The sequence below is a fragment of the Rhinopithecus bieti genome, unplaced genomic scaffold, assembly GCF_001698545.2.
Source record: "Rhinopithecus bieti isolate Rb0 unplaced genomic scaffold, ASM169854v2 scaffold_32105, whole genome shotgun sequence".
NCBI lineage: Eukaryota > Metazoa > Chordata > Mammalia > Primates > Cercopithecidae > Rhinopithecus > Rhinopithecus bieti.
Genome location: NW_016814250.1, coordinates 2341766 through 2413854, shown reverse-complemented (window position 1 = coordinate 2413854; position 72089 = coordinate 2341766). Strand labels below are relative to the sequence as shown.

The following is a 72089-nucleotide window of genomic DNA, read 5'->3' as shown; positions in this document are numbered from 1 at the left end:
GCAAGCTCTGAATCAGACAGACCAGAGTCCAAACCCTGGCTCATGTACTTCCAAGTAGTACCTTTTTCAAGTTACTTAATATTTTTGTTCTTTCATATCTTTATCTACCACATAGAGTCTCTATAGAATAATATTAACTAATTAGTAATTTATTCCTAAGGATGTTGGAGGATTAATTATGCTTAGCAGAATTTGGCACTCTGGGCCTCATTATCATTATTATTTTGTCATCTAATGGTTTTGGACTTTGTTCTCCAGGATATTTGGAGACAATTAAAGTTTTTAAATAGAGGCGTAGTGTGTTTAGATCTTAAAAATCATTCTGGTAACAGTGTGGATCACAAATCTATAAGGCGAAAGGCTGGAGGAGAGTATCTGTTTGAAACCTCTTGCAAAATCCTTATAAGAGACTGAAGAACATAAACATGGAAAGTTCAAGTGAGAAGGAGAAAAAGGAGGAGAAGGAGGAGGAGGAGGAGAAGGAGGAGGAAGAGGAGAAGAGAAGGAGGAAGAAAGAAAGAGAGAAAGAAAGAAAGAAGAAAGAAAGAAAGAAAGAAAGAAAGAAGAAAGGAAGAAAGAAAGAAAGAAAGAGAAAGAGAGAAAGAAAGATAAAGAGAGAAAGAGAGAAAGAAAGAAAGAAAAAGAAAGAAAGAAAGAAAGAAAGAAAGAGAAAGAGAGAAAGAAAGATAAAGAGAGAAAGAGAGAAAGAAAGAAAGAAAGAAAGAAAGAGAAAGAGAGAAAGAAAGAGAAAGAGAGAAAGAGAGAAAGAAAGAAAGAAAAAGAAAGAAAGAAAGAAGAAAAAGAAAGAAAGAGAAGGAAGGAAAGAGGGAAGGAGGAAAGCAGGGAAAGGAGAGGGAGAAGGAGAAGGAGAAAGACTGGGTAATCCATCAATAAGGAGAGAACAAAACACAATAATCAGGTTTGGAAAGAAATATTATGGAATCAATTTTGGAAATGCTTGTTGACCATACCATTCATGACCTCTATCCCTTCTCCCCAAGCTTCAGTTCCATAGATTTTCACCTTAATCATTCCTTTGAAAATCCCCTCAGCTCCTTTACCAATCTTTGCCTCTGTCATTACACATAACAAGACTCCAACCTTAGTTAAAAACACATCCCCACAGCAGAAAGCAGCTACAAGAACAAATCCAAAACCATGTTGACTTGTCTCACTTTAAATTTATGACCAACAATCTCAAGTGGGCCATCCTGTCCAGAAGTCTTTTTTTTTTTTATTTTTTTTTCTGAGACAGAGTCTTGTCTGTCACCCAGGCTGTCACCCAGCGTGATCTCGGCTCACTGCAACCTTCGCCTCCTGGGTTCAAGCCATTCTCCTGCTCAGCCTCCCAACTATCTGGGACTACAGGCACATGCCACCATGCCCAGCTAATTTTTGTATTTTTAGTAGAGACAGGGTTTCACCGTGTTGGCCAGGCTGGTCTCCAACTCCTGACCTCAAGTTATCCACCCACCTTGGCCACCCAAAGTGCTGGGATTACAGGCGTGAGCTAGCACACCTGTCCAGGAGTCTTATTTTAACTGACTTCTTGTCAGAAGTCAGTTCACCTCCCACAACTATTTCAACCATTTGCTCTTTCCCCAACTCCCGAATCTTCAGTCTAGTCTCAGTTGATAAAACATGTTTAATAGTTTACTTAGAAACTAGAAGCAACCAGAAGTCTACATCCTCATCCTCCCGATCCCCCCTGCATCTCTCACCATATACCCTGTCTTCTTCCTATCACAATGGATGAAGTGTCTCTTTTATTAAGACCAATCCTTTCACTTGTCATTGGATTTCCATCCCCTCTTAAATATGCAAAATCTTTGCTCCCACATTCATTCCTGATTTCTCCTTTATTTTTAGTTTCTTCTATTGGATGATTTCATCAGCATCCAAACATTGTATATCTCTCATCTTAAAAAACAGCCTCCCCATAACACCAGGTTTTCCTTCCTGTTTCTCCCATTTCACTGGTCCACTTTTGACAAAACTTCTTGGAAGACATATTTACATTGTCTCCTTCTTTTCTGAAGTCATTCTTCCCTATCTACCAGAATGCTCCTTTCCCATCTCTTTTGTTGACTGTTCATTCCTTTGGTCCAAAGACCTCCTTTCTTCAATTCTACGGCCTCTCCTATGTAAAGCCATCCGGTCTCATCCCAGTGAGTAGCACCTCTATTCTGGCAGATCTCTAATCCCAGCCTCTTCTTTGAGTTTCTGACTTGCATGTCCAATTGTCCATTCAACATCTCAAACTTAACATGTCCAAAAAAGAATCACTGATGTTCCTCTACCCTACACCCAGCTTCTCCACAATGTCCCCCATTTAAGTAAAGATACCACTGTTCACCCATATGCCAGGCAACCTTGGAGCCATCCTTGACTCTTCCCTTTCTCTAACATTCTGTGTACAAATCTGCCAGCAAGTTACATCTTCTCTCCCTTCAGTGTGTGTCTTGAATTAAATTACTGGCATGCAGCTGATAATAGAATTATTAACAGTTCGGAGGCTGAATATGTGAAATGTTTCAGCAATAGGGAAGTTCCAAGGAGGCACCTGATTTTTCAGGTAAGAAACTAAAAGACAGTAATGATGATATACTATATGTATTTTCTCTGTTCTCTTAACCCCGAGGGTATTTTAGTGATTGGATATGGAAAGAAATCACAAATTGCATTTAAAATTGTGAAACTGTAATTCAGTGGTGAGACCATGAATGTATTGGCTTGCTTTTTCATATTGAGCCATTTCCCTAATTTTTGTTTTATTATGTTTTAATTCAAAAGAGCATTTTGGGGTGAATATTATATGCAAACAGCTAAGTGGTAGAAAATGCACAGTGGTGCCTTGAAATTTGAAAAAGTAGATACTATATGAATGCTATGGCTCCTGAGAACAAATTGTTTCAAAGGGAGCTGAGATTCTATTCTAGGCATTCAGGCAAAGAATAAGAACCCAGAGAACAAACTAGCAACCACCAACATTAGAGCCCTCAGCAACCCACGTACCTACTTATATACCATTCCAATGTTTTCAGGTTAGTGGGATGGCCAAAGAAGAGAACAGACCATTCCCACTTCAGGGATTATAGTGAGAAATTAAGAGCTACTTAATTTTTTACTTAAGTAAAATCTGTCAACTCGTATTACTTTCTAATGGAAGAAAATAATCTGTTTCATACAGCACCTGGCATCCCTGTAATCTTCCGTGCTTTGATAAATCCAGGAAAGATAATCTTGTAGCTGATCACACAGTCTCACTCTCTTGATCCCATACTCCCTTTCCTTCTCTTTTTCTTCCTTCATCCCTCCCTCCCTTCTGCCCTCTTTTCATTTATCTATCTATCTTAATTTAAATTTCAAATTAAATTACTTCAAAGTAAGCAATCACAAATTCTCGGACGGGAATCTTATAAATGCTATCCAGAATAGAGCTATCCTGGCTAAGTCTAAAAACTTTCTCTTCAAGAAAGTCCACAACAAGCTTTACTTGCTGGCTTGCTAGAGGTCTTAAGGTTGAGGAAGGGAAGGAGGAAACGGTGGGATTTGTTTTTAATTGAATAAACTAACTTCAAAATAACTTCTTTCAACCTGCCAAGGTTCTTAAAAAACAGGATAGCATTTTATAGTAGGCAATATATTACATTATTTCCTCTGGTGTTGCTTGTGATAATCACATTACTCTCCAGCAACCCTCCAGGTATTCACGTGGCTACAAGCTGTAATTCCACAGTAGTTTAGATGCCCCACTGTAATTTATAGTAACCTGAATTAATAGTCATTTACTATGAAGTATTAATAAGAAAAATACATGTAGGGGCTTTGTGCAGTACTGTGCTTTTGTACTTTAGGGAAAAGATAAAACCTTGCACAGTACCACATTCTCTAGTTATTCACAGTGATAGCTTATTAAACCGTCATTTTGCAGGCAAATAATCTGAGGTTGCCAAAGGCTGAGGACCCAGTAACAAATGATGAAATATTGGTGGCTTGGCAAAATCGTGAGATCGATCAAATCAGTCAAGTAGTTGAGAAAGAGCAAAGCAGATGAAGCAAAACGTTTCCAGGATGTATCTGATCACAGTGACTTTTGGCACATTTTAAGTCTCCCTTGGATGCTTCTAGCCCTCTACCTTCCTACCCCACTGACTGACCTCACACCAATGACTCGGTTTGGCCGATGGAATATGAACGGAAGTGACGACGCTTTGCCCTGAGTTCTGCGGTCCCACATTGCCGTTCCTCAATCCACCTGCATCACTGAATAAGTAGGAGCTGGAGCAGAGATCTTCCAGATGGGCTACCCCACAGGGAATGGGTAACGGGGATAAGTAATAAATATTTGTTGCTTTAAGTGACAGATGTTTTGGAGTCATTCATTACTGCAGCATAACTTGGCATAGGTAAATAATACAGCCTATTCAAAGAGGCAAAAATTTTCTCAATCTGAAAAACAAACAAAAAAAAAGAGATAGGATTTAAGTTGCAATCATGTTATTCTACTTACAACACAAAAGGCCACAGATCTTTATTAAACTTAGCTTCCAGGGAAAACCTTCTTAATATTTCCAAGATTACAAATTCCTTTGTGTAATCTGCAATTTTTTATCTTTATTTCAATTGAAATATAAAAGGAATACGACTAATTAATAGTTACGATGTTATCTGTAGTAAGATGTTAAATGTAACTAAGAATTCAAAATTAGGTTTTTATGTTAACAATAGAATTCACAAAGAGGTTTCATTTATTTGCTTGAACAAAGAGCTGAACACTGGGGCAATTTAATTCACCTTTTAGCTAAGGATAGCGGTTCAAAACTAAAGGAAGGCAAAATAAAATCATTAGAATTTTCAGAAGGGAAAAAGCTTCTTATTCTGGATGCATAATGTTGGGTGTGTCTTTTATAAATTTGTACCTCGTGCCTTGGTCTACCTAGTAATAGAGCCTTACTCTAACTTTTGAAGAGGTTATGAAAAAAGAGCTATTCCATGGTACTCCCACATGAATGTCTTTTCTAACAAGTAACCCAAACTTACCCAAGGCTTTACCCAGCTTGGCAGCCTGAATGCAAATTTTCTGAGCAGTATCTGGGAAAACAACTCTTTGAGAGACAAAGAGTAGTCCAATATTTGGTGCCATGTCATGCTATACAGACCCTGGTTTTTAGACTTTTGCCAAGTGAGGGGAAATTGACAGCCGCAGTGCAGAGATCAGCATGGAGGGCAGGTTCCTGCAGCAGCAATCAAAGCCTGGGCTTGCCACTGTGGCAGCCCTTGGATTTCTCATTCTTTTTATTAAGCTAAAGCTGTTTTTTGGGGAATTCAAACAACTATGGCTTATATTTCTAGTGAGGAGATAAACTATAGAATGGTGACCCTTCTTTCATTGAAAGAAACTAAATATGAGTAGTTTCCCACCCCTTCCCACCAAACCTAACCCTATAATATTCCTGTAGCCTGGACACTCGGTCCCTGCTTACTCATCTCTAGAGATGGAGAACTTAGTGTCTCCTATGTCTGCACAGCTGGAGCTATTAGAAAGCATATCATTATACTTCACTATAATCTGGCTCTCTCTTGTTTACACTCATTGACCCTAGTTTTATCTCTAGGGTCACACTGAATGAGTTTGATCTTTCTTCCACATGAAAGGGCTGAAATACTTGAAGTCATTCAATATTGCTTCACCTTTCCCAGGGCAGGGACTCTCTGCCCTAAACAAACCTTCCTCTTTCTAAACAAATAAGTCACTATCCCTCCACTATTACTCATTTGGTAGAATTTCTAATCTACTCACTATTTCTTTTTTTTTCTAAGACAGGGTCTGACTCTGTTGCCCAGGCCGAAGTGCCAGTAGCAGGATCATAGCTCACTGTAACCTTGAAGTCTTGGGCTCATGCAGTCCTCCAGCTTCAGGCTCCTGAGTAGCTAGGAGACTACAGGAGCATGCCATCATGTCTGGTTAATTTTTTTTTTTTTTTAATTTGAGACAGAATCTCGCTTTGTCACCAGGCTGGAGTGCAGTGGCGCGAATTTGGCTCACTGCAACCTCCACCTCCCAGGTTCAAGACATTATCCTGCCTCAGCCTCCAGAGTAGCTAGGACTACAGGTGCACAGCATCACACCCAGCTAATTTTTGTATTTTTAATAGAGATAGGGTTTCACCATGTTGGCCAGGATGATCTCAATCTCTTGACTTCGTGATTCACCCACCTTGGCCTCCCAAAGTGCTGCGATTACAGACGTGAGCCGTGGTGCCCGGCCTCCTGGCTAATTTTTTTTTTTTTTTTTTAATTTGCAGAGAAGGGGTCTCACTTTGTTGCCCAGATCATCTTGAACTCATGGCCTCAAGCAACCCTTCCACCTTGGCCTCCCAAAACACTGGGATTGTAGGCCGCACCAGTCTTCATCCACCATTTTGATACTCTCCCCAGAATACACTAAGGTTTGATGTTATTTTTCTTAAAATAGGAGTCTCTGGGCTCCCTGTACCGAGCCTAATTATCTAGAAAATGGAGAGAAATGTATTGCCATCAGCCTTTCACTCTAGGTATTTGACCAATGGGCTATGTGAGCAACCACACCCCATTATTGATCCATCAGTGCTACTTATTGAAAAAACTCTTTAAATCCACTTTGTATGTGTGACTCCTAAACCTTCTTCATCATAGGGTAGTGCTAGGGGAATATTTGGCACCAAGGTTTCAAATCTTAACTTAGTAAGATGAAACTTCACCTTGCTAACATGGTTGGAAAAATCAAAAGACTGAGTATGTAGTCATAATTCCTACCAACTAAAGGTAATTTGAAGATAAGTTTTAGCTACTAGGACCTTTATTGGGATCCACCTAACCCTATAGGATTGTAGAGAAAGCACTGAGAGCTGCTACCACAAAAGGGTTGTTCCCTCCTTGTTCAAATCTCTAGCACCCAATATAAACAAAGCTCTTTGAACTTTTTTGCACGTTCACTCCAACTCTATGAAACACATCTCATAAATGCCTGCTAAGTCATTTTCTCAAGCCTCTGGTTAAGACAAGGAAGTCCTAGCAGCAGCAGCAGCAGCAGCACATCACACAATCCCTCCACCACAAAGAGAAAAATGAAATTTAATTATAAAAATAACTCCTTACCATCTTACTTTTTGCAGAAATATATAGACGCTGAGTGTGATATTGTAAACATGACAGTCCCCTCAATGTGAGCTGAATTAATTGATTTATTAGGGGCAAAATAGCTATGTGGGCTGGACTACATTGGCTTATTAAGGATTCAGTTGTACTAATTGCTTGCATAGTGGGCAAAGGAACAAAGGGATGAGGGGAGAAAGAGAGGCAAGTGCCTGTGGTGAGATCCTTGCTAGTCAGTCCACAGTGAAGGAGAATGCCCTACACCTCAGTGGCTTGTGTAAAGCTACTGAGCTCTTGCAAGGGAGCAGGAATTTAGAATACCATGTTAACCCAGCTAAAGCTCCAAAGAAAAATCTATTGTGTTACAACTAGTCACTTGTCTTATTCTGCCTGACAGATATTGGTGCATAAACACTAAGGAAAAATAAGGCTCTCCTTTCTCACTTATAAGAGAGTAGGTTCTCTGAAATGAAAAGAATCCTGGCTCTGAGCTGAGGGAAAGCAGGAAAGGCCTGGGGCGACTAGGTGGTGTGTTAGGGCAAGTTTAGATTTTCCCCAGGCACAGAGATTATCGAGAAGCCACGCCAAAGACAGCTTAATCATGGTACAGAGCATAGATTCTGGAGTCAGAGAGAACTGGGTTTGAGCTTCTGTTCTGTCATTTTCTGTCTGTTCTTATGCAACTTACTTAGTTTTCCTGAGCCTCAGTTTCCTGTGCCTACCTCACAGAACTTTACAGAGATACATATGAGAGAATATTTGAAGGTGGTTTTTCTCATGCCTGGCACATAATAAGCATTCAATAAATGAAATCATTTTTTAAATGCCTCTGTGATTGTCAGAAGAACAATTTTATATAATCCACTCTAGAATCTCTTCCAGATCCAAAATTCTATCAGTCTCCATCTGTACAGTTAATTAGAATCACAGAATGTTAGAGCTAAAAGGGACCTTAGAGATCATCTATTTCAACCTTCTTGCATTACATATGGAAAAATTAAGGTCCAGATTAAAGATTAAGTGCTTTGCCCATACTCCTCCTAAAATTATTCTTATCAAGAGAAACTAAATCTTAAATTTTAACTAATTAAAATTATATTTCAAAAAAATGCTTTGCACATACTATGCACTTCAGCTTTCATCTGCAGAGCTCTACAAACATCACTCAATTAAGGTGCAAATCAACACTGTGCTGTAAGTATTAATTCTTATTACTTATTTAATAGGTATTAAGCACTCACAAGTAAAATTCAAAACATAAAAAATAACCCTTGCCTCATAATGTCTGCTCATAGATGTTTCAGGTTAGCTTTGCCTTCTTTCCCACCCGCCCTACCAATATCTATCTCTCTATAAATGAGTCTCAGGATCACTGGGGTAGATAAGGTTAGTAGTGAGCATCTGTTGTGTGCCTTCATTGCTGGCTCAGGACCTTAGGTGGGAGTAAAGCCTCTCTGGCCTTGTGTTCAGCTGTGAGTTTGCACTGGTCACCCGTGATGATGGGGCCTGTTGTAACAGTGTAAATGGACCCAGTAGAGTAACATTCGCCAATACATCGTCCTCTTCAAGGCTTCCATATCCATTTAGGAAATTGCCTCTTCCTGGTGCATCAGGTTCATTGTGCTATTATAGTATTTAAAAATAACCAGAGAAGATTTTACTCAGATGATAGTAGTTGGTGGTTTTGTCTCTCTATTGAGAGCACAGTTTTGTTTTGTTTTGTTTTGTTTTAAGTTATTTGATGATGGCAGAAAGGATTTCAGGCAAAACAAGGCAAATGTCTTGACTGAGGAGGACGAAGAGAAGTGAAAACTTCATCCCCAGAACCATTACACAGCTCCATTTGCATCTTTCTGTGCAGTGGTTTACAAGTAGCCTGTCGAGGCAGGGAGTAGATGGCTCCCTCGAGGTTCCTTTGAGCACGATGATCACGTGCTCTGTTATAATATCCCAGGAGACCTTGGATAAATAAAACCATGACTTAAAAAGCATTTCCTTCCACTTGGTCACATGGACGACAAATATGTCAACCACATCCTCCCCGGATATGCGCTTTCCTTTTCTGAGGAAAAAAAAAAAAAAACCTAAGAAGAAATGACACTTTTTCCCCCAAAGAAAAGGACCACTCTGGAGACTAAGCAGAGTAGAAAAGAAGGTAGATATTATGTAATATTTCTCAACCAGGAGAAATAAAATGAAGCCTTAGCCCCAATATTGCTACTGCAGGAATCCAGCTGAGACTCAAGACTGGTGATCCTGACTCATGAGCTCCTGGTATCTAGGGTACTGCAGGAAAAATTACAACAGAAAATGAAGCCTGGGCTTGATTTAAGCATTACAGGAGGTCAGAAATAAGCCAGTGTTTATGTTGCCTACAAAGAGCTTAATGGCTATAGTGCTTGAACTTTTGTGTTTATTTTAAAAAATGCCAGCAAACAACATTTTTTCATTTTTCTCTACAGTAACTGTTGGTTGTTTCAAATCCCTTCATGAATGTATTATGGAAAACTGTGACAGAGTTTTCCCCTTGTTAGCTAAATACAGGCCTGCTGAGGTTTTATGTTAGAAAATAAGATTTTCTTTAAAGGAAAGATACAGTAGAAACCTAAACCATCAAGCACAAAATCATATAGCCCAGAAATGAATGCCTGTTGGTATTTTTTTTGCCAAACCCTCTACCTTCCATTTACTGTATGCACACTATAGAGCCAAACAATATTAGTTTTAAAAGGGTAATATGTTAATGGGTTCAACTTTGGGTTACTTTTTTGTCGTTGTTGTTATTTTTTGAGACAGAGGTTTACTCTGCTGCCCAGGCAGGAGTGCAGTGGTGCCATCTTGGCTCACTGCAACCTCTGCCTCCTGGGTTCAAGTGATTCTCGTGCCTCAGCCTCCTGAGTAACTGAAATTACAGGCACTTACCACCACACTTGGCTAATTTTTTTTTTTTTTTTTTTTTGTTATTTTAGTGGAGATGAGGTTTCGCCATGTTGGCCAGGGTGGTCTCAAACTCCTGGCCTCAAGTGATCTGCCTGCCTGGGCCTCCCAAAGTGCTGGAATTACAGGTGTGAGTCACCGGGCCTGACCAATGGGTTCAACTTTAGAGCATTTTACCTTTCTTTGATCTGCAATGAATTTATTTCATGAAATACTTTATTAAGCATTCTTATGAATTTATATTTTTGTATCCTTATTTATGATCCAGTGGCCAGAATATAGTCTTTTATACAGAATATACTGAATGTATATTATATTTGCTTTCCTGTATTAACACAGGATATATATATACATATATATGTATTTGTTAACACAGGATATATATACACACATTTGTTAACACAAATACATATGTTAACACGAGATATACATATATATGCACACACAGACACATACACACACATACATACATACATACACACACATAAAATATATTGAAAATACTTGAAACCCTAGTAAGTCTTCCAGTCCCTTAAAAATTTATGTTCACTCTTGGCTTGACAATCAGCTTTTTGGTGGCAAATGCATGAAATTTGGAGTTAGACCGAGATTTGAATCATGTCTTGGTACTCACATAATCTCTGAGTCTTGAATCCCTAATTCGTAAAATGTATCTATCAAGATCCACCTCTGTAATCCCAGCACTTTGGTAAGCCCAGGCGGACGGATCACGAGGTCAGGAGATCGAGACCATCCTGACTAACACGGTGAAACCCCGTCTCTACTAAAAACACAAAAAATCCCAGCCAGGCGTGGTGGCGGGACCCTGTAGTCCCAGCTACTTGGGAGGCTGAAGCAGGTGAATGGCGTGAACCCGGGAGGCGGAGCTTGCAGTATGCCGAGATAGCGCCACTGCACTCCAGCCTGGGCGACAGAGTGAGACTCCGTCTAAAAAAAATAATCCACCTCATAAGGTTGTGGGGAGTATTAAATGAAGTAACTGGCACATAGTTCCAAGCTTACTCGTGCTATATAATCAGGTTTTAATCAATAGTAGTTATTGCTAGTATTTTCAAAACTCTACAATAAGGGTCTATTCTGAAACCTATATATACTGTGTACAAACCCTTGAGTGCTAAAATTTTATGGAGAAAGACCCATGAAAATAATCCTAGATTTCCTGTCCTTAAAAGGTTTTCAGTGATGAGTATTTTTAAAAAGTCAAATATTTAAAGGCTGTTTGTTCCATATTATCTCCACTAATTAATTAATGAAAAGCTTTTGTATGATAAGCCACATTTCTTAGCCAAATATCTAGCCTTTGAGTAGCTACATTGAAATGGACAGTACTTTATTTTTCTATGTGGTGACGTTTTTATTTTCCACTCCTTGGACAAGTTAATACAGTATTAACCACAAATAATAGTTCATTTAATTTTCATCTCTCTAGAAGAGGAGTAAGCTTGTAATTGTCCTATGCTCTGTGACCAATAAGATTAAAAAAATTCTTCCTGAACAGGCTATTTTCTCAATACACAAATATGAGTAAATTATTACAGTTGTTCTCCCACCTTAAGGAGTAATTGGAATCTGACATAAATATGGGTTTAGCAGAAGATTGCACCCTTTGATGGAAGACGTTAATGTCATGTTTAAAATTTAAAAATATATTTTTTAACTTAATGATAAATGTATATTTCACATGGTCTCTGGCATTTTTGAGCTTTTAACTTCAAAAAAGTAGGTAGACTGGTAATTGAGAAGAGGGGAATACAATGTGATTTTTTTAAAGGAGCATTTTTTAATATTCTGGTTATTGCAAAGATCTAACTCTCTAGAAATTATATTGCTCATGCCATTGTAAGCTCTTTGAAGGCATAGATATTTGTTTTATTTGCTGATGTATTCCATGCATCTACAGCAGCAAGTCCTGGCTAAAAGGTGCTCAGAAATTGCCCATCGAATGAATGACTAATAATCACTTAGATCAGAATGCAACTATATATTGTGTGCATATTACCAACAGTTAACTATTAAGGGAGGAAAACAGTTAACTATTAAGGGAGGAAAACAATTCTTGCTTTATTTATCACTCTGTTGTTTGAGATTTTCCTGCTATTATACTTGAAGATTAACCAAAATATCAAGTACTGCCTCATGGGTGTGATCACACTGCCTTCCAGCTCCTGTGATGGTTTCACCTGCGGCCTGCCCTTGTCATCAGCCTGGGACTTAACTGCAACTTCTGCATTATTTTTTAGTTGCAGATTTTCTTACCAAACATATTCTGAGTTTGTTTTTTAAAAAGGTGGAAAAACAAATTTGGAGGTCTCAAAACACCAGATATGAATTTAAGTTTAAAGAGCTTATTTTTTATGCTTACTCTTCTGTCTAAACACCACAAATTAATTTCAACATTTGTGGAAAACCAGATACACACCAAACATTGTGTTAGATGGAAATGAGCATAAATAATTGTAGAAAGAAGGTTTTCTAAACATTTGGTGTTCAGTTGCAGTGCTTTGTCACACCTTAAATATTAGCATGTGTATTCAATAAGTGTATACATATATACATATGTACATATATAACATAGATGTATATATTCTTTGTCTAAGAACAAAGAATAACTAATTTATGTATTTTTTGAAGGATGGGATAATAAAGTCCCCAATTTGGAATGCCTCTGATATTGAATGTCGTGATGTAGTGTAAATAACTCTTTCAATAATCCGGAAGAAGCCGTTTTACCAGCAACTTTTTGAAGCCTTCATCTTTAGGTTCTTTCTTTTTCCTTGTTATGTGAGACATTTGTATTCTTCTCACAACCCCACATAATTCCTAGTCCTCATCCTCTGTACTACCAAGCTGAGAAATGTTGGGAGTCCAGAATCATTACGCAAACCACACAGCTGCTGTCATATCCCTTGCCTCTATAATTTCCCCTGATTGATATATTTGTGCTCAGAATGGATAATCCATCATTTTAAAAGGTTAATATAAAATGCTCGCAATGGCAATTTTCTTTGTATTTGGTTTAATTCTATCTTCTCCCACTCTCCCTTATTTTGTTCTGTTCTTCAGGACTGGGCTTCCTTATCCCTCTCTGAAAAGCACAGTTGGAAATGTTTGCCTGTTACCCACCAAACACAATATGGTTGTAATAGAAACAAAGGACATTCACCCACAAGAATTACTGGGACAGACACAAAGACAAATATCTAATGAATTGGGACTAAAAGCAGCAGAACAAAATGAGAACTTTTTCCATATTGACTATGATTTACAGTCAAGCACTTAGAATACTTTGCAGCATCCTTCTCATCCTTTGATGTGAAAAATCTCCATTTCTCATGCATTCGTTAATAACTTCAGCAAACTTATACGAGGCATCTTGCTGGTGTCAGGGACTGTGGAATATACTGGAGACCAAAAAATTAATAAATCAAATATGTTTTCTATCTTTGAGGAACTCAAATTAGTGGGAGAAACATACGCATAAATAGATAATCACAATGCAATTATATACATGTAATGGTATTATAGTCATCCACAGGGATATTGCACCAAAAGTAATGAACTCTGCCTGAGGAAGTAAGAAAAAGCACCAGAAAAGAGGTGGTATTGAGTTTGGCTTTGAAACAAAAGTACAAATGATACCTTACACGGAAAGTGGGCTGGTCCCAGGATGCCAAGTTAAGAACATCTAGAATGCAAGCTGTGGAGGAAATTGACACGATGCTGGGACGGGGGGAATGAGGGAGCATTGCATTGCTATGCAGTTTCCATTTAGTCGTAATATCAAGGGTTTCAGAGCAGGAGTTAGTGTTGCCTTTCCTAGAAACAGCTCTAATGCTAGAAGGAGGAGAAGAGGTGGGAGGAATAGGGACCTGCTGGGAGGCAGAAGTGCTAGCAGTCATTTGTTTTCTCTTTTTCCCATGTTGCCGTTCATTCAGCGAAGCATTGTCACATATTATTTTGTCATCTCAAAGTCATTAGAGGCTTATTTTATTGCAGAACAAAGCAAAATTGTCTTATTTAAAGCCCCAGCCTGGCATGGAAGAATGAGTTGTCTTCTCTAACATTCCAAATGCAAGATGATATGTGTGTTTCACAAAGAATCATTCATAGATATTAGTCCATTCTTCCTAACGTAGCAGCCTCTGGAAGGAACATCACACAAATCCCATTTCTGCTGCCTCCTAGCTCCCTCAGGTAGTGTCTGATATTATCCAAAAAGATCTGCACATTATTTTTAGATACTTCTTCCTGAAACTTTCTCAAGGACCTCAAGAGACCTGTTGCAAGTCTAAATCATTATCTCCTTCCATCTGCTCTCCTCTTCCCCTTCTCTTCTCTCCTGTGACTCCTCTATCCTTTTCTCAGATTCTGGAAGTTCTCCAGCTTTCCATTTTGTATTCCTTTGGGAGTCTTTGATTGTGCTTAGTCCTAAGGCATGGATGTATGCAGCATCCAATGGGTAAAAAATGTTCTTTTTTCGTGTCTCCATATTTGTCAGTCAGAGAATGCAATAGCCATTCATCAAGGTTTCATTAGAAACTTCTGAGAAGTGACTAACCATTACTCTATAAAATGAAGTGCTCCATATTTGCTGTGCTTGTTCATGTCTGCCAATTCTGTTAAAAGATTCTTTGAGCTCTCCCTGGGACTTTGTTCCATCACACATGCCCTGAAGAAGGGTATTTCTACCCACAAAATGTGCCCAAATGTCTGCTTCACTATTTTGAACTCTTGAGAAGGGCACACAGTGTGACAGTTCTCTCTGCTTCCAAACAAAGGGGAAAGGCCCCTGATCCCTTTCACCAGGATCCTGAGAACAAATATTGAGCCAAATGAACTGCTAAGTGATGCAGCCATTTTGTTACTAAAGATTTCCTAGATTGGCCTCCTGGTTTCACTCAATATTATTTCTTTAGCTGCTTATTTACTTTTATGTTTCTTTAATCTTTCTAATTGAAACTTGGAAAACATCATGATCCTTTTTGCTGGAGAACCAGTGTTCTAGTGGAAGGCTTTAGAATTCAATCATATTAATTCAATTCACAACTTTGCTTCTTTTAAAATCATTATTTTTATTATTATCAAAATTACACACATGCACATAACTCCGAAAGTCAAACAATCCTGCAAGTCTTAGAGTCAAAAAACGTCAATTCCCTGCCCCTGAATCTTCCAAAGCCTCATCCCCAGTTTCTGGAAAAAGTTACATTCAGCGTTTCTATTTTCCTTCATATTTCAGAATAATATGCTTATATACTCTTATTTGTATTTTTCAATTTTCAGAGAATGTCTATAATTTTTCTTCATCATATAAAAGATGAAGATTTAGCTATCTTAAAGACTTTCTGCTCATCTCCCTCATACATGATTATCTCACAATTCTTGCTCAAATCTATCTTCAAGTTCATTTCATTATTAACGTATTCATACTAAGACATGTACAATGCTTTCATTGTATTTTCTTTTGCATACTACTATCCAATGTGTTTCTACCTGTTTACACTCCTGCCAATAGTGTATGAGAAACCTGTTGATTCACATCCTCACCGGCACTTGGTATTGTCAGATTTTATTTTTAACATTTGCCAATCAAGTCAGCCCATAGTGTACCATGAATCATCGATTCAGGAAGAGCTGAGATGTGCGAAGAGGCCCTTGCCATCTGATGGTTTGGATATTCCCCAATTAAGAACTCCTGATAAGTGGGTGTTTATTCAGATCTTCCTTGCCAAGTTTTCTCATGCCCTTTAAATATTTTTAAAGATATTTCCTTCTCCTTTTATTCTTTTTAGTGAATGTATATTTTGTAGATGATTTGGTTGAAAGAGAAAGCCACATGTTTGCAGAGGGGAATGCATTCCCAATGATTCACAGTCACTTCTCTTTTGTCCATCCTCCAGCTCTGCCTCCAAATATGATATACCAGGCCTAGCATTTGTCACTTTGGCTCAAAGCAACACCCCAATCACAGCAAATCTTACTGAGCTAAAACATTCTCCACCATAGATAACATAAGGAGATACTCCAATTTCAATTCTACCTTTTAGGCTTCAGCCTTTAGAAAGTCTTGAGTTCACTGAAGCAATACAAAATGTTAGCCAAGTAGTTAACTAGGACTGGCAGGCGCTGTCTATAAATACCTGAAAGCAAAATTTGCCTCAGGTAAACTCCACAGAGCAGACAACTTGCCTGAGGAGTCTAAGTTGGCTACACAAATAATACTCCAGGACCAATATAACCCCTACCATAGAATTCCCAAGGATCATAAATGAAATAATATATTTTGCTAGTTTCCAAAATTTACTATTGCTTTGCAGTTCCACTAAACCTTAACACATAATGATACAAAAGATAATAATTGCTTGTAAATGCCATGCTAGTGATCAAATTGTCTACACATAGTTCTACCTAAGAAGAAAATATCCTTTTAGTGATTAATACGTCTCGGTTTCATATTTTAGTCCATTTTGTTTTGTGCTGCTATAATAGAATACTTGAGACTAGGAAATTTATAAAGAACTGAAATTGATTTCTCACTGCTCTGGAGGCTAGAAAGTCTGAGATCAAAGTCTGATGGATTTGGTGTCTGGTGAGGACCCAATGTCCACTTCCAAGATGGCACTTTGAACGCTGTATCTTCCAGCGGACAGAAACACTGCTCCTCACATGGCAAGAGTGGAATAGCAAAAAGAGTGAACCCACTCCTGAAATCCCCATTTTTTTTTTTTTGAGACTGAGTTTCTCTTTTGTTGCCCAGGCTGTGCAGTGGTGTGATCTCGGCTCCCTGTAGTCTCCTGCTCCTGGGTTCAAGTGATTCTCCTGCCTCAGCCTCCCAAGTAGCTGAGATTACAGGCATGTGCCACCACACCCAGCTAATATTTTGTATTTTTAGTAGAGATGGAGTTTCTCCATGTTGGTCAGATTGGTCTCAAACTCCCGACCTCAGGTGATCCACCTGCCTCGACCTCCCAAAGTGCTGGGATTATAGGCGTGAGCCAACGCGCCCGGCCAAAAGCCTTTTTTCAAAAGCATTAAACCACCCATAAGAGTAAAACTCTCTTTGTCTAATCACCTCTTAAAGTTCCCACCTTTTAATACCATCAGAATAAAAATTAAATTTCAATGTGAGTTTTGGAGAGGGCAAACATTAAAATCATAGCACATGTGTATGCATATTATATTCATCATATACTGTGACAATTTTGAGAATTTCAAGAAGGAAATATGTCATAGGTAAAATGTCTGGCTCATAAAAAGTAACCATCACCAAAAACACAACTAAAAAGAAGCAATATAATTATTAATAATAATCTGGTTGTATAGTACCTGTATTTTCTCTGCACTGATGATTATTCATGCTTGGTTCTAAAGGTATTAACAACATTAATAATATTGATATATTTTCTTTTAAACCCACAAAATATATTTACATTTTGAAAATGTTGACCAAATTACTCCATGTCTTAAAATATTGATAGATTTTTAAATCTTTTCCACATCATGTTCACTCCCTAACCCCTTGCTTACATCTTTAACCATCAGCAACAAACATATGAGGTGCTCGTGTCTCTTCAGGATCAGAAAGGAAAAAGCAGAAGGTAACTAGGCATTTCTTTATGACTTTTAAGGAAAGCCTAAATTTGTGTCATTTTGTGATATTGTTGTATAACACAAAACTATTATTCAACTGAATGACAGAAATATCAGCAAAATTTATCTTTTTCAATCAAGTATCATTGAAGTTAAAAAAAATCAAGATATCTAAGTATCATACAAACACAGTTTAGGACTCTAAGATGGAATATAACCTCTGCCTGATGCCAAAAAATTGCACAGTTGAGCAGCATCATGACTCTTTTTTTTTTGAAACGGAGTCTCGCTCTGTTGCCCAGGCTGGAGTGAAGTGGCCAGATCTCAGCTCACTGCAAGCTCCGCCTCCCGGGTTTGCGCCATTCTCCTGGCTCAGCCTCCCGAGTAGCTGGGACTACAGGCGCCCGCCACCTCGCCTGGCTAGTGTTTTGTATTTTTTAGTAGAGACGGGATTTCACCGTGTTAGCCAGGATGGTCTTGATCTCCTGACCTTGTGATCCACCCGTCTCGGCCTCCCAAAGTGCTGGGATTACAGGCTTGAGCCACCGCGCCCGGCAGACTCTTACCCAGTCTAATTTTTTGAAGTTTCCCAGGTTTGACTTCATTTTATTGCTGGTTTCACTTCTATAGATAATTCAGTAATCCTTTATTCGTTCTGTGATCTTGTTTTATTTTTGCAAAAGCATTGCCGTTTCCCTTTAAAATGATTTTTGTGATGTTGTGCACCAAAATCATCTTAACACATACACATAATATTCTGGGATACATAAAATGATGATGACATATTTTGGCTTGTATTTTTTTTTTAGAAGTGAGGAGGTTTTCTAAGCTAGAATATAAATGATGGAGTTTATATATTTAAAAAAATGTCTAAATGTGTTTTTTAATGAGGCATTTCTGTATTTCCCATGGCAATTTGAGATAATCACTGTGTACAATCTTTTAAAACAATTTTCCACATTTATTTTTAATTAAACTTGAGTAGGCTGAAAAATCTCTCAATTTTACCTTCAAATGAACACTCTATTTAATTCAAGTCTACCTCCCACCCCCCACTAAACCTCTGGCCAAGCAATGAGGTGAACAACGTTCTCATTAGTTTTTAAATATGGATGTGTGGGCATTTTCTCTACTGGTACAATTAAAGTTATAATTCTTTGCTTCTCAAGTTGTGATAAAGTAATATTTTAAGGATTGACCTTGAGTAACATATATCATTGTAATTGTTTCCCTTCTTTTAAATCAGAATTATAGATGTTACAAAGAAGTCACATAGAATTTATTTACTGTGACATTCTAGTCACCAATATTTATTAATCAAATGTCTAAGTTTTTGAATGATGTTTTATCTGGTTTTGAGGTCCAAAATGGGAGGGGGAGGGCAACCTCTTCATTAGAGACAAGCAGTCTCATCTGATAGCTTTTATGTAAATGGGATTACTAAGGAAAATGTTGCTGTTAATCATGCTTATGCATCACAATTTTTCCATGAAGTAGAAGTAAATCCTCACTTTAAAGGTGAAATAAATGGTATAGAGAAAATTTGAAGTTGCTGTCAATAGCTGAAAAACACGCAGTCTCAGAAAACAGTACTACCCAGTGAGTGAGTTTTTCTTAGGTTCTGTATCTACTGTGTTCAGAAGAACAGTTTCCAGCGCAACTTATAGCCCAGTGAACATCACTGGCTGTCCCCATGCCTTGTAAAACAAAAGGTAACATAACAACCTTTGCCTCATGGGCAATCGACATATAACAAAGAGCAAAAAAGAACTGATGTGACTGACCAGGAGCTGCCCCCTGTGCTTTAGGAAATGAACTGGGACAGTTAATCTGATTTTCCTACATAACAACAACAAGAGCTCCACTATGCACTGAGAGAGGTTTTTTATCCAAACGGCTCCAAGTGCACCACTCCAAGGGAACGGCTCATAATTATTTCCTTATTATCACTCCTATCCAGAGCTGATTTGAGTCATGATCAAAGAGAAAGCAGGTTGCTGATTAATCCATATCAACTGTCATCCAACAGATTCATGGTATAAAATATTACCTGAACTTTTAAAACAAATAACTGTAATTACCATTTAATTGATTGTTAACCTTCAACCACTTTTTTCAGTCATAATTTTAACTTAAGTTAGAACAAAACTGAGCTTTCAGATGACTACGAACTGCAGGAAAGAAGGAACTCAACTCAAAGCAGGTTAACTTTTACTAACCTTAGCCATTACTCTAATAATATTTTTCCTTCTTCTCACAAAGTGTCTGCAACTTGTCTAATAAAAAAAATAAGTCTCCATAGAATAGAACTAAAACAGCCTATCAAATAGTCACCTAATCTAAACCTTAAATTTCATAGATTTAAGACTAAGACTAGGAATTTTAGGCAATGTGCTCAATGTCACACAGCTAATAAGTGACAGAAATAGAATTGAAACTGAATCAGCCACTTTCTTGTACGAATATAAAAAGTAGAACCCAAGGATTTCAAGTCATTTTTTCAAGTTTATGGGTTGGTTGGTGGAAGGGCCAGAACTAAAGCTTGGGTCACTTCCAGGTTGTCCCTAATATATTCTAGACTCAAGGCAAGAGTACATATGGAAACTCACATACCATATGTCTAAATACTTAAAAGTTATCAATCAAACTAACAAACTGTTAAATAAAATATGTTCTGTACTTTGTCAACCTGAAATAATTGAAAGATTGGAATCTAGTTTTAAAAAATTTAATTCAAGCGAAAAGCTGGGAATAGCAATTTGGGAAGCATGGACTCCACAGAAATGGGGTCAGTGCTCCAAAGTTAAAAAGTTAAGTTCTTACTACTATACACAAAAAACGAAGACACTTAGAAGGATTATAACATAGTTTATAGAAGGCTGGTTGATGACTAACAACAATATAATTAAAGTTTGTTTTCTTTTCTGTCCAGTTTATTTTCTCTTTTTTTTACAGCTTGTTTTCCTTTTCTTTCTAATTTAAGAGTGTATTTAGCATTCCATCCTAAACAATGTGATAGTTATGAAGTCTTTGTGTGAGAGAGGAAAGAGTAGCTAATCTATAATGAAGACTGACATTTAAGAGGGAAGTGGTCTTCCCTGGCACCCTTTAGTCATTTATGACATTTACACAATAATGTAGGTAAGGAAGAAGGCTAATTTGTAATCAGAAAAATAAAGACTGTAGCTGTCTAGGTTACAGCTGTCAGTTTACATGACCCAGGTCCCATAATCACATTCCCTTAAGGCTCAAAATATTTTAAAGTTCCAACAGTTTAGGTGTTCGAATTACTTATTTTCACATTTTTTCCCATTCATCAAGATCTTTTGAAGAAACTATTATAGATGAATTCAATGGTTCTTTTATGTTCAGGAATTTTAGTCTCACATTACTAGGAAGCCTCATTGCTAGGCTATCATGTCCCACGGCCAGGGATGATTGGACAAGATATGAAGCTGATGGACTTTAGGCTCAATTTAAAGCAACATGAAGGAAGTTAACTCTGTGGCCTGAGTCAGGCTAAACAGCTATATCTTCAATGAATGCAATTCTTTGGGAAACCATTATTTTAGTCTTTTCAGCATACATTGGCTCCATTGTAAACAAATGCTGTAACAACAGTGTTGACACAAACAGGCCAAAACACACATGCAATTATAATTCCTAGAATAAGTAATAGCTTTGCCACCAATTTCCTCAGGATCCAATTTAGCAACCTAGGGAGTTGTTTATGGAAGATTTTAGATATGAAAGTTTGGTTATTTGGGTTTTCATACCAGTCATTAATTTAGTGATATTATTTGATTTATCTGGGATATAGACATAAAGTTCAGTTTTTATGATAAGGCAAGTTCCCTCTTGGGCTGCAGTGACTATGTCTAAAGCCATGCAGTTCTGTAATACAGCCTTTCTCATAAGAATAACTTTCTTGTTTAAAAATGAAATATCCACATGCCCACCATTTAGGGTTTTGTGTATAATTGGTTATGACCTTTACATGCCAAATGACATGATCAAAATCCAGTTGTGGTACAAAAATGGAAGCTAAAAAATCATACCAATGGAACACAGAATGAACCCAACAAGATTGTAAATGAGGAACATTTGCAAGTTTTTACAGGGTATGTCAACTTTGTGCCCAAGTATAACCCAGGGAACATCCTCTTAACCATCTGAGAGTAATCCTGGCCATAGGTTAGTGCCACACTGCCAACATGTTCCACTTGGAGCTAATCAATAAATAGTCATTGTGCCCTTTCTGTGGCATGTCAATCAGTACTTTGTAATATAATGGTGTGGATATACCATGTTTGGGGGATCTATATCTCTGGTGCAATTGGACCAGGTATCTTTGGTATGATTTCTCTTTTCCCAACATAAAGAGGTTAGTTGACTTATGCTGACCAAAGGAGAAAGTAAGCCAGATTAAAACATCCCAGGTTTGTGTTATACCATCTTGACATTGAGTTATCTTATTTCTCAACTGGGGAAGCATCAATGTTAAAGCTAATAAATTAATTTCTTCTACTGAGAACCTCTTCCCATGTACTTTATTCTGTATTATTTGTAGGCCAGTGATGTACATTATCTTTAGCCATACTAGTATTAAGAACCAATGACCGTTGTTGAGAAACACAAATATATTCCTGATATTCTATCCAATCCTGTCCTTGGAAAGGAGATACCTACCATAGAAGGCCAGAACTGCTGGACAGGGTCATGAGGCTGCAGACCCAACGTGCATCCTTTTGTAATCTACTAGTATAGTCTTGAACCCACTACGAAAGAGGTTTGCTTTATGGAAAACAGCTAGTGATGGTAGTACCAAGACATGACAACTAGGATGAAAAGAAAGAAGTTTAGTGGGAGTTTATAAAAGAGAACTTTTCCCATCTATTATCAATTGATACTATTAAGCATTCTTTTAAAAACAGGTCTAATCCAGGGTCTTGGGAAAGCTGACCCTGATGTCAGCTTTCTCATCACCTCTGATGTCTCTATCTCATCCCAGCGTCACTTATCTTACTTTGAAGATTATCTGGCCAGTCTAGTAGGTTCAACTTTCTTATGATGAGAGATATGAATCCAGGAGTCTATGCCTTCTAGTTTAGTAGCACAAGGATTAGTAAGGAATACCTGGTAAGGTCCATTTTATCTTGGTTGGAGAGAGTCCTTGAAGAGATGCCATTTCCAATAGACAAAGGGTCCAGGTTGAAGCCCATGGTTCTTCAGATTTTTGTCTCTGCAAGCTTACTGTGAAAAGATTATTTTATCAACTCATATTTTTTAGTTAATTGTTTCTTAAAACCATTAAAATAGGTGAATATAGCTCCTTTTACTAATAAGGAGGCACAATTTCCAGGAGATATTTCCCTAAGTCTACCTCTTATAACTTCAAATGGAGATAACTAGTGTCTATTGAAGAGTGGATCTTAGGTTTAGCAAAATCAATAAAGGAGCTTTTGGCCCCCAAATTTTAAAAGCCTCAGTTAATTTTGGTAGTTGAGTTTTAATTATCTCGTTTGTATATTCTACTAATCCAGATGACTGGGGTTAATAAGCACAATGAAAATGTTGCGATATAGGTCAGATTCTACACATTGATTGAATGATTTTTCCAGTGAAGTCAGTGTCTGTCACTATGAAGTTCCAGAGGAAATCCTCAGGTTCAGAATAATTTTTTCTAAAAGTATTTTCCTTACAGCTAATGCTGTTGCTTTTCTGTATGGAAATACCTCTATCCAAATGAGAAAATATGCAAATCATTACCAGGACATATTTGTAGCCTTGTGAGGGTGGCAGCTGAATAAAATCTAGTTGCCATATTTCAAAGGGAGCCTCAGGTAAAGAAAAGAGTCCTTGGGAATCACCTAATGGTTTTCTTGGATTATACCTTGGCAAATATGACAGCAATTATATACCTTACAAGCTGTAGTCAAAAAAGGTTTCCAATAATATTGTTTTCTTTAAGCAACCTTTTTGTCAAGACTCCAGTGAGTTAGATCATGCACAGAAGTTAAAAATGATAACTGCAATTCAGCAGGAAGTATGGGCAAGTTATTTTGCCCATTAAATACCTCACCTTCTGGGGAGTATTTCCCCCCTTTTTTTTTTCCAGACTTACTGCTCTGACTTCGGGGCACTGTATTAAATTAATTTTACATCAACTTCGAGTACTTTTTAAAAAGTTACTATAGGTTGGTTTTCCTGTTTAGATGTGTTTAGAGCAGTTCTCTCCATTATCTTTTCAGCTGGCTGTTTTCCTCTGCTTTCTGGAGTATCTGATTTGGAATGATCTGGAATTTGAATAACAGCCAGTGATTTTGGCAATATGCCTTTCAGTAGTTGTGAAATAAGACATCTATTTTTTATGGATTGTCCCAAAAAGGTTAATAGCCCTCTTTGTTTCCATAATATTCCAAAAATAATTGGCTATTCCAAAAGCATATCTACTGTCTGTATAAATATTAGCCGATATTCCTTTTGCCAATCAATAGGGCCCACTTAATGTTATTAATTCTGTTTATTGAGTTGAGGTGGCTTTCAGAATACAGGTACTTTCTATCTCTTCAGTTAAAGAAACTATGGTATATCTAGTTCTGTAGACTCCAGATTTATCCTTTCAGTAAGATCCATCTGTAAACCTAACAATATCAGTATTGGTAAGGTGGGGGAGGGTTTCTCATAGGTCTGACCTGAAAGAAAGAAGTTGATCAGGTAGGGTTATGGAGTCATGCGTCATCTCATCTAAAAATTAAGGCAACACAGTTGCAGGGGTTAGATGGTTACAACTAGAGATAATGATGTGAGGAGCTAAAAGCAGGACCTATGTGAAACCAATCTACTAAGAAATGTTCAGTATGATGTGAATTCAGCAATGTGTCCCCAGAATGAGGGAAATGGCTCAATTAGTTCATTTTCTCTTTATTATTAGTGCTAATTCTTCATCTAGCTCATTTATAAAGCTAGAATTGAGGAGTTAATCATTCTGACAATTAGCATAACTTGCCTCAGATAAGCCTGAATATTGTGTAAACATCTTTTCAAAGCTTTCAAAATATGACATTACCAACTCATCTGGATTTTGTCAACACTGTTGTATTTTATGCCAGTCAACTACCTTTTGGAAGACTAAAGGCAGGGCTGTAAGCAGAACCTTTGCAGTTTCACAAGCACTACTGTGGTATTCTTCTGAACATTTATGGGAATCCTCTAGGAGATTTCTCCAGGGGGCCTTATCTATCCAATCTTTAGTCTTACTTTCTAAAACTAACACGTGAACTAGTTGATATAAATTCAAATAGCCAGGGCCATAAGCTTGAATATTTAGTTCAAATTGTTTAGCAAAGCCAATAGAGCACCGATGAATGTCAGGAAATTCCTTAACTACGCCTTCAAATTCTACCTTTGACCATGGTTGATAAAGTAAGGCAGGTCCCTCCTTGCCCCACTACCAGGCATTGGCTGTTCATGAAACTGAGCCAGAACAGCAGAGGCAGGGGAGGAGGAAGGGAAGGCAGATGAAGGTAAAGTAATTCAGATGGTACAGGGTAAACAGAAAGGGGAGCTGAGGATGGGGAGGAGAAGCTTCCAAAGGGAGGAGGAGAGACTTCCAGAAGCTTTTAAAATAGAGAAATTGTTTTAAACAATCTTTCATTTTTCCTCCACAAAGAAGTAACTTTATTAGAACTTCTTTGGATGCTTCCAAATACCACTGGAAATAACTCTCACAATTATTTTGTTTTATCTTAGAGCCAGCTTTTTCTAATTAAGCATGCAAATAAGTTATTAATAGTTTAGGTATTTCAAAGGTACCTTGACTTTGCTATTGTAATTTAGGTTCATCACAGGTTATATGAGACCATTTTAAAAAATAATTACAAGAGGTGACATCATAAGTATTGCATATGAATCTAGGTGGAGTTTGTAAAGGCAGATCTCTCCTTAAGGAAGACTTGGTTTTAGATGGCTGATTGCCTATAATTTATATTCTCTTTTTAAGTGATCAAAAAGCTGAAAGGGAAAGATATTTTGGATTAAATGTACTGCTTATGGGAATAGCTCTCCAAGTGTCACCCTTAGGTTGGTTCTCCCCTCCTACATGCTATGGTGAAACCCAGGAATTCTGGGCACTCAAAGCACTGGGAGATTAGCCCTTTTTGTGGGGTATCTTCCTATATGTCCCTCTTTGGGGATTCCCTAAGGGACCAGTGCTTGTCAGGAGCTATAGACTCTGACACTCTCACAAGAATTTAGTCATCTAAGGTGCTTTCTGATCAGGAGAATCATTGTCCTTTCATCTTGGGCACTTATCACATTCTCATAAAGGTTTTTTTTTTTTTTTTTTTTTTAAATAGATCTTCAGTCACTCAAAAGAAGAATTTAAATATGCCAATTTGAACCAAACTTCAAAACCTGGCCAATTTGAAACGCTCATTCTTGCTTAAGCCAGAGACATTTATTCCCTCCTATTAAAGAGAAACAGTTTTATCTTTAACCAGGTTTTGAAAGAAAGAAAATGTTGCAAATTTTAGCAAGTAAGGTGAACAAAACCTTAACCTCAAAGAAAAGTGAAACCATAAACCTTGTAACAGCAGCATTTCCAGAGAAATAACAAACAAAATTCCTTTCTTAAAGCAGTGGAGGTTCAATTCCAGCCCTGTTGAGCATAGAATCACGTTGCTTGAATAAAGTCTGGGTCTCACCTAAGCCAGGGACATTAAAAACCAGAGAGGGGCTCCACTAAGAGCTCCCATAAACTCTGGTGAAAGACAGTTGGACAGAAACAGTTCTGCAGGTACCTGGTGCTGATTAACGAAGCAACAGGATTCAAAGGAAAGGGCCAACTTTGGATTCCATCTGAGTCACCATTTTTTCAACCAGAAATAATTGAAAGAGTCCGAATCCAGTTTTAAAACATTTATTCAGGCAAAAAGATGGGAATGGCCATCCAGGAAAGACAAACTGCAGAGAACTAGAATTAGTGCTCCAAAGTTAAAAGTTAAGACTGGCTGGGCACGGTAGCTCACACCTGTCATCTCAGAACTTTGGGAGGTCGAGGCAGATGGATCATTTGAGGTAAGGAGTCTGAGACCAGCCTGACCAACATGGTGAAACCCCGCCTCTACTAAAAATACAAAAATATTAGCTGGGTGTGGTGGCGCATGCCTGTAGTCCCAGCTACCTGGGAGGCTGAGGCAGGAGAATTGCCTGAACACAGGAGGCAGAGGTTGCAGTGAGCCGAGATTGAACCACTGCACTCCAGCTTGGGTGACAGAGCAAGACTCTGTCTCACAAAAAAAAAAAAACAAAAAACAAAACAAAACAAAAACCTTCAGACCTTGCTTATATAAGCAGAACATGAAGAAATTTAGAAGGATTATAACATTTTCTATACAAGAGTAGTTTTTGACTTACGACAATTTAATTAGCTACAGTTTGTTTTCTTTCCTGTACTGCTTATTTTAATTTTCTTTCTGATTTAAAAGAGTGATTTAACATTTCATCCTAGACAGTGTGATAGTCATGAAATCTCGGTGTGAGAGAGGAAGGAGGGAAGTTAATCTTTAATGAAGATTAACATTTTAGAGGGAAGGAGACCCTTTAATCATCTACAACATTTTACGCCCTTCAGTCATTTATGACTGGCACCCTTTAGTCATGACGTTTTATACAACAATGTAGGTAAGGAAAAAAGCTAATCTGTAATCAGAGAAACAAAGATCACAACTGTCTAGGTTATAGCTGCCTGTTTACATGACTTGGATTCCAAAATCACAGTCCCTTAGGGCTCAAAATATTTTAGAGTTCCAACAGCTTAGATTTTGATTTTCTTATTTTCACAACTCCTACTTTGACAAACATACATCATCATGATGTGGAAGGCTAAGTTTGAAGCAAGTCTTTAGACTCCTTAAAGTGCATGCAGAGAGCCAGTCCCGGGTACCCAGCCTCTGCTCTGCAGCCTACCATATTTTTTCGCCCCTGGCTCCAACTCCTGCCACTCTAGGCCTCACAGACATACGTGTAGACAATGCAGCTAGCAGTCTAGGCAAGTCTGAGTCCCATCTCTCCACTTCCCTCACTCTCTTGGCCACCCTTTGGGCTCCTAGGTCCAGGAAAGAGGTCTTCCCAGGTCAACAAGCTGATTCATGACTCCTAAGTGTATTTCTTAAGTGTATTTCTAGATACCCGTTACCCAGAGAATGGTCTAGTGGTAGTGGTGAGTGAGATGGGTGCTGCTTCTGGATGGACACACACCATTGGCCCTGAAGACAACTAACCATAGATAGAGAGAGTAAGGTTCGAGTTGGAGCTTGCAAAATATGGAGGCCTAAATCAGGGGCCTTTCTTGCCCAGATACAAGGGAAACACTCGTCTCTTTACCTCAAAGTCCTGTGTTTTTATTCTTTACCAGGATAACCCTCTGAGACATAATTGTTCAAAACATTTTATTAACCTTCAAAAAGATAAGTTAGAACATATTAATTTCTTATCCCATTTTCTATTTTAATCAAAACCGATCAGCAGTATTGGACTGACTAGTTCTATATTTTTTTTCCAGAATAAAATGCATTTCAGCTGCTTACAATCATTCTAAATCCCAACTGCTATACCATTCTCAATGAACATATCTTCTTTTTATTAGACTATGAGACAAGCTAATTTAAGTTTCCAAATAATTGGAGGAATTTATAAAACTGGGAAGTCTTATAGAAACCTTAAAGAATTTCAATATGAAATACATGGTAAAAGGTTAAAAGAAGTGGTAGTTGTTATAGTTTAATAAATGATGGGCTGAGAGATAAATTAATAGTCCTCTTTAATTTGATGAATGATACTAAATTATCTCTCTGACTTCTATTGTGGGTAGTACTAAAATGTTGAAAAGTAAAAATTAAATCAATGATCTAGATTTTTCTAATTGTATAAATTCTCATTACAGACATCACTCACAATCCACACATACCCACCCACATGCACATATCTCAATAATTTAATCTGTTACTCTTATCTGAATATATGCCTGTATGTAGTTATCACTCTCCCTTTTCAAATACTATTTCTTCAAACCATTCCACTTCCCCTTTACCTAGAGGGGAAGCAGGTAGATAAAAGTGCTAGATTCTTTAGAGTTCACAAAAGTCTTTTCCCCAGTTCTGTCTTAACTTTATGACACCCTATAAAGTAGATATTATTCCCAATTCACTGATGAAAAAAATTGAACATTAATGGCATGGAAGAAACTGAATAAGCCACAGAACAATTATATGGGAGGGCAAGGATTCAATCAAGAAATGGGTACATGACCAATGTCCCTTTGTCTACATCATGTGTCTCTCAAACAGAAAACATCAATTCCTGAGTAGTGAGCACCAACATAGAGATAAGAATGTTTTAAAGGATTTCATACTTAAGCAACATCCAGTTAAAACTGAACTTCAAACTATTAGTTTGGTACAAAAGTAATTTCGGTTTTGCCAACATAATAGTAAAACCGCAATAACTTTTGCACCAACCGAAAATAAGCGATTGTTGGAGAATCACAAGCTGCATTTGCTCCTATCCTCTGAATTTCTGCCACCCTTGTTTCATGCTTCCTCAAACTCACCTGTTGCTGACATTCACCTCTTCATCTATATTTGTTCTTTGTGTGTCACTTATTATTCTGACTCCCTCCCATTACCTTTTATGTGCTCTGATAAGATTTGTTTTGTTATTATTTAGTGAGAAAACTGAGGCTAAGAATGAATAATTGCCTTCTTTAAAGACCACACAACTGGGAAATGTTAGATTCAGAGCCATATGACTTCCACTCTATTGGGCCAGTGGAAAATTCAAAAATGGATAATCTAGAAAAACCAAGAAACATTATCATAAAACCCATATTATCATAACTGCTAGTTGATTGCTTGCATCTTAAATTTGAAAATTCCTCAGAAATCTAGTTAATAAATTAGGCCTTAACTAACTCGGGAAAGGAACAACAGCTGCTGATGTGCTACTAATAGAGCCATGTTCTTCAGCCTTTTCAAATACAAAGGACTTATTTTAAAGTAAATATTTAAAAAAACATTGACCACTACATGATAGTAGTTATACTTTTATATTCATTGATTACAAATATTTTTTAAACCCACAACAAATTCAGGCACATTTTAAACTAAATTTAGGTTTCAATGATCTATTATACCTACATACATTAAAAATGGGTGATATAATAAGACATGTAGAATTTTAAATGCATGTTGCTAAGTGAAAGGTTCCATATTATATGATTCTATTTATATGACATCCTGGAAAGGGCAAAACTATAGAGGCAATACAAAGATCAATGGTTACCAGGTATTTAGGGAGAGAGAAGGAGGGTTGAATAAGTGAAGCACAGGGGATTTTGCAGGGCTGTGAAACTATTATGATACTATAATGGTGAGTACTTGGCACAAGGCAAGTACTATAGAATTTCACCACACAAATAGTGAATTAATGTATGTAATTGAAAAATAATTTAAGGGGTGGAGTGATCTGAGAACATGACAGAACATCTAACTTTATTACAAATGTATGAAACAACCACTCTGGAGGAAATAGGTGGGAAAGTGCTGATCAAAATGACTTTGGAAATAAGAGGAATGTATGAAACTGAAGGCAACAGAAACTGTATGTAAGCACAATATTCCAGTTAAAAAAGTTGTTTGGCTTGGAAGTATGGGTTAACCATCCTACTACTGCTATACACGTACAATGAAATTTAACAATTATGCAAATGGCAGGTAGTGGGAACCAGGTATCTTACTGTTGGAGGGAAAATTTACAGATAGGGAAGGAGAAGGGGGAGAATGATCAATGTTGCAATAAATTAGGGTTGAAGATATCAATATGAAATCATTTTAAGTTTAATATACACATATATGGTTGCATATAGAAGTATTTACAGATGTGTGTTTATACATGTGTTAGTACACACACATATATTTTCTTTTTCTGTCAGGTGAGATGGTCTGGAAACAAGTACAGTAGCAATGAGCACACTTAGAGCCCGGATTTTGGTTTCTAATACCATTCTGCAATAAAAAGACAGATCTTTGAGAAATAGCTGATTGTAGTACTAGGCAGGGGAATATATAAGATAAGCCTAGAGCATATTGTGGTAAGAATTCAGAAGTCAGAAAGTAAGAACTCAGCACACACACATTCAATGCTAGAAGACAGGAGCCAACTGAAAGAGCTCCAATGGCCAAAGCTGGAGCAAATTGAGCCTGGAGCATAGCATCTTTTAGTGTCAGAAAGTAAGAAAGTACTAAAAACATCACACACACACACACACACACACACACACAGATGGAACAGAGGAGCCAACTGAAAGAACTGCCAGTGGCCAAAGCTGAAGCAAATTGAGCAATAAAATAAAATATATTATATTACAATCCAAACTTCAATATCCATGAATCTACACTAACATAAATAAATGATTTAATATATAATTAAATGTGGGAGAAGAGACAAATTTCCCATGCAGAATGACTAAACAATTTACATAGATAAACCACTCCCAAGAAGGCGAAGCATAACTCCACACTCCTTAAGTGTGGGCTGCGTATACTGATTTCTTTCCAGAGTACAGAATTGTAAGGAGGGGAAAAGAGTAACTTCATGGTGAAGAAACCTGACAAATGATGAGAAATTTTATTTATTTGGTCATTCAATAACTCTTGGTATACATATTTATTTATAGATGCTGTTTAATAGCTGTGCAACTCTATGACCTACATCTTTGATACTCCTTAGTTTATAGAGAAAATAATGGCAATGTTCTGAGAAGGTTCAAATACCATTGAAACAAATATTAGAATTTCTGATTCTAATCATGATGTGGTAACTGCTACCAGACTTGCCTCCCCACCAAAAATAACTATATTACTAGAAAAACTATATGAAACGGGTAGCGTAAGACAGTAATGCTTTAGAGAAGGAAATCACATGAACTGAGCTCCATATTTTCTGGCATTTTTGCCTGAGAGTAATTTCTGGAGGGGTAGTATAAAGAAAGAAGGGTGGAGCAATGATCAGAGTTCAGACATACTGAAGTGCCATAGTGTGGTGCAGGGTACCAAAATGTAGAGAGCTATGCAAAGGATGGCCCAAATCCCTGTGAGGCATCTCTATGGGTTTTGGGCAAAGGCTTGGCTGTGCATGCACAAGCCTAGACAATCTGAGGCTTCATAGAAAGTAGCTTATGTGAGACTGAGAGCTGAACAGGGATAGCAGAGCTATAATGGATAGAACAGTTAGCACAGGTAATGCAAATCTAAGAGATACCAGTGCTCCAGCCAAACCACAGTAAACTATACTGAGATCTTTCATATTTCAGTTTATATCCCAGAAAAGCCATGCTCACAAGTAAAAACCACACCTTTGAGTAAGGGCCATACTCTAGGACTAAGAACTAAGGACAAAACCTAAAGAATCCCATCTTAACAAACAATAAGCGTAGCCTGAGAAGCTCTAAAGAATCTAACAATAATTTAACTGTCTTCCAGAATAAAATGGAATGTTCTTTAAGAAGACAGAATAATGCAGAATCTGCATCTTTTGCAATAAACAATATCAAATTTTTAAAATGATTATGTAGCTTAAAAAGGAGAAAATTGAGGTGCATAATCAACAAAAAAGCCAATGCACACAGGCTACAAGATGGCCCAGAAGTTAAAATTTGCAGATAAAATCTTTTTTTTTTTTTTTGAGACAGAGTCTCGCTCTGTCGCCCAGGCTGGAGTGCAGTGGCCGGATCTCAGCTCACTGCAAGGTCCGCCTCCTGGGTTTATGCCATTCTCCTGCCTCAGCCTCCCGAGTAGCTGGGACTACAGGCGCCCGCCACCTCGCCCAGCTAGTTTTTTGTATTTTTTAGTAGAGACGGGGTTTCACCGTGTTAGCCAGGATGGTCTCGATCTTCTGACCTCGTGATCTGCCCATCTCGGCCTCCCAAAGTGCTGGGATTACAGGCTTGAGCCACCGCACCCAGCCTGCAGATAAAATCTTTAACAAACATGTCCAAGGATTTAAAGAAAAATATGGACACAGTGAGTGAACAAACAAGGAATCTCCACAGAGAAATGAAAATGAATGTTAAAAAGCCAAAAGGAAATTCTGTAACTACAAAGTACAATATCAGAAATAAAAAAAATTATTGAATGGGATTAACAATAGATTAGAGATAGCAGAAGAGATGATTAGTAAATTTGAAGAGACTAATAAAAATATTAAAATCTGAAAAGTACAAAGGAAAAGACTGAACAAAGGAAAAAGCCTTATGTATCTGTGAAGCATCAAGCAGTCTAGTATACATACAAGTAGAGTCCTACAAAGAGAAGAGAAGGGGTCTGGTGAAAAAAAAAAGATGAAAAAAATGGCTGACAGTTTCACAAATTTGATTTAACAAAACAAAAACTACAGATTCAAAATGTTTAGTGAAGCCTCAAAAAGAAAACCACATTTGAGCAATCATAGTCCAATTCCTCAAAACCAATTATAAAGAGAAATGAAATGCCTTGAGCGACTGTATTAGTTTTCTATTGCTATGTAACAAATTACAACAAACATGGGACCTTAAAAACAATACTCATTTATTATCTCACAGTTTTTTTGGTTGGAAGTCTGGGTGGGCTCAGCTGGGTTCACTACTCAAAGTCTCAAGAGGTCAAAATCAAGGTGTTGGCAGAACTGAGCTTTTATCTGGAGGTTCTTGGGGGATAATTCTGTCCCAAGTTTATTCAGGTTGTTGACAGAATCCAGTCCCTTGTGGTTGCATGTCTGAGATTCTTGTTTCCTTTTGGTCTGTCATTCAGAGGCTGTTCTCTGATCCTAGAAATCACCACCATTTCTTTTCATGTGGTCCCTTCCATAATCAATGCCAACAATGGCACATCAACTCTTTCTCACACTGAATCTCTGATTTCCTCTTCCACATGCTTACATTTGACTTACCCAGATAATCCCCCCAATTAATTAACTTAAAGTCAACTGATTAGTAACCTTAATCAAGATTACTAATATCTTTTGCCCTGTAATATAACAAAGTCAGGGCATGATATCTCATCATATTCACAGTCCTGAGAATAAAGATGACAAATTTCAGGGGCAAGGAAGAATTTTAGTACTCTGAATGCCACAAATGAGAAAAGAAACCTTGTATAGAGGTAAAAAATTATGCCTGATTTCTTATCAGAAAAAGTGTATGACAGTAGACAATAGAAAAGTACCTTTAAGACAGAAAGAAAGAAAAAAACTGTCAACCCCAAATTATATATCCAGCAATACATCCTTTAATAAGAATATATTAAAATCATAATTCCTATATAATAATACTAATATAGCCTTATGAATTTATGAGATAAAATTAAAAAAACATTTTTATGTAACTAAAATCAGAGAGAATTCAGGAGATTGTACTATAATAAATGTTAAAAGAAGTTGTTCAGGCTGCAGGGAAATGATGCCAGACTAAATTCACATCTGCAGGAAGAAACAAAGAAAATTAAATATGGTAAATATGCGGTCAGATTAAAAACCTATCTTTTTTCTTACAATAATTTCTTTAAAAGACAACTAGCTTTTTGGAGTAGTGGCAAACACACTATAAGCCACAGGCCAAATCCAGCTCTTGGCTTGTATCTGTATGGCCTGATTCTAACAATTTTTTTAATTTTAAGAGATTACAAAACATAAGAATGGATCAAACAACAATAAAAAATAATAATATGCATGCAGGACATATATGGACATCAAAGCCTAAAATATTTACTACCTGGCACTTAACGGAAGTTTGATGATCTTCTTTTTTAGAGCAAAAAATGCAATAATAATAACATTTCATTATAGAGATTATAATAAATATTGTAGTAACATATATAACAACATGAGCATGAAGGATGGAAAAAAGTAAATGAAATTATATTGTTGAGAGATTCTGACATTTTTTGTGAATATTAAAATCACAATGTTAACTACAGGAAAATTGTGATAAGAATGTATATTGTAATTTCCAGACCAATCACTAAAAAACTACAAAGTCACATATTTAGAAAGCCAAAAGAGGAATCAAAATAGACCACTAAATAATCTTTTACATACATAAACTAAATCTCAGAAATAGAACAAAATAGAAAAGAAAACAGATTAGAAAATTAGAAAGCAATTAGAAATATAGTAGAAATAAGTCTAACCATATCAATAATTTTATTAAATATAGTTGGACTAAACACTCAAAGTAAAAAGCAAAGTCTGTCAGACTGCATAAAAATCAAGACTCAGTCGAATGTTATGTGCAAACTACATGCTTTACATATAGAGATATAAATAGGTTGAAAGTAAGAGGTTGGTGCAATGGACTGAATTGTGTGTCCCACAAAATTCATATGTTGAAGCCTTAACCCCTCCCCAACCACGTGACTATATTGGAAAGAGAATGTTTAAGGAGGTAACTAAGGTTAAATGAGGTACTAAGGATAGAGCTCTGATTCAATAGAACTGGTATCCTTATAAAGGGAAAAGGACATCAGAGATCTATCTCCCCTTCCACGTAAGCATACAGCAAAAAAAGAGGCCATGTGCAGAGAAAAAGACCCCCTCGCCAAAAAATGAACTCTGCCAGGTCTTGATCTAGGACTTTCAGCCTCCAGAATTTTGAACAAAATAAATTGCGGTTGTTTAAGACATTGAATCTATGGTATTTTGTTATGCCACCCCATAACAAAATGCAGTTCAAAAAAGGTATACAACACAAACAGCAAGAAAAAGGAAGATGATGTGGGTATGTTAACAACAGGCATCAAGACAAAGTGTGTTACAAGAAATAAACAGAGACATTTCAAAATGATAAGAGTTGCCTCCTCAGGAAGACACAATATTATAAATTGCATACACTAAATACAAAACCAAAAACTGATGAAACTAAAGGGAGAAATAGATAAACACACATTGTTAGGAATTTTAATACTCTTTTCTCAATAATTGATAGAACAAGTAGTTACAAATCAGCAAGGCTACAGAAGGTTTAAACAACACTGTGAACCACCTTGACTTTATTAACATTCATGAAACACCCTACCCCAAAACAAAAGAAAGCACATTATTTTTAAGTGCACATGAAATATTCACCAAGATATGCCATAGGCCATATGCTGGGCCATAAAACTAGTCTCAATAAATTAGACATATTAAAATCATACAGTATGATGTCTGATAAGGGTAGAATTCAATTGCATATCAATAACATTAACATCTCTATAAAGCCCCAACTATCTGGAAATTAACCACATACTTCTAAATAAACTAGAATTTAAAATACAGGATATTGGAAATTAGATGTTTTGTAACTACTAAAGAAATTAGATTTCTAATCCAATGCCTTTACACACACACACACACACCAGCATAAATATTTTTATTAGTGAATTTTATCAAATCCTCAGGCAAGAAATAATACCACTCTGATATACATTTTTTCAAAAATTAGAATAAATATTATTTTCCAACCAGTTTAAATGAGAACAGCATACCTGTGATATCAAAACCTGACAGAAACATTGTAAGTAAAGAAAATTGCAGGTCAAAATCTCTTAGAAATATTGATAAACTAATTATCAGCAAATTGATTGATTCTAGCAATATATAAAGAGAATAATACATCATAAGTGAGGTTAATCCTAAAAATGCAAGGTTGGTTTAAGCTTTGAAACAATCATTGTAACATGCTGCATTTACAAAATGGAGGGAAAATATTATCATCTCAGACAGATGCAGAAAACATTAGACAAAATCCAATACCCATGTTTTATTTTAAAATTAAAATCCTAGCAGTCTTTTTTTAATTAAAGAGAGTTAAAAGCCAATTCTAATATGTGTATAGAGATTCAAAGATCCTAGAATAGCCAAGACAAATTTGAAAAAGAGCAAAGTTAAGGGATTAATACTGCCTTATTTCAAAACTTATTCTAAAGCAATAGTAACCAAGACAGTATAGTATTGATGTATAGGAAGGCTAATCTATCAGTGGAACAGAAAAGAGACTTCAAAAATAGACCCACGGATTTACAGTAAATTCTACCTCTACAAAGGTGCCAAGGAGGATATAATTTTTTTAATAAATGGTGTTTTAAAATGAATAAAGCATATGGAAAACACAGATCACACCTTTCACCATAACCAATAATTAATTCAAGAGGGAACTCAGGAACATTCTAATTCCAGTCTTTTCATTATTTTGAAATATACTATAAATAATTAACTATAGTTGCCCTATTGTGTTACTGAACATTAGATCTTATTCCTTCTATCTAAGTGTATTTTGTACCCATTAACCATCCCTAACATAAAGAAATGACAAATGCTTGAGGTGATGGATACCCCAATTACCCTGATTTGATCATTGCACATTGTATGCTTGTATCAAAATATCACATGTGCCCCATAGATATGTACAACTATTATGTTTCTATAATAATCAAAAATTAAATATTTTAAAGGAATTCAGTGGGTTCACATAATTTAAAGGGTTTTAAAATTTTGCTTTTGCTTTGTTTTATTGTTTTGTTATATTTAAAATAAAATTTAAATCTATAAACCTTCTGAAAAGAAGTTACAGGCAACCAGGCACAGTGGCTTACACCTGTAATCCCAGTACTTTGGGCGGCCGAGGCGGGCAGATCACAAGGTCAGGAGTTTGAGACCAGTCTGACCAACATNTTGCACATTGTATGCTTGTATCAAAATATCACATGTGCCCCATAGATATGTACAACTATTATGTTTCTATAATAATCAAAAATTAAATATTTTTAAAGGAATTCAGTGGGTTCACATAATTTAAAGGGTTTTAAAATTTTGCTTTTGCTTTGTTTTTATTGTTTTTGTTATATTTAAAAATAAAATTTAAATCTATAAACCTTCTGAAAAAGAAGTTACAGGCAACCAGGCACAGTGGCTTACACCTGTAATCCCAGTACTTTGGGCGGCCGAGGCGGGCAGATCACAAGGTCAGGAGTTTGAGACCAGTCTGACCAACATGGTGAAACCCTGTCTTTACTAAAAATACAAAAATTCGCCAGGCATGATGGTGTGTGCCTGTAATCCCAGCTACTCTGGAAGCTGAGGCAGGAGAATCTCTTGAACCCGGGAAGCAGAGGTTGCAGTGAGCCGAGACTGCACCAATACACTCCAGCCTGGGTGACAGAGCAAGACTCCATCTAAAAAAAAAAAAAAAAAAAAAAAAAAAAAAAAAAAAGCAAATAAATATCTTCATAGCATAGGAGTAGGCAAATTTTTTCTTAGGCATTATGAAGAGAAGCAATAGCATAAAAGAGAAAATGATAAACTAAGCTTCATTAAAATGTAAAACCTTAGCTCATCAAAAGACACCATTAGGAAAGTAAATAGGCAAGCCACAGACAGGGAATACATATATGGGTCTGATAAAGTACTTATATCTAGAATATTCAAAGAATTCCTACAAATAGAAATGAAAAGAAAACAGAGTAAAATGGGCAAAAGACTTAGATACTTTGCAAAAGAAAATATACAAGTGGTGAAAAAGTACACAAAAATTTTCTCAGCATCATTAGGGAAATGCAAATGAAAATCTACTAGAATCACATTCTGCACACCTGCTCCAAATGGTAAAATGTGAGACAGATAATATAGAATGTTAGTCAGAATGTGGACAAACTGAACCTCTCAGACATTGCTGGCAGGAATAATAAATGCTATAATTTATTTAGAAAACTCTTTGGCAGTTTCTTATAAAAGTTAAATATATACCTTACCCTGTGACCCAACAATTACACTCTTATTTATTTACCCAGTAGAATTTAAAACAAAAGTCCGAAAGAGTCTTCCACAAGAAAACTTGAAATAACTTTGTTTGTAATAGCCCCAAACTGGAAACAACCCAAAGTCCATCATAGGACAATGGATAAACAAATTATGGCATATCCACACAAAGGAATGCTTCTCAACAATAAGAAAAGAATAAACCACAAGTATACCAAATAATATCAGTGAATCTCAAAATTGTCATGACCAAAGGAAGCCAAACATGAAAGATTACATGCTGTTTGATTAGACTTATGTAAAGTTCAAGAATTTGAAGATAAAAATCAAAACAGGAGTAGCTTATGAGGTGTGGGGAGTTATTGGATAAAAATAGTGGAAACTATCTGGGGTAATGAAATTGTTTTATATCTTGACTAAGGTATTCAATTTGTCAAAGTTCATTGAATTATACATCAAACATCGAAGATATGTATATTTCTCTGCATGCAAATTTTACCCAAATTTTTGAAACTCAACAATGTAAAAGTTGAATAAAAACCATCTTCCAAGGCCTTGGGTAACATATATAGACACACGACTACACGTGAGCAAAGTAACGAGCAGAAAATCTAAAAAGAGTAGGCAGAAAAGTTAGACAGTGTCATGCCAATACCACCCAAGCTGTTTACAGCCTGTCTGTAAAAGGTTTCTCACAAGTGGAAAAACAGACAGGCCCTGTATTTGCACTGCCAACTTTGATTATGGAGGACACCATGGGGATTGGACAATCTGCTGCCATTACTGTCCCTCATCAGTAAACCACTTCAGGGATATCCAGCAGGTAATCTTTGAAAAAATCTTTGCAAAGCAAATATTCCAGAGAAACATTGACAGCTCTGGTCCCATAAAAGGCTATATAAAGAACCACTCAATGGGAAAAGCTGTTGATGAATTTGAAAGACTGTTCAGGGTATCTGGTGAGAACAGAGTGTGAGTCCAGACGGAAGAAGTAAATCAAAGTACACGACCAGATTGAGATTTTTTAAATCTGAACCATGAAGATGGCCTAAATCTTGCCTTTCTTAGGAGAAAAGTGCTGTAACCAAAGGGGCCTCTCAGGTTCTTAAAGACACACACCATACTCTGAAGAAAAGAATTAGCAAGACAGAAACGTGCCGGGATTACTTTTGAATAGTTTTACCAGTAAAATAGACACCTATAATCACTTCAAAACTAAATTAAAATACAAGCAACTAGTTTGTGGGAGCTCTATGCCAACAGCAGGGCAATTTCAAGGCTGAATTTGATTAGTGCACTGGCCAGGAACAGAAAAAAGAAGCAAAATGTCAAGAGATGATGAAATGATACAATTACAACATTCATCAGGGTAAAAGAATGAGTAAGACACAAGATGGTGACCAAAAAAAAAAAAAAAAAAAGCCCTGCCTGTAGAGGTTTTATCACTATCAACTGATAACCAGAGCAGTTTATGATACGTGTTGGCCATGTTTGTAGGATCTCTGGTTCTTGGATCCTTAGTGAGATGAACATGCTGACCTCACTGACCATGCTTATAAATATAATTCACAGTCTACTAGTTTAACTGAAGCTGTACTTCAATTGTAGAAAGTCATTTCTTTGCAAAAGAAAAAAAATTAGTACGTGTGAAGATGCAATCAGCATCAACAGGGTTCAATTTACATCCCCCTCTCCTTCATTTTAAACAAATGGAAGGGGTAAGCTTGAAACTGCATTTGTAGTTTCATGTAATTTTACTCCTTCGTAGTACATAAAAGCCACATTCTCTACTGTGTCTTTTAAAAATCTAAGCTTAAGCGACACTGAGGAAGGACAGCTAGAGCTAATTAAAATCTAAAAGCAACTGAGCCTCAAATGCCTTAGCAGTCTTCATTTTGTCATAGTATGAGGGTTACTGTAGTTAAGAAAGGGCATTTAACAATTGTAACTGCATGAACTTCAAGCCAGGAGAGTGAATTAGAGAAGTTCACAGCCAGGATCTAGGCTGATAGAGAATGAAATAGTTTCTAGAACACAGGTGGTCATTGGGAGCTGGCCCTCAGGGACCTGTGTCATAAATGCCTGCTCCTTCCTTCCCTTCCCTGGGGCTTGTGGTCAGACAAGGCTGGACTGCCCCCCTCTGACCAGAACAATCTGGATATTCTCGGCCAGCCCACAGACTCAAAGGACCTCAAGGAAAGGGAAATGCAAGGCTTGTGTCCCTGTTTTCTCTAGTCCAAGAAGGATGAATGCTGCCCTGAATTGCTCAGAATAAAGGATGCTTTTTTACTAGGGACAGTATTAGTGGCTGGAGGCTTTCACTGTGTGAAGAAAGGAGCTCAAAGATCAATAGCACGGAGTTGGGGGTAAAGGCAGTCTTTCTTTCCTTTGCTGTCTCTGTAAATTCATTCTCCTGTGTTGCAAGACCTCATAGTTGTTCTTCTTGGGAATACTTCCATCACCGTCTTTCAAGGTAAACCTTGTCCTGATGCTCTCTGAAGCCCTCAGATGGACAATTCTTGGAATCCGGGTGCTCTTCTCTCTGGATGTATTCTGTTAATTTCCCACCACCTCAGAGATGCATTCCTCCTGTTCCATCCTCCACAAACAATAATGATGATGATACTAATAAAGCCTAAGACAAGAAATTGAGCAAGCTCTGAACTAGACATTGGGAGGAAACTTTCCAGTCTGCCCTTTCTCCCGTCTCTTGCTAGTCTTCTGCCTGTATCTAGATTAGCTCACTATCAAATTGCATTGAGATTGAGGACCCAAGCCTTAGCCACTAACTACTGTACTATTTCACCTACGGTGATGTCTAGAAGAGGTCTCTCCTCTGAACTCCACAACTGTAAGGCCTATTTCATTCTCGATGTCTCCACTTGGTGTCTCACAGGTCCTTCAAACTTAGTATGTCCAAAATAAAACTCTCCTTCTCTCCACCCAATGTATTTTTACCTCATTCTTCTCCATTTTAGTAAACAGCACCTAATTGTTAAAGGCAGACTTACGAATTATATTTTATCTCTTTCTCTTTCCTACCCATTCCATTTCTAATCTCTCTCAAAAAGTCTTGCTGAAACTACCCGCAAAATATATCTTGAGTTTGCCATTTCCAGACCAGGCCAGCATTGCATTATCTCTTGTCTTGTCTTGACTATGAGGTAGTAAATGTCTTTTGTTTTAAGCCACTAAGTTTTGTGGTAATTTGTAACACAGCAATAGATAACAAATAGAGTTTACTCATCTATGAAATGTGCATAATAATACTTAACTTGCAAAACTGTCATGAGGATTAAAAATAACCTATCATAAGCATCTTGCATGTCATAGGTATTCAATAAAGAGCTGAACTTGAAAATGCAATACAGTCCAATGAGAAACTGTAAAGGAATGCTACCTCCAAACTCCTGGGCAGTCGATGAATGCTTATTGACATTATGTAAATACTTTCTATCTAGCAAGTATAAAAATTTTCCTGAAAAGCTCAAGGGAAAATGTATTTTATATTCCATGCCTGTGTTTCCTATATTTTATTTTCTCTTTCAGAAAATGTAAAACAACTCCTTGAATATGGTCATCATCCTATTATGGTGATCACCATCATCAACAATAAACACTTGCTGAGTGTGCTATGCTCAGTTTTGCAGGCAGCTCCCAAGATCCTCCAGGATTAAGAATGCTCATTCCCACACCTATAATCCCAGCATTTTGGGAGATCGAGGCAGGGGATTGCCTGAGCTCAGGAGTTCAAGACCAGCCTGGGCAACACGGTGAAACCCTTCTCCACTAAAAAAATACTAAAAAATTAGCCAGGTGTGGCAGCGTGTGCCTGTAGTCCCAGCTACTTGGGAGACTGAGGCAGGAGAATTGCTTGAACCCAGGAGGCGGAGGTTGCAGTGAGCTGAGATTGTGCCACTGCACTCCAGCCTGGGTGACAGAGTGAGACTCCGTCTCAAAAAACAAAACAAAAGAAAAAAGAATGCTCATTCCTCACAGCCCATTCCTAACAACTACTGTGTACCCTATGGGAGCTGTTGAAGGCTAGGGACAATCAGCAAACTCATGTAAATTGTGCTTTGTTCTGGAATTTCTCCCATTTATTTTGGACACTACAACCCTTTGTTTTGAGGGACTATTACCCCTCCCATTCCAACCATAAGTGTCTCTGCTCTTTCCTCTCCCCTACTCCTCCACTCCTCAGAAGTGGTGGACATGGGAACCAAACTGATTAGAAGCCTTCCTCAGGACTTTTCAAATTGAGAAAGGGGCAAATAAGGGAAGTGGAGCATTGCTACTGCTAACAGTCATGACTAGAGCTTTGTGGAACAGGTTGGTCTGAAAGAATGACGTTGTCATAGAAATGAGAAACAAATCAGAGAAACGACACAAAATGCTCTGAAGCGTTCCAGTCTCTGAAGCTTGCCTTACCCTTTTCTCTGCAGTAATTTGTTTACATGCATCAATATATTCCACTTTGTACTGTTTCAAATTGGGTTTCTGTCCCTTGATATCCAAAGAACCCTGACTAATGGAGCTAGGCATGCCAGGAATGAACCTGCGAGTACTAGAAGGCTAAGTGGACACTCAGTCCAAATTTGGATGGAATGTTGAATTTGATGAGGTGCACTTATTCAGCCATAATTAAGGAGGGGAATCTATACCAATTCAAAATGTAAATTATTCAACTTATCTTCTGAATACATTTGTAATAATTGCTCTTCATTGAAGTAGAGCCCACATAGTAAAAGCTGCACGCATCATGAATATGCAGCTCAATGGATTATCCCAAAATGGACATACTAAGGAACAATCATCCAGATCAAGAAAAAGTGTCACTGTCACCCCAAATGCACCCCTTAGTATTAGTGTGCTGAGAGATCAAAGGAGGTTGTTTTGATCTCATCTGAAATTAAGCTAGAGAGGCCTCAGAGAAACCACACGAGCTTGATATAGGCTCCTGGAGTTTAAGTGACATCACAACTGGCAGGTAAGCCCTAAGAAGCTCGGACTGGAGGTGTGACAGAAGTTGCTCCTTCCTGAGCACAGACTTAACAGAGCCAAGTTGAGAATGAGTCCACCACATGCACAGACGGCAGGGCAAAGGTGGGTGCCTGCCCAACACCAGAAGTGGGCTTTGCAGAAGATCTTGGGTCCATCAAAACTGAGTTTGTTTGAAAAAGAATCCCACTCCAGAATGATTTGAGAGGCAAAAGACCCCTACAATTAAATGGAACATAAAAGCCCAGAAGTTATGAGACGAGAATGGAGGTGGCCAGTGGTAGGACCTGCATGGCTTAACTCATGGCACATGCAGTCAGTGAGAGATGTTCTCAGAATGTGCAAACGTGTTACACAGGAGAGTCCTTAACACAGAGTCAAGCAGGGAGAAGGAGACAGGAACAAGACTGCTTTTATATGACTCTCATATTATACTCTAACAAGTCCAGCCTGTTTGACAAAACAGATTCAGGCACGTGTATTTTCTTCCCTACTCAATGGTAAACTGTCTGAGAACAAGTATGGTTCATTCACTCCCTACCTGTACCATGCAGATGAGTACATTACATACTTACTGGTCAGCACACTGAAGTGAGTTTTGATTCACTGCCTGTTAAGTGAAGATACACAAAGTGTCAAACACAGGTGGAGCAAAGGAAGGCTAGAAAAAGAATGTGAGGACAAGAGTTATTTAGCACATCCAGAGATCTAATGCTATTTGTTGCTCTTCCTCTTTTTTTGTCTTTCTATTCCCTTTCTGTACCTCCATGACTAGAAGCTGGAGTGGCAGCAGCCCAGGACATGTGTCAGGCCAGGAGCTGAGGAGAGAGCAGTAGAGGCAGGGCAAAGGAGATGGCCTGCAGGGAGGGTCACACATGGGCCCTGAGCAGAGGAGGAGGCATGGAGGGTGATGAGAGCAGAGTTTCTCACTGTTGGAGAAGGGATTTGCAAATGTGGGAAAGGTAAGAGTGGACATAAAAATGCGTGTGCACACACGTGTGTGTAATATGTATAAGTATGTATATTGCTAGATGTTTATTTTATAGTTCTGTTTCTGAGAGGGCCTCTGAGCAACTCCAGAAGCAATGAGCATAGTGAGGGCCCAGATCATGAGTCCTAAAAACTTCTTCCACTAAAACAAATAAGGAGACCTCAGAAAAATGGCTGATTCAGGGCTAGGATGAGGAAAGTACAAGACACACCTATAACATCTTTTTTGTGGCAAAATGTAAGGAAGTGCTCAAAGAATGATAGGGATATGTCAGAAGGACACAGGAGCCCAGCAAGAGCCTGTCACTGACAAACTTTGGAAAATTTGAACACCAAAATAGTAATTATAGAAACAGATTGCAGCCCTTTGAATGAGATAGAAATCTTGAAGAATATTCTGGCCTTAAAAATTAAATGAAGAAAGAAATTTACATGAATTTTCCTTGAATTAGTATACCAAATAGTAATGGTGGGAGAAATAATGGAAACAGAAAATACCACATCAGTGGTTGTTGATCCAGGTGGTAGTCTCCCAATAGATGCTTAGGCTCGGAGCTAGAGATTTGATGAGGAGCAGGATGTTGATAGTCTCAGAGTATCTCTCTTGAAAATACTTTTCAATTACAAAAGGAAACATGGGGACTTTAAGGTGAAGAAATCTGACAAACATCCACTTCTATGTGATCAAAGTTAACATCACTGGCTATAGGACAGATCAACTCCATGTGGCCCCTGATATGGATTCACTGAGATGAGCTCAGCATCACTTCTGTGGTATTCCTACAGGAATGCACAGCTTGAGACTGGACACAAAGAAGAATCCAGCAGACAGATTGAAGCCCACAGAACCAAACTGTCAAGATCTTAAAAGATAAGGGAAGATGAAGAAACAGTTGCACATTAGAAGAGACAAAATACACATGACAACTAAAGGCAATATGTGATTCTGAACTGAATCTTGAGCTGGAAAGGAAAAAGAGACCTTGTTGAGGTATTTGGAAAAAAATTAATATGCTTCATTGACTAGATGTTATTGTTGCATTAATATTGATTTACTGATTCGGGTGGTTACAGTGTAGTTTTGTAGATGTCTGTCAACTCTCAACACCTTGTTTTGGAGATTTACATACTGCTGTTTTTAAAGGCAAATGGGGTACTATGACTGCAACTTGCTCTTGAATAGTTCAGCAAAGGAACAGTGTACCAGGGAGGGGAAGAAGGGAGGGAGGAGAAAAGGAAGGAGAAACAAAGAGAGAGAGAAAACTATGATGAATACAACAAAATATTTACAGAAGAGTAAGACTGAAAGGGATACAGGAGTTTTTTGTTCTGTTGTTGCAACTTTTCAGAAAATATGAAATTACTTCAAAATAAATTATTAAAACATTTAAAATATTATTTTAATTGTTTATGCTTACATATTGTCATTTATTTGATTCATATGACAAGCTCACTAATTGTTATGAGTTGAATTGCATTTTTCCAATATTCATATGCTGAGGTCCTAACCCCCTGTACCTCAGAGTGTGACTTTATTTGGAAATGAGTCATTGAGGATATCAATAGTTAAGTCAAGATGAGGTCACATTGGATCAGGTGGGCCCCTAATCAGCTATGACTAGTGTTCTTGTTAAGAGGAGAAATTTGGAGACAGATATGCACACAAGGAGAGTGCCATCTGAAGATAAGGACAGAGCCAAGAGAAGCCAAAGACTTCCAGCAAACCACCAGAAGCTGGAGCAAAGGCAGGGAACATATTTTTTCTTACAGTCTTCAGAGGGAACCAACCCTTAATGTACCTTCATCTCAGGCTTCCAGCCTCCAGAACTGTGGGAAAATAGTTTTTGTTGTTTAAGCCACTCAGACAGGGGTGCTTTGTTACAACACCCAAGCAAACTAATACACAATCTCTGAATGCCTACGGAAATGAAATGAAATGACAGTGTTACACAATAAGATGCAACAATTAGGGGGGACTTTAAGACAGTTTCTTTGGATTAGGAAAGAAGATAATTACCTGATATTCCTTTACTTATTCAATTAATGTTTGCATATTTTTAATGTGACCATCTCTGTTGTAACTACAGGGACGCAGCAGCCACTATACAGACAAAGCTCTTACTTTGATGGGGCTTATATTCTAATGGAGGAAGGGGGATAATAAACAGGTGGTCGTAAGTGAAGAAATATAAAATAAAAAAGGATGAGGAGCTGTAGAATAATAAAACCTACTATTTTAGATGGGTCAATCTGAGAAACCCTCTCAAAAACTCAAATAAAACGAGGGGCTGGGAAAGACCTTTCCACTAGCGATAACAGCAAGTGCAAAACAGGCAGGAATTTGGAGTACTGAGGAACAGCAGGAAGGCCATTGTAGCTGAAGCAGAATAAGAGATGGGAATAGTAATTAGAGACTGCCCTGGAAAAGTAGCCAAGGATGAGATCATGGAAGAACTTTAGAGCAAGGATTTTAAATTTTATTCCAAGTGTCAAGGAAAGCCATTTCAGCGTTTTAAGCACTAGAATGATGTAAATAGATTTATATCTTCAAGGGGTTCCTGTGGCTGCTATAAACAGCCTGTAGGAGGTTTGTATAGAATAAGGAGGCCACTTGGGGGCCTGGGCTCAGGAACTTCTATTTGCTCCTCCAGACCCTCTCTGTACCTGTCTCCACAATGGGTCCCTAGAATCTGACCATTTGTGCTGTGTCTGAGTTTCTTTGTCTTCAGCTCATGGGAGCCGCCAGCAGAAGACTGAGAAGAGAACGCAGTTGGTGCATTAAGCCTCCCTGCTACTCCCTCCCAGGTTGCTGAGGGTTGGCTATATCTCCCTACCAAGGCCACAGGTGCTATCAGCCCCTAATTTCCCTGATTTTTGGTATCTGCTTGCTCCCTTTGTCCCTTCAGGGTTTGGGGTAAAAATCATTTCCTATTGATAGAACATTTCTTTATTGGTTTCCCTAACCCTACCTTCACCGTTTCAAATAATCTCCTTAGCTTCTCTCCCTAATTCATCAGTTTATGTGTACTATCTTTTAACCCTGCCAGATCCCAGACTGACACTGAGCTATTGCAGTAATCTGATGTTGTCTTGGAGTAAAGTGGTATCAATTAAGGTATAAAGAGGTTGGATTTGGAATGTATCTGGAAGGTGGAGTTCATGGTATTCAATGATGGATAGACTTTGGGGCATAAAAGATAAATAAAAGAGGATGACTATAAATTTTGGCTTGAATGACCAGAGCACAGAGGAGAATTTAAAAGCAGCTTTTGCAGATAAAAAGAATTCAATTGTGTACACAATAATGTAGAAAGTTGGACAGTCAAGTTTTAATGTTGAGTGGGTAGTTGCTGTTGAAGAAAAAGGCCAAAATTGGAGACTGGCCTCCTTCCAGTCACCATGGAGCAATAGGGGCTGGACTTATCCTCTAATCTGAAACAATGAACAAATAAAAAAAATATGAAACAACAGTTTTAAGACACCAGGCAAAAAAAGACAGTGAAACTGAGGAAAGAAACCAACGGGATGAGGTGTACAATTGCTCTGGGTTACTTCCTTGAGAGAGATTACATGCTCTGACACAGGAAAGAGGAACCCAAGTAGAGCCTGGAAGACTCTGAGTTGAAGAGATGGAGTGGAGAGTGCTGGGAGGCCAAGGAGGCAGAGTTCACAGGACAGAGTAGCAGAGAGAAGAGAGTACACGGAAAGAGAATTACAGAGATCCACGTAGGGTTCCCCTCAAGTATTTAGCAAAGTATAGATCCATTCATGTATGTGAGGAAATTATCCAAGGCTGGATAAAGGACCACTTGAAGAATACTTGGAACTCATACAGGACCAGAAATAGTGCCCATCCCAACCAGCCGGAATAAAAACCTCATTGTTTATAGGCAATAGGTAGAGCACACAAAAGGCCTTCCCTCAGTAGTGGGGATTAATAAACCCTGGACTGAGCACTTTTCTTGTCTCATTTAGCAAATCTTTAAAGCAAGATTTGAAAGGATCAAACTGTTTGCAAGAACTAAGTAACTGACTATATCCCAGAACTAAGCTCAAGAACACTTGTAGGAAACAAAAATGCGTCCAGTCCTCAACAAGTTAAAATTTACATCCATAATTAGGAGAAAAAGCAATCAAGATAAATAATCGATCTTATCTGTCTAAATTCAGACAGATACAGATGTTAGAATTAAAAGACAAGGATGTTAAAACAGGTTTTTAAAACTGTATTCCATATGTTCAAAAGGTTAAATATGGAGAGAGAAAACTGGGGGGGAAAACAAACTTGTTGAGGTGAAAATTACAATGTGAGAAATTAAAAAAAAAATAGTGCTGCATGGGATTAATAGCAGATTAGACATTATGGAAGAAAACATTGGTGAACTTGCAGCCATAGCAATAGAAACTATGCAAAAGAAGAAAAGGAGTAAGAAATAATGAAAGGATTAGTGAGCTGTGGAATGACTTCAAGTGGTCTGATTTGTCTTTAACTGAAGTCTCCTAAAGAGAGTAGAACAGAAAGAATATTAGGAAACGTCATGGAAAAATTTTTCCGAATTGCATGTAAACATATATACCTAAGAAATCAATAAACTCAATCACAAAAATATGAAGAAAATTATACCTAGATACATTATAATCAAATTGGTTAAAACCAGTGATAAAGAAAAATCTAAACACAGCCATAGAAAATGTATAGAGTATCTACTAAAGAACGAATTTAACAATAACACCAGATTTCATATCAGAAACAAAGCAAATGAGAAGACAGCAGAGTAACATCTTTACTAAAATGAAGATTGCAGATACAAATTGACAGTCAACAACTTTTAGATGATATTTAAAACTATGGGAACCAGGAAGTGAATGATAAAAAAAGAGGATAAAGAGAGTCGAAAAAGAGGAATGAATAATAATGAAAAACAGCCAATACTATAAGAAGGAAGTTGACGTGAGACATTTAGAGCCTGACTTTTTGAGAACTGACAACACTCTACTTTTGTTCTTGACCGATAAAGCCAACAATTGTTAATATCACTTAAGAATAAGTAAGACACAATAGTATGAGGTCAATTTGCAACTGTTTAGGGGCAAAATATTGCTCGTATTTTTATTTTCATGCTCAGAGGAGCCACATGAGGTAAGATTTTTTGCTGTTTTGGCCATTGTTCAAAAAGAGCCTTTTGTTTTTCTCTTTCTCATGTCTCCACAAGGTTATGACACATTCGTCAGATTCATTGAGCCCTCTGATGTTGTCCTTACCTGAAATGACTTCTAGAAATCCTTAAATTAATCCATTTTGCTCAAAGATAAGGCCTTTAGTTTTAATTATGAAATTAAAACCAAATTTGGAATCCATATAACGAATGGCATGGCTTCTCTTAGTAAATTCTGAAAGGAAAACAATTTAGGAAAATATTCAGGTTTGTTGTGATTATGACTGGGCTGTCAAAAATTGAAAAAGGGAGAAGAATGAGGAAGAAGGTAGAAGAGAATAGATAAGGCAGGCTGATGGCTACCGCAAAGCCAGCCTCCACACTACACAATGCCAACAGGAACTCAACCAGAAGCTGGAGCCCGGGGACCTTGGTTTGGTTTATGCCTCAAAGAGGGAAAGAAACTGTAGTGGCCAAAAAATAAAAAAGGAAGTCAGCCACTTTAAATGTATCAGACTACGTATTTTCAAATTTGTGGTATGAATATGGTATTTTAAAATTTTTTGCATACAGAGCAAAGTCAAAGCAGAAACTTAACTGTATTCTCTATTCACTCTCATTGTCCATAATGATGGTTTTGTTCTCTATAATTATACTATTCTTCTTTAACTTGTGTGAAAATCGATGTATTTTATAGCATATTTTTAACTATTCCATTACCAGGCAATTCTACCAATGCCTAATTCAAAAGTAAAGCAATTCTATCACTTTGTCTGTGACTACTTCATGTCTTTCTCTTTCCTTTGTCTTTATTCCCTCTCAATATTTATTCCTCTCCCGTTCTCCTGCTCTCTCTCTCTGTATAAGTCCATTTTCATGCTGCTGATAAAGATATACCTGAGACTGGGTAATTTATAAAGAAAAAGAGGTTTAACAGACTCACAGTTCCACTTGGCTGGGGAGGCCTCACAATCATGGCGGAAGACAAAGAGCAAAGGGACATCCTACACAGCTGCAGGCAAGACAGAATGAGAGCCAAGTGAAAGGGAAAACGCCTTATCAAATCATCAGATCTCCTGAGACTTACTGAGTACCACGAGAACAGTATGGGGAAATCGCCCCATGATTCAATTATCTCCCACCGGATCCCTCACACAACACACGTGTGGGCACTACAGTTTAAGATGAGATTTGGGTGGGGACACCAGCCTAACCATATCACTCTCTCTCTCTTTTACAGTGAAAAAGAAATAATTTATGTGGCATTAGAGGCAAAGCAAGCCCCTAGGGATGCAAAAGGGAAAGAGAACAAAGCTAGCAATCATCCATTACATCATGTGAGTGTAACTAATCACAGTTTCTTTCTTTTACTTGTAGCAAACATGACCAGAATTGTAGAGAAAATAGTGCATTTAAAAATAATGCCTTTAAGAAGAGTCATGTTTTTATCAGTTCAGTTGAAAAGACACAGTATTAGATTCTATAGTGGCAATTCCCTAAGGCAAAGAAAGGAAATTCCACTTTTGGAAATATTGAAAATACCGCTACTATTAAACTATTTTAGAAAATATGGTTGAGCCCTTCATCTAAAAATCCAGTTCAAATCACAGCTATCTTAAGTAACTGCATTTGAGAGTAATAAGTGATCCCCGAAAAGACCGTATTGGACCTGTTCCAAGTGGGCCATGTCATTTCAAATCACAGAATCTTAGAGTTAAGAGAATTTTAGAATGTATCTATTCCAACCTTCCAATGAGTTAAAGAATCCATTCTATAATATCTCTTGTAAATGCTAATCGCATCTCCATTTGAACTGCCCCAAAAACAGGAAACTCATTATCTTACAAAGCATCACATTTCAGTTTTTTGAATGATATTAATTGTATAAATGTCTTTTTTTAATTTTTTTAATCTTTTAAATTTTTTTACTTTTTACTTTTTTTTTTAGTCTTTTTTATATTTAACTAAAATCTACCTTCTTGCAGCTTCTAGTCTCGGGAAAAGATCATAGGCATCAGTGCTGGTCTCTCTGCCCTGGGAACTGTTCTAGAGTTCCAAATTCAGAGATACCCATCTGGCCAGCTCTCCTCTACCCCACCCACACCCTTCCCAGACTCTGGTAACCATCATTCTACTCTCTAGCTCCATTAGTTCAATTGTTTCAATTTTTAGCTCCAACAAATTAGTGAGAAAATGTGAAGTTTGACTTTCTGTTCCTAGATTATTCCACTTAATGTAATAACCTCCAGTTTATCCATGTTGTTGCAAATTACAGGATCTCGTTCTTTTTTATGGATGAATAGTATTTCGTTGTGTATGTGTACCACATTTTTTTTTTTTACCCATTCATCTGTTGATGGACACTTAGGTTGCTTCCCAATCTTCTGCTATTGTAAATAGTGCTTCAGTAAACATGGGAGTGCAGATATATCTTCAGTATATTGATTTCCTTTCTTCTGGGTATATACCTAGCAGTGAAATTGGTAGGTCATATGGTAGTTCTATTTTTAGTTTTCTGAGGAGCTTCCATACTATTCTCCATACTGATTGTACATTCCCATCAACAGTGTACAAGAGTTCCCTTTTCTCCACATCCACACCACCATTTGTTATTGACTATCCTTTGGATGAAAGCCACTTTAACTGGGATGAGATAATATCTCACCATGGTTTGGTTTGCATTTCTCTGATGATCAGTGATGTAGAGCACCTTTTTATATACCTGTTTGCCATTTGTATACCTTCTTTTGAAAATGTCTATTCAGATATTTTCCCTATTTTTAAATAAAATTATTACATTTTTTTCTAATTGAGTTGTTTGAGCTTCTTATATGTTTGGGTTATTAATCCCTTTTTAGATGTATATTTGGCAAATATGTCTCCCATTCTGTGGGTTTTCTTTACTTTGTTCATTGCAGAAGCTCTTTAACTTGATGTCACCTCATTTGTTCATTTTTGCTTTGGTTTCCTGTGCTTGTGGGGTATTATTCAAGAAATCTTTGCCCAGACCAATGTACTGAAGAGTTTCACCAATGTTTCCTTTTAGTAATTTCACAGTTTCAGGTCTTAGATTTAAGTCTTCAATCCATTCAGATTTGAATTTTGTGTGTGGTGAGAGATAGAGGTCTAGTTTAATCATTCTGCATATGGATATCCTATTTTCCAAGTACCATTTATTGAAAAGACTGTTCTTTCTTTCTGCAAAATATCTTCTTGGCACCTTTGTCAAAAATGAATTCACTGTAGATGTATGTATTTGTTTCTGGGATCTCTATTCTGTTCCATTGTCTATGTGTCTGTTCTTATGCCAGTATCATGCTGCTTTGGTTAGTACAGCTCTGTAATATAATTTGAAGTCAGGTAATATGATTCCTCCAGTTTTGTTCTTTTTGCTTAGGATAGCTTTGTCTATTCTGAGTCTTTTGTAGTTCCACATAAATTTTAGGATTGTTTTATCTATTTCTGTGAAGAATCTCATTGGTATTTTGATACGGATTACATTGAATCTGTAGATTGCTTTGGGTAGTATGAACATTTTAACAATCTTGATTCTTCCAATTCATGAACATGAAATCTCTTTCCTTTTTAAGGCGTTCTCTTCAATTTTTCTCATCAATGTTTTACAGTTTTCATTATAGAGATATTTTACTTCTTTGGTTAATTCCTAGGTATTTAATTTCATGTGTGGCTATTGTGAATGGGATTACTTTTTTATTTCTATTCCAGATTGTTCACATTGGCATATAGAAATGCTACTGATTCTTGTATGTTGATTTTGTATCCTGCAACTTTATTGAATTTGTTTGTCAGTTCTAAAGGTATTCTGATGCTATTTAGGTTTTTACAAATATAAGATCATATTATCTGCAAACAATGATAATTTGACTCCTTCCATTCTAATTTGGATGCCCTTTATTTCTTTCTGTTGTCCGACTGCTCTAGCTAGGACTTCCAGTACTATGTTGAATAACGGTGGTGAAAGTTGTCATCCTTGTCGTGTTCCAGATCTCACAGGAAAGGCTTTTAATTTTTCCCTGTTTAGTATGATACTAGCTATGGGTCTGTCATATACAGCTTTAATTATGTTGGAAATATGTTTCTTCTATACTCAGTTTTTATTTTTTTTTTATCATGAAGGGATGTTGAAAATTATCAAAAGCTTTGAAATAATTATATGGATTTTGTTCATTCTGTTGATATGATGTATCCATTTATTTATTTGCATATATTTAACTATTCTTGCATCCCTGGGATTGTGTGTCAACGACTTTGCTTGTTTTTTTGTTTTTTTGTTTTTTTGGTTTTTTTTTTTTTAATATTTCTTTGTTTGGTTTTCGTATCAAGATATTACTGGCTTCCTTGAATGAGTTTGGAAGTATTCCCTCTTCTATTTTTCAGAGTAGTTTGAGCAGGATTGGTATTAGTTCTTCTTTAAATGTTTGGTAAAATTCACCAGTGAGGTCACTGGGTGCTGGGCTTTCTATACTGGAAGACTCTTCATTACAGCTTTGATCTCATTACTTGTTATTGGTCTATTCAGGGTTTGGATTACTTCATGGTTTAATCACGATAGGTTGCATGTGTGTGGGAATTTATCTGTTTCTTCTAGGTTTCCCAATTATTGGCATATAGTTATTAAGTAGTCCACTAATGATTCTGTGAGTTTCTGTGGTATCAGATGTAATGTCTCCTTTTTCATCTCTGATTTTATTTATCTGGGTCTTCTTTTTTCCTTAGTGTTGCTAAAGGTTTGTCAATTTTGTTTATATTTTTTTGTTAAAAAAAACCAAAAAAACAAAAAAAACCCTTTTGTTTTATTACCCTGTGTGTTGTCTTTTATTTCAATTTCATATATTTCTGATCTTATATTTATTATTTCTTTTCTTCTAATTTTGGGTTTGGTTTGCTCTTGCCTTTCTAGTTGTTTAAGATGCATCATTACGTTGTTTATTTGACATTTTTCTACTTTTTTGATGTAGGTGCTTATTATTATAAACTTTCCTCCTAGTGCTGCTTTCTCTGTATCCCATAGGTTTTAATATGTTGTGCTTCCATTTTGATTTGTTTCAAGACACTTTAAAATTTTCTTTTTAATTTTTTCATTTACCCACTAGTCATTCAGGAGCATATTGTGTAATTTCCATTTGCTTGTATAGTTTTCTAAGTTCCTTTTATTAATAATTTTTAGTTTTATTCTCTTGTGGTCAGAGAAAATACTTGAAAAGATTTCAATTTTTTGAAATCTCTAAGACTTGTTTTGTGGCCTAACATGTGGTCTATCCTTGAGAATGATCCATATGCTGAGGAGAAGAATGTGTGTTCTACAGTCATTGGGTGAAATGTTCTGTAAATATTTGTTAGGTCCCTTTGATCTATGGTACAGATTAAGTCCAATGTTTCTTTTTTGATTTCCTGTCTGGGAGATCTGTCCAATACTGAAAGCTGGGCCTTAAAGTCACCAAATTGTATTGATTTCTTATCTCTTTCTTTAGTTTTAATATTTGCTTTGTATATCTGAGTACTCAGTATTGGGTACATATATATTTACAATTGTGATACTCTCCTTGAATTTGACCCCTTTATCTTTGTATAATGACCTTCTTTGCCTCTTTGTATAGTATTTTTCTTGAAATCTTTTTGTCTCAAATAGATATAGCCACTCCCACTCTTTCTTGGTTTCCATTTGAATAGAATATCGTTTTCCATCCCTTTATTTTCAGTCTAGTGTGCCTTTATAGGCAAGATGTGTTTCTTGCAGACAACATGTCACTGGGTCTTCTTTTGTTATCCATTCAGTCACTCATTGTCTTTTGATTGGAGAGTTTAGTTCATTTACATTAAACGTTATTATTGATAAGGACTTGCTACTGCCATTTTGTTGTTTTCTGATTGTTTTATCATCTTCCCTCCCTCCCTTCCTTCCTTCCTTCTTTTCTTCCTTCCTTCCTTCCTTCCTTCCCCTCCCTCTCTCCCTCCATCCATCCCTCTCTCTCTCTCTCTCTCCCTTCTTCCTGTCTTCCTTTTTGTGAAGATGATTTTCTATGGTGGTATGTTCTAATTTCTTGCTTTTTTATTTTTCGTATCTCTCTTGTAGGTTTCTTAATTTAAGGTTTCCATAAGGCTTGCAAATAACATCTTATAACCCATTATTTTAAGCCGATGGCAATACTGATTACAAAAGCAAAGAGAAAACTAATGAAAACTGTACTTTAACTTCATACCCCCTCCTCACTTTTTAACTTTTCGTCGTTTCTATTTGTGTCTTATTATACTATGTTTTAAAAAGTTATTGTAGTTATTATTTTTGATAGGTTCATCTTTTAGTCTTTCTGCTCAAGACATGAGTCATTTATACACCACAATTACAGTGTTATAACATTCTGTGTTGGTCTGTGTACTTACTATTACCAGTGAGTTTTGTACCATCAGATGATTTCTTATTGCTCATCAATGGCCTTTTCTTTCAGATCAAAGAACTCCCCTTAGCATTTCTTGTAGGATAGATCTGGTGTTGATGAAATCCCTCAGTTTTTGTCTGGAAAAGTCTTTATTTGCTGTTCATGTTCAAAGGATATTTTCACTGGATACATTATTCAATGATTAAAATGCTTCCCTACAATACTTTAAATATGTTATGCTACTCTCTCCTGGCCTGTAATATTTCCACTGAGAAGTCTGCTGCCAGACATATTGGACCTCCTTTGTATGTTGTTTCTTTTCTCTTGCTGCTTTTTAGAATCCTTTCTTTATCTTTGACCTTTGGGAGTTTGTCTATTAAATGTTTTGAGGTAGTCTTACTTGGGATAAATCTACTTGGTGTTCTATAACGTTCTTATACTTGAATATTGATACTTTTCTCTCAGCTTGGAAAATTATGTTATTTTCCTTTTGATAAACTTTTTACCCGGACCTCTCTCTCTCTCTACCTCCTCTTTAAGGTCAATAACACTTTTGAGGCTATTTTCTAGATCTTGCAGGTGAACTTCAGTCTTTTTTTCTTGTTTTCTGTCTCTTCTGTGTTTTTTAAATTCTGTCTTCAAGCTCACTAATTCTGTCTTCTGCTTCAATTCTGCTATTAAGAAATTCCTCAGTATGTCAGTTGAATTTCTCAGCTCCAGAAATTCTGTTTGATTGTTTTTAATTATTTCACTGTCAAATTTATCTTTTAAGATCCTGAATTCCTTCTCCATGTTATCTTGAACTTCATTGAGATTTCTCAAAACAGCTATTTTGAATTCTCTGTCTGAAAGGTCACATATTTCTGTCACTCTGGTATGGGTCACTGGTGACTTACTGATTTCATTTAGTGAGGTCATGTTTTCCTGGATGGTCGTGATGCTTATGTATGTTCATCAAAGTATGAGTATTGAAGAGTTAGGTATTTATCATAGTCTTCACAGTTTGTACCTGTCCTTTTTGGGAAGGCTTACCAAGTGTTCAAAGGGAATTGAGTGTTGTGATTTAAGTCTTTGGTCACTGTAGCCATATCCGCATTAGGAGGCTCCCCAAGCCCAGAAATGCTGTGACCTTTATAGACTCATACAAATATAGCCTTGGTGGTCTTGGGTAAGATCCAAGAGAATTCTCCAGATTCCCATGCAGACACTCTCATTCTCTTCCCTTAGTTTCTCCCAAACTAATGGAGCCCCTCTCCATGCCGAGCTGCCAGGAGCTGGAGGAGAGATGGCACAAGCAACCGTGTAGCCACCACCACTGGGACTGCACTAGATCAGACCTGAAGCCAACATGTCACTGGCTTTTGCCTAAGGCCTACAACAACCACTGCTTGGTAACCACCAATATTCCCTCAAGGCCCAGAGGCTCTACAATCAGCAGGTGGTAAATCCTAACAGGCTTATATCCTTACCTTCAGGACAGTGAGCTCCCCTCTAGCACAGGGTGGGTCCAGAAATGCTATATGGGAGCCAGGACCTGGAGTTGGGAACTGTATTCGTCTGTTTTCTCACTGCTACCCACCTGAGACTGGGTAATTTATAAACAAATGAGGTTTAATTGACTCACAGTTCTGCAGAGCTGGAGAGGCCTCAGGAAACAAGGGGAAGGAAGGCACATCTTACATGGTGGCAGGAGGAAGAGAGTGCATGAGGAAGTGCCACACTTTAAAATCATCAGCTCTTGTGAGAACTCACTCACTATCATGAAAATGGCATGGGGGAAACTGTCCCCATGAGCCAGTCACCTCCCCTCAGGTCCCTCCCTTGACATGTGGGGATTACAATTCAAGATGAGATTTGAGTGGGGACATGGAGCCAAACTGTATCAGAAACCTTAGAGATCTACCTGGTGCTCTATTCTACTCTGGCTGAGCTGGCATCCAAACATCAAGACAAAGTACTTCCCACTCTCCTCTTGTTTTTTCTCAAGCAGAAGAAACCTCTTTCCCTGTGGCCAGCACCACCCCAGGCCAGTGATGAGCACTGCCTGGCTACTTCCAATGTGCACTCAAGGCCTAAGTGCTCTTCAGTCAGCTTGTGATGAATGCTGCTGGGCCTAAGTATCTCCTTTCAGGGTAATGGATTCCCTCTGGCCTATGGTGGGTCCAAAAATGCTGATCAGGAGCCATAGCCTGGAATTGGAGGCCTTAGGAGGCCACTTTGTACTCTACCTCACTGTGGCTGAGCTGGTACCCAAGCTGCAAGACAAAATCCCTTTTACTCTTTCCTGTGTTTTCCTCAAGTGGAAGAAATCTGCCACCCAAACCCACCCCACACCCTGCCCCATGGCCACCACAGCTGGGAGTGTGCTGGGTCACACCTGAAGCCCACACTGCAGTGGGTCTCATCCAGGGCTCAGAGCGAGTACTGCTTGGCAACTGCTGGTGTTTATTCCAGGTCCAAGGGCTGTTTGGTAAGCAGGTAATGACTCTTTCCAAGACTGCAGGTTCCAAGGCAGCAGGTTCTCTTCTGGGCCAGGGTGTGTCTAGAAATATCATCTCAGAGATAGGGCCTGACATGGGAGTCTCAAGACTCTGTCTTGTGCCCCATCCTACTGTGGCTGAGCTGGTATCCAAGCTGCAAGACAAAGTTATCTTTCCTCTGCTCCTCTTTCCTCCCCTCGCCTCACCTCGCCTCGCCTCTCCTCTCCTCTCCTCGCCTCGCCTCTCCTCTCCTCTCCTCGCCTCGCCTCTCCTCTCCTCAGTGGAAAGAAGGAATTCCTCTCAGAGCTGCAAGCTGAATTGTCTGGAGTTGGGGGAGGAGTGAAACAAGCACTCCCTTGGCCACCCCAGCTGATGTCCCACTAGGTTGTGTGCACCCCAAGTCCATTGGCTCCAAACCCAGCGTAGCACCAGGATTTGCCCAGGAACTGCAGTCCTTGTTGCCTAAACTGCTTTTCAAGTTTATTTAGGACTGCAGCAGCTTTAGCCTGTGCTGGTAGGGCTAGTCGAAACTCACGTTCTAACTGCTGGGATGAGTTATTCCCCTCTGGCTAGGGTTGCTCTAAATGTTCCCTTTGTGGGCACCAGCCAAATTCTGCCCTGTATTGCTTTCTGCTGCAACAGGGCAGCACTAAATTCAATGCAAAGTTTCATAATCACTGTGCTCTCCTCTGAAGCACACAGATTCTCTCCACACCACGTGGCTGCTGCCAGTGATGCAAAAGTGGTAATTTCAGTGATACAAGACTGCCTTTCCTACCCTCTTCAGTGCCCCTTTCCTTGATATGATATTCAAGCCAGGTATTGTGATTGCTCACCTGATTTTTTTTTTATGAAGGTGCTTTCTTGTATGGACAGTTGTTCAACTTGGTGTTCCTTTTGGGGAGAGGTGGGTACAATCGCAGGAGGATTCTATTCAGCCATCTTGCTCTGCCTCCTCCTCAACTGAGACACTTTTGAGAGTAAGAGAGGTGTTATGAGCAATCATACCAGACTACAGGCAAGAATTAATACTCCCTCAGGTTATGTGAGCATACTATTTAAGAAAAATGTTCCTGGGACAGAAACAATTCTATGTGTTCACCAAAACATTTTATTTTCCTCCTGGACAAACACACACACACACACACACACACACACACACACACAACTTTATTTGCTATCATTACCACTCCAAACATACACACACACTCACAAAAACAGCAGATAGATACACTGAGTCATGACACATACATTAGATAGATAGATATGATAGATCAATAGATAGATAGATAGATAGATAGATAGATAGATAGATAGATAGATAGATAATAGATAGATAGAGTTATGATTATAAGTCATGGGCAACTTGGTGTGAGCTGAAGTGATGTTCTCTGTTTCAGGCACAGCCATAAAACATCCTGAGTCATATTAGGACAGTCCCCATTGACTCCTTGATGATGGAAACATACAGTGAAACGAGTCAGGATTCTGAGTTTACTGCTTGGAAGAGAGCCACCAAAGAGAGCCACTGACCAAGAACCTCCTCATGAGACTCTGCATGAGCAAAAAATAAAACTTTGTGGTATTAAAGCTCTGTGAGTTTCAGGTCGTCTTTTATATTGTATAGTAGTTAGCATACCCTGAGTAGCATAGATCCGAAGCATGGAAATAACAAGATCAAGCATTTCAGGTTCCATTTTTAAAATTCTACTTCATAGGGTTTATCCTTAGAAAAACCCTCTATCATCCTTAGGAAAGTATTATGGGTGTGCTACTCAATAAAGCAAAACTATTTATTATAACATGAAATTTAAAACAATCTAAATGTCAAAATATACATTGGTTAAAATGTGGTACATTTGTAGGATGAAATATTATGAGAACACTAAAAATGAAGAAAAAATAGACACATATTTTGTGACAAAGTTAGGCTATCTAATGCCTTACATTTACATCTATGCATAGAAAATGTATTGAAAATATATGTTCCAAAATGTTAACAGTGATTACTGTAAGTTGTGGATGTGATTTTCATCTCTTTTTTGTTATTTTGCTTTTTTAATATTAAAATTATAAAACCACATACACATATAATGTCTATCATCAGATATTTGCAAATTCTCACAGACAACAAGTAGGTGAAATTCAAGAATGGGTAGAATAGAGCCCTGAAATATTCAGTGCCAGGGAAATGACCATCAGGAGCTGTGGAACAAAAAATTACTTCTGTAAAGAAAAGGCACACAGGTACCTGTAACAAAGCAAATAAACAAAAAAGACTAAATGTGGAGCCATTGTCTCAGTCCCACCTGCTTTCACCTATCTAAGAGCTGATAATGACCCAGTTTTTTAATTTGCTGTTGATCACTACAAATAACTGAGTACCTGAGGGGTAAATTCAGAGACTAGATTCAGACAGTTTTCTGGCAGAAGCATTTACTTGAAACTAACCTTACTTATGGGGTGAAGAGTAGAATGGCAGGAGAAAAGATTGGATATCATCTCCCTGCATTGCTAAATATCAATAAGTGTATTTATTGCAACATGTTTTGATCCAAAATGATAATGCAATAAGTATCTCCCTTGAATCTCAAAGGGAAAACAGAAAATGACAGATTCCTCTTAAATATTTTATTGTTCTCAGTTTAATAATACATCAACAGAAACAATTTCTATGCATTCAACATTCAAATCATGTCTCTTTAAGTCTCTTTTCAGACTAAAAATTGTATCTTTGCAATTTGAATACTCTAGAGAATAACATCAAAAGTTAACAAAAATGTATCAGTATTCCCAATTTGCAAACATGGTATGTAACTAAAGAAATATATTCAGGGTTTTGTCTGTTTATTTATTTGGCTATTTTAAAATTGATCTTTATCTAGTTTCACTTCTTTCAGCAGTAGGCCTTTTTTGTTTCCCATTCTTCTTTGTGACTTGTTAGAGTTTTAAAGAGTGGTAATCCAGAAATAAAAGTCAGGGAAATTAAACACTCTAGCATTTCAATGAAGGATTTAGCAAATCCCCTTTTATAAATGTTCAGACATTCTGGCAATGAAGTAAGAAGTACTATAGGCTGAATTTCACCACCAAGACATTTGTATAGGTATTATACCAACGAGTAACATGGTGAAACTGCATCTCTACTAAAAATAAAAAAATTAGCTGGGTGTGGTGACGTATGCCTATAGTTCCAGTGGCTTGGGAGGCTAAGGTAGGAAGATCACTTGAGCCTGAGAGGTTGAGGCTGCAGTGAGCCATGATTGTGCCACTGTACTCCAGCCTGGGTGAAAAAGCAAGATTCTGTCTCAAAAAAAAAAAAAGAAAGAAAGAAAAATATTATAGCTACAGTATATTTCAATCTTTGGGGATATGGTTAACATATATCATGATTTCTGATTGTACAATAGATCATACTTCATTCAGGAATCTCATTATGTAAAGCATTTCAAACCACAAAACCATGTTCTTTAAAGCATGAAGTTTGTGAGGGGTTTTTGTTTGCTTACTTTTATCTCTTTTTTAAAATCTTATCTCTGTAAGACAAAATAAATGAAAAAATGTCCCATGTTCATGGGTTGAAAAAATTAATATTGTGAAAACGTCCATACTACTCAAAGCAATCTACAGATTTAGTGCAATTTCTATCTGAATTTCAATGACATTTTTCACAGAAATAGAAAAAAAATTCTAAAATTCACATGGAACCCCAAAAGACCCCAAATAGCAAAGCAATCTTCAAGCAAAAAGAATAAAGCTGAAGATATCACATTACCTAATTTCAAAATATACTACAGAGTTATAGTAACAAAGACAGCATGGAACTGCCATTAAAAACAGACATACAGAACAATGAAACAAAATAGAGAGCCCAGAAAAAAATCAACACATTTACAGTCAATTGTTCTTAGACAAGTTGTTAAGAACACACAGTGGGGAAAGGACAGTCTCTTCAATAAATGGTGTTGGGAAAACTGGATATCCATGTATAGAAGGTAAAATTAGATCCTCACATTGTACCATCTACAAAACCCAAGTCAAAAATGATTAGAGACTTAAATGTAAAATCTGAAACTATAAAACTACTAGAAGATACATAGAAAAAACATCTTAACATTGGTGTGTGGGCAAATTTTTTTTGGATATGACCCTAAAGGCACAGGCAACAAAAGCAAAAAATATACAAATCAGATTTCATCAAACTAAAAAGCTTATACACAGCAAAGGAAATAATTAACAGAGTGAAAAGGCAATTTATGGAATGGGAGAAAATATTTACAAACCAGGTATCTGATAAGGGGTTAATACTCCAAATCTGTAAGGAACTCACCAACTCAATAGCAAGAAAACAACCCAGTTAAAAAGTGGGCAAAGGAGCTGAACAGACATTTCTCAAAAGAAGACATACAAATGACCAACAGATATATGAAAAAATGCTCAACATTTTCGTTGAGTATTATTGCAAAAATCAAAGAAGTTTCTCTAATCATCAGGGAAATGCAAATTAAATTCACAATGAGATATCACCTCTCAACTGTTAGAATGACTGCTATCAAAAAGACAAGATAGCAAGTGTTGGTGAGGATGTGGAGAAAAGAAAACCCTTGTGCACTGTTGGTGAGAGTGAAAATTGCTATAGCCATTATGGAAAGCAGCATAGAGTTTCCTCCAAAACAAATAAAAATAGCACTACCATGTGATCCAGCAATTCCGTTCTTGGCTATATAGCCAAAGGAAATGATATCAATATCTCAGAGAGATATCTGCACTCCCATGCTCATTGCAGTACTATTCACAGTGGCAAAGATAGGGAATCAACCTAAATGCTCAATGACAAATAAATGGATAAATAAAATGTCTCATATACATATACAATGGAATATTACTCAACCTTAAATAAGAGGAGGCCAGGCACTGTAGCTCACATCTGTAATCCCAGCACTTTGGGAGGCCAAGGTGGGTGGATCACGAGGTCAGGAGATCATGATCATCCTGGCCAACATGGTGAAACCCCGTCTCTACTAAAAATACAAAATTAGCCGGGTGTGGTGGTGCACACCTGTAGTCCCAGCTACTCAGGAGGCTGAGGCAGGAGAATCACTTGAACTCAGGAGGCAGAGGTTTCACCGAGCCGAGAGCATGCCACTGCATGCCAACCTGGGTGACAGAGAGAAACACCATCTCAAAATGAAAACAAACAAACAGAAAAAAAACAAACAACAACAAAAAAAAACACCGTCCAAAGTGAAATAAGTCTAGCACAGAAGGACAAATACAAATACCGCATGATCTTACTTTTCTCCACATCATCACCAACACCTATCTTGTCTTTTTGATAGCAGTCATTCTAACAGTGGAATCTAAAGAAGTCAAACTTATAGAAAGAGAGTAGATTAGTGGCTGCCTAGGGGCTGGAGGCTGGGGAAAAGGGGAAATGTTGATCAAAGTGCACAAAGTTTCAGTTATACAGGATAAATAAGTTCTAGAGATTTAATGTACAGCATGGTGACTACAGATAATATCACTGGGTTGTATACTTGAAATTTGCTAAGAGAGTAGCTCTCACCACACACACACACACACACACATGCACACACACATACATGCAACAGATATAACTATGTATAACTATGTGAGATGATATGTATGTTAATTAGCATGGCTGTGGTAATCATTTCACAATGGACAAAGCATGTTGTACACTAGACACATGTACAATTTTTGTCAACAATACTTTAATAAAGCTGAAAAAAATCCTGTCTCTTAATTATTGTAGAGGAAGTTACTATAGTCTGTTACACATGCTGATGGTACACTTCATATAAATTCTTCATGGCCAAATGTTTTCAATAAGGATGGAGGAAACACGGTTACGTAGATCACCACTGAGTGATCTCTCAGTTTCCTTGTGTGCAATATGATTTGTTGTAATAAACTGTATGTTTTACAAAGTACCAATTATTTTAAAAGTGTTTAAATGCAATTGCGCAAATATCTGTAGTGTGTCTAAATATGTACACTTTTCAATGATTTTACTCTTTTGAGGTTAAAATGTCTGATGTCCAGAAATAAACTCATTTTCAGATATTTTTAGTTTCAAACTTACTTCTAATAAAATTCAACGAAACATTTTCTCCAAGCTGCCTTACATAAACAATTCCCATTGATTATTTCACTGGAAACAGTGCAGCCAGTTAAATCCTCTGAAGCATTTTGGGGGATGATGGGGGCGGGGGTTCTTCACTGACAAGGCATTGACTCATGAATGTGACCAGGGCTTCTTGTGTGGACACCAAGATGAACGAATGAACAGAACTGGGGCTAGAAATCCAAAAAATATATATCTTCGAGCAAGTCCAAAGCTATAGCATCCCTTTCAGGGCCAAACTGAGACATGTGGGCACATAGGGCATGCTAATGCTTTGGCATTGCTTCCAACTGATAGTTTTTGAACATGGAACATATATTAGCAGACAGGCTGAGCACTGAGAGAAGCAAGAGCAGAAAAGTGTTGGTTCAGATATCAGACTCTCCTTCAAACTGCACAGCAATTCAGGGTACGTTCCCCACTCAAGGAACACACATTCTCTAGAGGGCATTTTAGAAGAAAATAAATGTTTCTTTGAAAGCATTTTAGAGACCATCAAGTGATCATTTCCTACTTGAACATGCCTCTGGAGGTCACGCTTCCCATCATTTCTGGTTAATGAATATTATTTAGCACCTACTTTGCTTCAGGCACCCTGCTTAGCTGGGGCTACAAGGGTAAGGGAGCAGCTTATCATGTTATGTCTTCCAATCATCTGCAATTCCTCCCTGAGAGGAGCTCTGGAAAATGAAATTCGCTACAGCTCCCAGCATTTTCAGTCAGCTAGAGCGGCCTCACAGACATTTCAGTGCCCCTGGTGCTAGCTCTGCCGACCTATTCCTTATTCCGGCTCTGAGCATACTATTTCTCTATAGACAGAAATAGCTTGACCTTCAAGAAACCATTCTTATATTTCCTCTCTGCCAAACTATTTTAAATAACAACACAGGAATGGGCCATCCTTACCATGTTTTACTAACAACTTGGAGTTGGTTTAGCACAGCTCTGTGAAGTCAGGTGGCAGGAATGGCATCTGGGGTGTAGGAGGGCCTGAGACCAGGGCTCCTCAAGCCTGGTGTGATCGGGCCATATGGGCTGTAAGGGTTTGCAGACTTTCACTGAATCTTTTTTCCAGGTAACATAGAAAGACAGCTGGACCACCAGGATTTTATGCAAGCCACTGTTTAACTCTCCTACTGTAGGCAGTTCCTTTGACATCATCTGTATTGCTGGGGAAAGACTTCCAATGGGTTTATAGATTCGAAATCTGTAACTCAGGAATGATACAAAAAATAGGCCAACAAGGAAAAAGTATAATGCCTGTTCCACCTTCTCTTATTCCCAAAGAGTTCAGAACAGATAAACAGTAATTTGTATAACAGGCATTTTAGAGGTGGTAGAAATGCCTTTTGCTGTATCATATTTATTGTCTCCTTCATGGGCATAATACCAACTGACACTATTTGCTGAGGTTGAACCAATTCCTGAGGCTTGCTTTTGTGGCTTCTCCTGCAGAAGCAATCCTTTGGTACACAAATGTATTGTTTTGTGGTTTCAAATACGATCCTTCACTCATTATTTAAACCTTAAAGCAATGGTTAATTTGCTCCACTGAGATCATATGCTAATTTTAGCAATTTTTACTGCCTTGATATAATGGAAGAATCATAAAATAAGGTTTAAAATTTCCAATACAAAAATTATTTTCAGTCTGTAGAAGGAGGCCATTTTTTACATTAGTTTATCTGTACTTCTTGGCTTACTTGAAGAGAACAAAAATGCAGCACACCTATAAACAAGTAAAACTGGAATTTCCTCCTTCTTGAGAAAGTAACTCACAAGCATTCTTAAGCCCCAGGGAGGTGTGTTTGTATGTATTTTTGGCTGTAACATAGCTCTACTATTGAACATTAACTTAAAAAACAATAGGACCTTGATATTACAGTTGAACAATCTGTACATAACTTGCTTTCTCGTTTTTGCACATCATGCCTCAGCCCCCTCTAGTATCCCTCTCTTCCCTGATTCTAACTAGGCTCCATGTTTACTGATGTGAGGTTTTTTTTTTTTTTTCTGATTTCACATTCACCACTACATTTAATTTGAACTAAGAGGTTAAATACTCCACCTCACATACGTGCCCTCAAAATGTGAAGATTTAAAGACTGGGCTGGGCTTATGAATCAGGAATGCAAATTATCAACCAAATGACAACTGTTAACTGAAGTCTCAAAGAAATTGTGCCTGTTTAACAGCTAGGTAGCTAATAACTATACTTATCTAAACATGCCTTGGGTTTTTATTCATTGCTGTATAAACAGGGATGGCGACAGCGCAAGAGAAGTTTTTCAATGTGGTAATTATTTTCAGTCTCTTTGCTGTTCTTCTACATGTTGTGATATTCTGCCTCCCAAATTCTGGAAACAACTCTAATGATTTGATAGGAATGTCGTTCATGCAAACAGATGGAGTATTTGAGAGAATAAATAAAAATATTCAGCGAAATTTCCACGCAGAAGTAGCATACCTTCTGTGAAACATCAATAATGGATTGATAGTTAATATTAACATTGTGAAATTATCAATTCTTATCAATAAGATCCAAATTATTTTTGCTTTAAAATAAGAAAAAACTATTTGATGCTTTGGAGTTGAGGAGGTAGTAGTTAACGAATTTTTTTAATTTAATAAAACATATATGTAACTGACACACAACTCTGAAAATAAATAAAGCGGCCAAATGATCTCTATATCCTTCTGGTGCTGTTGGGTAGATGCCAAAGTGCAGTGCAGCTGGTAGAAATGCATCTGTGCTCACAAAATATCATTGCTGCATATTCACTCATGAATGCAGAAGCTCTGGCACATCGAGACTGCTGGACAAATAGGCCAGACCCACACTGCTTGCACAGACATTTAGCTTCAATCACATATAGATTCCTTTACATTGATGTGTATTTGTGTGTGTGTGAGCACAATATTATTGAACCAAATTGTTCACTTAAAGTTAAATCCTCGCGTGCATTTATCACAGTACCATAAACGAAATACAGTAAGCACCAAGTAAATACCAATTAAGGTTGATGAGATGGATGGATATAAAAAAAGATTGACTGCTTCCATGATGTGGAAAATGGTGTAATCGATACATTAGCTATGCAAATCTGAAAAAATTATACTTCTGTGAACATCTACACACACAACTGCTCAAGTTACAATTGGAATATGACATAAATGTCAAATGATATTGTTAATTTTCAGATTTCACAATAAAAGTAAAATATCTGAAATTCATAGTTTCTAAAAACTGCACCAAAATATAAGAAATAAAAGATACAGTCCTGATTTTGTAATTATTGTGCTACTGAATATGAAAAAATGGTATACACAAAATGCAGTTTTCAAATAGGTTTTATTACAATCTGAGAAATTTATATGCTTACATCTCTGTGGTGCAAGGGACAGAAATGCTCAAATATTTCAAACCATTGAAAATTCACTTTGGGAGGCCGAGACGGGCGGATCACAAGGTCAGGAGACAATTCCCTGGCTAACACAGTGGAAACCCCGTCTTACTAAAAATACAAAAAATCTAGCCGGGCGAGTTGCGCGTACCAGGTTGGCGGTGCGGGCCTGTAGTCCCAAGTCTACTCGGCGAGGCTGAGGGCAGGGGAGAGATGGCGATAAACCCGGGAAGACGGTGGGCTTGCAGTGAGCGGAGATCGCGCACCTGCACTCCGAGCCGGGCGACAGAGCAAGACTCCGCCTCAAAAAAAAAAAAAAAAAAAAAAAAAAGAAAATTCACATCCAACATTTAACAAAAAGAAAAGATTAAATTGTGAATTAAGAGTGAGAGAAATAGACTTTGTGAAGAGGAAAATATTCTTCTGGATTGCCAGAGCATGTGTGGTTTGGACCTCACTTTCATGTTTTCCTCATACTGTTTAAAACATCAGATTTTAAAGACAATGTGATTGTATTCATTTGTTTCCATAGATTCGTGTCATTACCACATAGTATTTTATGCAATTGCCTGTGAATTTATAACCAGTCATGTAATGAGAGAAATTTAAATACATATGCTCATTTTAAATAACATTTCTGAATTAAAAAATATATGGACACGTGAGTAAGATGTTTATAACCTTCACTGTGATCTGGCTAAGCATTTAGTATATTTAACATGGAATAAATGTTGGTTGTGTGCTCAGAAACACACAAATGACTACAACAGGAATCTGTATATAATGATGGAGTCCCACACTTCGCACCTATAAATAACTTGTCTGCAAGAAATATGAATGAATGGAAAGATAAAGCTTGTGTGTTGCAACTTGATGTGTACAGAATCCCACCCATAATCACTTATTCCACAATCCATAGCACTGCAGAAAAACCTGCTTCCTGAATAGCACACAGCTTCTGTGTGCAAATAAGGCCCGTGGGTTAGCTACTCTGGAAGTTCAAGTTACACTGCTTCATTTGCCTGCCTTTTCACTGCTTTCCTTCAGCTGTGTGAACTATTTCATTTTGACATTTTAAATACCAACCTCCTTAAGATAAAATGTGACTGGGTCCTTTGGAGTGCTTCCTGACATGGATACTCTTTGCAAAATGGATGTGCTTTAATAATAGAGATTATTCTAAAGCTACCACTGGGCTCCCACCTTTAGCAAGTGTCCGAAAGAATTACAGACCTTTAGTTTGGTAGTTGCCAAGCTGAGCACTGACCAACCTGGAGGGGGAAGGAGAGGTGGAGGATAAGTATGCCATATATTTACTTACTTATTTATAAAATGGAAAGAAGAAATATTAGATAGAGCCTAATGTATTGCTACCTATGACCAAGTTGCTGCGGCTATCCAAGTCAGCTTTTAAAACTAATAGAAGCAATATATTTTAGTCTTTTCATTTGCTTTTGCCTGGTATTTCTCTGAATGCTCTCCTGTGTTAACCATAGAATCATCTCCTAATGCCACACTGGGATGTCTGGTAATATCTATAATTTAGAACAGCATATGAAGAATAACGGGCTATTGATGTTGTTCATGCAACCCCTGTTACTATACATTCCAAAATACTACATGTAGTTTCTAAAGAAACAGTGGCTGGAGACAGCATCCAGGGTTTCCAATGTGAAGATGACAGATTGCTCTAATACAGACCTGACAGGCAGTGTAATTTCTAAAAAATCTAATCTCACACTGCATGTGAAAAGAGTATACAGGAGTTACCCAAAAGGCCAAACAAAAATAAATAAATAAATAAATATGAGGGAAAAATAAAATCTTATGAAGCTTTTTTTTCCCCACAGCATTTTCTGAAGCAATAGCAAGGAGAAAAAAGCTATCGTGTCATAAAAAATAGATCTAAAATGCGCAGTGGCTGAGGAAGGTGGTGAAAATGCAGTTGAACACCAGGCAGCTAAAGAGACGTGGCCAACACTTTTGGAATAGCAAGCAGTTTGGTTAAACAATAAATGACATATAATTGTAGACTGCTCCAAAGAGCTTGCCTCTGGACTATGCTGTCTCTATTTACTGAACACACACCTGCCATTGGTGTGTGCTGAGCAGACCTGGCACTCAGGTGACCTGACTTTGAGAGTCCCCTAAGAAAACTAATTCAAGACAGGCTTAAGGAGAATCTCAGCATCTCACTATGTCTCCTTTCTCTTGCTATCTTGACACAATAGGTTAAAACTGGAAGATTTTCATATTAACTTGCTTTTCATTTTGAAACAGAATATTTTGAAGCTGTATAAAAATATTATGTCAATTTCTTATTGTAAATACTACAGGTATAAACATTTAAAACAGACATATGGATCATGCTTAAATGGATATTTTAAGTGCAACCATTGGAGGGAAAGTGCTCATCTCAGTAATATTGCTTAAAATAAAATTCCCAAGCATTTTTTCAAGGAAAATTCGGGGTTAGCAAGCATAAGGGGAGATTGCAGAGAATGCAAGAACTAGACATTACAGGCAGGAAATATGTAACCCACTGCCCCCGCTCATGCATCTGCTGGATTTCTGAAACACTGACTTGCATTTTAAAAGCTATTTCTTTCCTGTAGCCATCATGGGCTGACACCAGGGTCTGGTGGCATCACATGCACTGCCAACAATTGGTGAGACTGTGGGAGGACAAAATGAAACCCACAGACCTATCAACCTCTTTAACCACCAGGCCTGCAAGATGTTCATAGTTGAGCTTGTATCTTCCCATCTGTCTCCTTGAAGTGAAATTATTTTCATCAAAAAGAAAAAATGTATTCAGTGTTCATAGTGAGGAAAAAGTGCCCGGTGAAGAGTGTTTTCATTTAAAAAGAAATTAATTCCTAGCCCAAAAAAAGAAAGGTGAATCAGTTAGTTTTGACGGAGATGACAAGAAGTAGCAATGAGCTACTTAAAAAGTTATTAAACGAATATACTTTCCCTCAAAACTATACCTTAAGTTTATTTTTTATTCCCTTTCCCTAGTGTGGTATTTTCATTAACAGTGGAAAAGCCAACCATGAAGTCCCAGAGACAAGCTTCCTTCCAGCTTCTTAATTCAACTCACACATACACTGAGGCTAATGTACCTGGCAGAGTGGAGGAGACGGAGAGGAGGCCTTCACAAAAGAGTAGGAAAATCTGCAGGAGAGGACAGGCATGATTAGTGACCTCTCAGCCAGGCAGATCCCCAGCCAGTCACAGGGAAGTTCTCTTCATATTCTGATGTGTCATGACTAAGCCTGTCTCTGGGACTATTAATCTGGTTCCCCACCGGGTCCCCGTTCGCCTCAATGAAGGTGCTCAAAAGCAAGTTCCATCAAGAGCAAGCAGCTGAGAGATTAAAGAGAAGCTAAAGATGCTGTTCATCCATAAGCCAGATGAGCAATACTAGAATATTTAAGATTTTGTCACAGCCATTTTTCCAAAAATAATAATATCAGAAAGGAAATTGTCTTCAGATTTCACGGACATAAAACTTAGATTATCCTATTGGGAAGATTAAATATTGTAATGATACAATTCTTCCCAAATCAGTTTGAATCTTCAAACTGCAGTCCCCAAACAAATCCCAATGGAATTTGTTTTGTAACTTTGGAAAACTTACTGAAAAATACATCTGAAAAAAATAAACAGTGAGGAACTATCCAAAATAATGAAAAAGAAGAATTAAATATTGGAACAAGAGGACTTATTCTGTTATAAGAGCCAATAATTTAAAACAGTGTGATATTGGCATAAGAATTCACAGACAGATCAAGGGAACAGAACAGATAACCCCAAAACAGATTCTAGAATAACAAGAGTCAGAAAATACTGCAAACTACTAGTGTTGGTTAATTGGCTATTAGGGGCAAAAATGAGTTGTGTTTTTACTTTTATAAATGAGTTATGTTTTTACATTTATAATATAAATGGCTAGATAGATGGATAGATAGATAGATATACATACATACATGCATAGA

The 72089-nt window shown here is 37.4% G+C and overlaps 1 long non-coding RNA gene across 2 annotated transcripts; it reads left to right on the top strand.

The window, feature by feature from the left end:
• The first annotated feature begins 29997 nt into the window (after positions 1 to 29997).
• On the top strand, positions 29998 to 60110 carry LOC108514042 (uncharacterized). 2 transcript variants are annotated; one of them, XR_001881089.1, is made up of 5 exons: positions 29998 to 30114; positions 44288 to 44474; positions 50899 to 50995; positions 57284 to 57447; positions 59937 to 60110. It is a non-coding gene; the product is annotated as an uncharacterized LOC108514042 (long non-coding RNA). The 2 variants fall into 2 exon arrangements; XR_001881088.1 differs by having other exon boundaries at positions 57284 to 57494.
• Positions 60111 to 72089: the final 11979 nt, after the last annotated feature.